General features: G+C 43.5%; 2 protein-coding genes across 5 annotated transcripts in view; both read right to left on the bottom strand.

The window, feature by feature from the left end:
• The window catches only part of Rbbp5 (RB binding protein 5, histone lysine methyltransferase complex subunit), a 28,462-nt gene extending 20,254 nt beyond the window's left edge, over nucleotides 1-8,208 (bottom strand). For 2 of the 3 annotated variants that reach the window (XM_052200241.1, XM_052200242.1), the window contains exons 1-3: nucleotides 8,037-8,208; nucleotides 1,094-1,119; nucleotides 225-397 (exon numbers count right to left, since the gene is read on the bottom strand). In XM_052200241.1, coding sequence (XP_052056201.1) covers nucleotides 225-397; nucleotides 1,094-1,119; nucleotides 8,037-8,055 — 218 coding nt within the window. In that variant the 5' untranslated portion in view covers nucleotides 8,056-8,208. The remainder of the gene's footprint in view (nucleotides 1-224; nucleotides 398-1,093; nucleotides 1,120-8,036) is intronic. The other variant, XM_052200243.1, reaches the window with a different exon arrangement.
• Nucleotides 8,209-16,388: 8,180 nt separating this feature from the next.
• On the bottom strand, nucleotides 16,389-63,131 carry Dstyk (dual serine/threonine and tyrosine protein kinase). Of its 2 annotated transcripts, XM_052200039.1 has the most exons (14): nucleotides 62,689-63,131; nucleotides 53,615-53,707; nucleotides 45,924-46,312; nucleotides 31,052-31,715; nucleotides 27,694-27,926; nucleotides 26,872-26,955; nucleotides 25,866-26,042; nucleotides 25,274-25,403; nucleotides 24,775-24,931; nucleotides 24,278-24,410; nucleotides 22,858-22,971; nucleotides 21,977-22,091; nucleotides 19,243-19,377; nucleotides 16,389-18,907 (listed from the first exon to the last, which is right to left on the bottom strand). In XM_052200039.1, the coding sequence occupies exons 1-14, from the start codon at nucleotides 62,951-62,953 to the stop codon at nucleotides 18,720-18,722; spliced, it is 2,877 nt and encodes a 958-aa protein (XP_052055999.1). In that variant the 5' UTR covers nucleotides 62,954-63,131; the 3' UTR covers nucleotides 16,389-18,719. The 2 variants fall into 2 exon arrangements, with proteins under 2 accessions (XP_052055999.1, XP_052056000.1); XM_052200040.1 differs by lacking the exon at nucleotides 53,615-53,707 and having other exon boundaries at nucleotides 62,689-63,130.
• Nucleotides 63,132-72,089: the final 8,958 nt, after the last annotated feature.

The following is a 72,089-nucleotide window of genomic DNA, read 5'->3' as shown; positions in this document are numbered from 1 at the left end:
CACACACACACAAACTCACACACGAGGCCACACACATGCCAACATATCTATACACATGCACATAAAAAAGAAAAAAGAAAAGAAGCATAGGGCTGAAGGTATTTATATAACTCATTAGTAAAATGTTTGCCCAGAATGTATTATGATCCTGGGCTCAATCTCCAATACCACAAAAAAATAAAAATAAAAAAATAAATAAAGTAAATCAAATCAAAATTCCTTACCACAAAGAACAGACTGGATGGATGTGTGCACTAATTATTTTAGCAATGCCTCTTGTCAAGAAATCCCAAATAACAATTCGGCCATCGTTACAGCCAACGGCAAGCAGTGTGCCCCACCTGTTAAAGGTGCAAGTCAGGGCCATGCTGATGCAATCCAAAGTCCCATCAGCTTCCTACAAGACAAATACAGAAACATAAACACGGGTTCTCAGTCATACAGAGCAATGCACATAGAAATGATCTCTCTAAGTGTTCACGCACCTTTTAAATGGGCTAAAATGAACAAATAATTATAAAAGTGAGCCAAAAAACTTTTGAAACAGTTGTGATCAATCTCTTACTCAAATGGGTATAATGGACCTCCATATTTGCAGTCTATGGGCAGAGTGTTACAGAAGTTACTAGAAGAGTTCTTTGATTACAGGAAACTGTAAAAGCTATGAAATAGCCTATGTATCTGACATTGAGAACATTATATTATTTCATATCCGTGTCAAGCCTTAAAAAACAACACTGAGCAGAATGAAGCCCAGGGCCTGTTCCAACTGTGCATTATACATGGTCATCGGAACATAGGAATACACAGAGCATTCACAAAAACGTTTCTGTACAGATAATGGTACTGTTTGTTTAAAAAGTCCTTCAGTTTTAAGTTGTATATATTTTTTCCTTTTATTTAAAGAAAAGTGAATCTTAAGATTTAAAAAATTACTGTGAGATTTCCAAACTAACTTATACATTACCTCAAAGTTAAACAGTCCATTTTTTACCATAGCGATATGTGTGTGTGAGAGAGATATAATTATTTGTCACCAAACAAATTAAAGGTAGTCACCATTTCCCAGATATTACAAGAAAACTAAACTCACCTCTGGATAGTTCTGCCCAAAGGACTCTGCAACAAGGCAAAGAAAGAGAGGAGATGAAAACATAAGCCACATCCAAGGGCCCCACACAACAACAACAACATCAACATCATCATCATCATCATCGTCATCGTCATCATCATCATCATCGGTCCAGTGGGGGTGGGGGTGGGGATGGGGTGGACACGTGCTTAGGGGCTCCATGAGGTCACCCTAGTAATCACCATAGGCAGATGCATTTGCCTTTTCACTTCTGTCATTTCCTAAACATACAGTAACGTGTTTCTGAGGCTGTAATATAATAACAGGAGCCGATGTGCTGAGAAGATGAGTCTACGTCAGCATCTGCTGACGAACCTGAACAACAAACCTCTGGCCCTAAGCTTTGCAGCCATAGGCTCTAGATCTCAAGCATCAGAACTATAAAACTGTGAGTTCAGAACACTCAGACACTAGAATGCAGAATCACCAACTGTCTTCAAAGTCTATCCTATTTTCTTGTTATATTTCTACTTGACAAAAACCCCCAGTCAGTCCCTTCTAAGACACACAATTATGGAAGAAGGGGATGGGTGCATGTGGAGGTCAAAGAACAACTTGTGGGAGTTGGTTTTCTCCTACTTTATGTGTCCTGGGCAATGGAACTCAGGGCTACAGGCTTGACCCTCGGCCCCTCTCCCTGCTGAGCCTTCTTACTGGCCCTGACTTGTGTTTTTTCTGTTTAAGTGAGTATGCATTTTTGTTTACTTACTTCTCAACCATGTGAATATAGTCTATTACTTGGGAAAGAAACACCAGCTGTGTAGTAAATGAAAGAACTGAGTCACTTTCAGTGTCTTCAGTGTTTTCCTTTCCAGGTGGTGCTCAGTGCTACCCTGCACGCACTGTAGCCACCGAGCCACTCTCCAGCCCCAGCTAGGCACGGCTATGTGACACATGCATTTTTTTTTTTAAGATTTCTTTATTTACTTATTTATTTAATGTTTGTGAGCACTCTGTAGCTGTCTTCAGGCACACCAGAAGAGGGCACTGGATCCCATTACAGATGGTTGTGAGCCACCATGTGGTTGATGGGGGTTGAACTCAGGACCTCGGAAAGAGCAGCCAGTGCTCCTAACTGCTGAGCCATCTCTCCAACCCCCTCCCCCCCCAACCCCCACTAAAACCATTTGGCTAGAGATTGGAGTTCAGAGCCTCAAATCCATGTAAAGGGTAAAAGGCCTGGTGTGTATACTGGGGAACAGGACTGGCAGATGCCTGCCACTAGCTAGACACTCTAGCCAATCAGAGACCTCCAGGTTCAGTGGCAGACCCCATGTCAAAAAAGGAAGAGGAAGACACCCAGTGTCAACCTATGGTCTCTACACACACAGCAAACAGCAAATGTGCATATGAACACACACAAACCGGAACACGCACCATTTACACATAAAACGTTCAATCACAAAACAGAATTTTTAAAATCATAGGCATTGTTACAAACATCCTTACATGATCTCAGCACTGGGGAGGCAGAGACAGTACTGAGTTGAGGGTGGCCTGAGTTGTATGTGGGGTTCAAGCCCGAGTGGGCTGCTACAAATTCTACATCTACTTCAGTCAATCCGCTCAACTTACTACTAAATAGGCATTGCCACACCTCCTTTTTATAGATGAAAGCTAGGCACGAAGGGTAAGTCCTAAAGTTTAAAAAAAAAAATTTAAAAAAAGGAAAGACCCTAACTTGACCCAGAAACAATGCCTGTGCCTAAAACGTAACTCTTAGAATCTTGCCTAGATCTGCCAAGGAGGTCACTAACTACTCTGATTTACAAACCACACCTGCTTTTTCCTGAAAGTCTAAGTGTATCCATCAGGGCTGGAGAGATGGCTCAGTGGATAAGAGCACTGACTGCTCTTCCAAAGGTCCTGAGTTCAATTCCCAGCAACCACATGGTGGCTCACAACCAGCTGTAAAGGGATCTGATGCCCTCTTCTGGTTTGTCTGGAAACAGCTACAGTATACTCACATATATAAAATAAATCTTTAAAAAAACAAAAGTGTACCTATCTCTTCAGCACAGCAAATGTTTCACTTTCCTCAACTCCTCAATAGTGTTATCATTCACACGCTTTTTGGAGGGCCACGAAATTGAACAACAATTAGCAATGTAAGCTAAGAAACCTACCTAGAGTCTTTCTCTAAAGAGAACTTTTCTGGAAACAATCACTATTCATTTTATTCTGCTAGTTCCAAAACTAGCAATTTTTTTTTTTTTCCACAGAACCAAAGAAAAAGAATTTCACCATCTAGTTAGCCTTTCCCTATAAAATTCAGTGGGCACACAGGAGTTATTTATTTATCAGCGTACTGAATGAATAACTCTTGTTCCTTCCAGTCCTCAAGACTTCTTTGTTCTCCATGTTTTATAAATCACTGACACCTTTTCTTGTCCCCTTACTCTTACAATCTTGGCTTCAATTGCATTAGCTTTCCTCCCTCAGTCCTTAAAACTGGGTGCTACCTTCGTATCTCCACTTCTACTATGGGCCCTCTCTGTACCTGCTTTTTTGGAATCTGAGTTCAGCTAACTTTTAGTGAAATGTCATCCGCTTCTTCAAGCACCTCCTCAGGTCTTCTGGGGGGATCCTTGCTTCAAATGGCCTTGGAGCAAGCAGGGCAGGTGACTCCTGTCATATGCAGTAAAGTCTTCATCTCCTTCAAGATTTGGCTGTCACAAGCTTCTCCCAATAGTCCTATTTGTTTTCTAATTCCCCCCTTTCATACCAGCTTGGAACCATAGGAACTGGTCTATCTAGACCATTCTGCTGCCTTTAACAGGTGATGGCTCTGTCAGTATTTCTTTCAGAGAAATTAAATTTGTAGGTGTTTAGATACCATATAGCACTCTACCTGTCTAACATGACCACACCTGTTACACTGTCTTGGGCCTAGTCTTGCCTCCCTTGATCAATCTTTCAAACAACTTCAGGTCTAACTCCACCCACAAATGTACCATAGTACTCACTCACTCACTCACTCACTCACTCACTCAAAACCCTTTGCTGAACAAAATGAACAAACTCTTTAAGCATAACTTTAAAAGCAAGCTCAGCCTGGCCCTGTGCAGGACTTTTCATTTTGGATTTGGTCTTTGTACCATCAGCACCTGTGCAGACCGTAAATTAACAGTGCCCTGAATACCAGTTGTAGAACACTCCATTTCCTGTACTCATTCATTCATGTATGTACTCAGCCACACACTCATTCATGCCTAGGAATGTTTGCTTCACAGAAAGCTCCTACTCTTTTTGTTGGTTGGTGGCTTGGCATCTCCATCTCAGTATCTCTATAAAATTTCCTCAAGTTTTACATCAATCCCATCAACAGAGCAGCACTAGTTGCTTTCATACGGCTCCCCCACACTCTAGTGATATATTATTACTCTGTATGATACAGAATTATTTGTTTCTCTTTTCCTGTTTGTGCTTTTTATCCAGGACAAAAAGTAGTATCTTACTGTTTTTAGATAGTACAATTCAATCTACTGAAAATGAATAAATGATCAAAGTCTATGAAAACAAGCTTTTAAAAAGAAAATAGATTAGAGAAGTAAATATCAGAAGATAATGAACAAAAGGATTAAATATTATTTCAAGAAATTCAAGGGCTGGAGAGATGACTCAGTAGTTAAAAGCACTTGCTACAAAGCATGAATCTGGAGTTCAGATTCTGGCATGCACAGAAGTCCAGCGCCACCCTGCACAGGCTAGGAATGCCAGCACTAACGGGGGCAGAGATAGAAAGGGCCTGCTGGCTACCAGTCCGCCTGAAAAACATGAGCTCCAAGTGACAGAAGACTGCCTCAAAGGAAAAGAGCAAAGACTGACAAAGAACAATACATCACTCCTTTCTCTGACCTCTTGAGTGCACAAACACCCACACACATGCACACAAATACAGGCACACAACACAGATATACAAAGTCTAACTACACAGGGGCTGTGACAGTTTATTTCTTGGGCCAATGAGATGGCTCAGTGGCTAAGGATGCTCGCTGCCAAGTCTAAGAAACTGAGGTAGAGCTCCAGAACCCCTGTGACAGGAGATCAGTGATGGCCCGAAGTTGTCCTCTGATCTGCATGTGAGCACACTCACTTCCACAGTCAAATCCATACACACAAAAGAAGTGAGAAATTAAATTTTAAAAATAAAATTTATTTTTTTTTACTATGAGTTATTGGAAAAGATGAGTTTGAAAACTATCTGGTGTTGCAGCACTTGCCTAAGGGCGTGGAACCAGGGATGTGAAAGGCACTGTTCTAGTAATTTTTTGTCTCCAGTGCACCCACCTGTTACACAGCAACATCTCAAAAAGTGGTCAAAGGGTCACAGAAGTAAATTGGCATTCTGTCTAGGAGCCACTTGAGTGGCACATCCCACAACCTAGCCTACCCTTCACTTACTTTATCTGGACAGATGGCCTTCACTGTATAACAATTCCCACAATCATATCACCTCTGTTCCTTTTTCCTGCTTATATACAATCACTAACTTTCTCACATTAAAACTCAGTCATTTCTACAAGAGATTTCTCTTTGGAGACCCAGGCCTCTTTTCAATTGCTGAATCAGCCAATACTAAAAACTCCTAAGCTTCCCCTATGAACCTTCTGAATCATTAAAAAAAAAAAGAATAAAAAAAAAACAAACCTCTCTCCATGATGCACACTGCTAACTCTTTCAAAGGACTATTATAATAGCTTTTCTCTCTTCCTCTTATAAATAAGGATCATCTCTCTTGGTCCCTACTTCTCTTACACCCTCCTAAAATCACCTTCACCTTAGACTTCTAAGTGCTGCCCAGAGATGAAATGGAGCAGGCTTTTCTCAGTTTTCAGACTCAAGTGCTGTCTTGACACTCAACTGGTATCTATGGAAGGAACTGCTAATCTGTATCCTCTCCTAGCTGCTATACTTGGGGAAATATATGGAAAGTACCTGAAAATGTGCCTAGCTCATAGAAGCACTGCAAATGTTAGGTAACTTAGAATTATTTGCTCATCCTTTCCCCCTCCAGGTAAATAACCAAAGATATTGTCCATGACAATTTTCTGCCCCTCTAATTTTTTTCCCTTCCACCTATTCACACCTTGTCACAGGATTTCAGTAAGCCAAAACGGATGGTGATCACAAGTTAGGACTTGTCTCTCAAGCTCTTAGCCTACATCCAACATATCCAAGCTGCCTTTCAAATGTCCTTGCATCTTATTAATCAAGCACCATTATTTTATAGTTCATCACCACGACGCTCAAATCCTGCCAACACTGCCTCCCCAATGTCTTTTCTTTCCCTGTCCCAGTTCACACATTCCATATCACTCATACATTGTGGCCTTCCATACCTTCCTGGTTTTATCTTGTCTCAACATTCAACTACGCATTATGACTGTCAAAAAACTTTATAAATAAGTGCTCCAGCTGAGCTGTTGATGGATCTGCCCTATCTTCCTTAAAAAGTAAACTGTCCAACCTGGCATCCGTGAGTCTCCACAAAATAAACAGCACCAATCTAAACTCTTGGTTATCTCTGTATTACAATATCCACATTTTGGCAAAACAGAAAAATTATCTCACTGAGGGGCTGCAAGATGGTTCAGTGGTTAAGAGCATTGGCTGCACTTCCAAAGGTCCCAGGTATGTCTCCCAGCACCCATACTGGGAGTCAGCTCAAAACCATTTGTAACTCCAGTTTCTGGGGATCTGACTCTCCTGGCTTCTGTGGGCACTGGGTATGTGCATCACTGGTGCACAGTCATACATACAGACAAAACACCCACACACATAAAAGAATAAATTAAAAATTTTCTCATTGGTGTCTTTTATTTTAGACACACTTTTCACATACTTTCATACTTTGTCAGTATATATACACAAGCATGCAGGCATGCTCCAAAAAGCCACTAATACACAAGCATGCAGGCACGCTCCAAAAAGCCACTATGAAGACAAAGAACACTTTAAAAATTATCTTTGTAGCCGGGCGGTGGTGGCGCACGCCTGTAATCCCAGCACTCTGGGAGGCAGAGGCAGGCGGATTTCTGAGTTTGAGGCCAGCCTGGTCTACAGAGTGAGTTCCAGGACAGCCAGGACTATACAGAGAAACCCTGTCTTGAAAAAAAAAGCAAATCCAAAAAAAAAAATTATCTTTGTAGTCCTCCATTCCTTCTCAAACAAACAAACAAACAAACAAACAAACCACTAAAGGCAGCCAAGTTATGTAGAAGCTCTTAAAAGAGAATCATCATGCTAAACATTAACTCATGAAAGGCCAGAAGAAAAGACCAATGTGGATAAAGGGTTAGGAGGCAATGATTAAAAAAAAAAAAGAAGAAGAATAAAACAACTGCGTGTGTAGTTCACATTTGGGGGGGGGGGTGTCTACACCTCCCTACGGTAAGGACCTTACACTGGTAGTCAAGATGACTGGATTCCAAATGCCAACTACACCACTTAGTGCCGAATTACAAGGCTTTTTTTTTTCTTTTTTTAAAATAAAATCTGGTTAAATAACACATTTCCAGTAACAGTTATCCTATCTAGGTACCTGATCCCCTGACAGGTCTTCAAATTGACCTACCCTAGGTCACTCTTCCTCAGACTGCATCTCCAAAACTCTGGTCCTATCTGATCTGGTACTTTAGCACCTGCGATCTTCGAAATCACAGCTCAGACAAAAAGTGTCTCAATGGTTCCACAACTGATCTGAAAGCTGTTTCAGAAAAGTAATGCATTCTTCTCGGACAGAAGCTGGTCTTACTCCTGCGGCTGCAACTCTACATCATGAGCACTCAATGAATCATCTCAGAAGAGTGTCCCTAAGGCTGCAGCCTGCGGTCCCTCCCGCCCAGGTTCCCTCCTTCCCAGTACCAAAGGGTTTGCTAAGACGCAGCCAAGCCCTCCTCACCCAGCAACTCGAGGTTCATCCCTGCAGACGCTGGCCGCCTGGTCTCCGCACCGGCAACAGTTCCTTCTCCCCCACCCGCTCAGAAGCCCGCGTCTAAGTGGGGGGCGCCGCGAAGAGCCTGGCGCAAGCTCCGGAGACTTTCGGACTTAGAAGGCCCCGCGGCTTCCGCTTTCCTCCCCCGCCTTCCTTGTTCGTTTTACGTAGCTGTCCACATTTATCCCTAATTTCAAAAAAGATTAAACACTTCTGTAATCAATCAATTATAATATTATAGAGGCATAAAAAATGTCATAGTCAGTCGAAACTCCAAAAAGTACAAAAATGTAAAGCTTTTCTCTCCGGGACCATGTAAGTGAGCAAGAAATTTCAGGCATATCACTAGCCCACTAATACTCACATTGCTGTGTGTTCCTTGGGTTGTCCCGGCAGGTGCCTGAGACTCCGCAAGAAAGGTTCCGGGCGATTCTTTCTAAGGCAGGAAAGCCGGAAAGGTTGGCCCCCTAGCGCCAGAGTTTTGGAGCTCTTTGGCGTGGTCAGAGCTCGTGCTAGCTTGGCTCTCCGTGCTAGGTGTACTATAGTTGCTATGTGTCAGACTTAGTTTCGTGAAGATTATTTCACGTCTCTAAAAATATGCTATACACCACAGAAAAAAGGTACGATGGTATTTGTTAGGCCTTTTCCTGCGGTATTACTGTGTACACAACATCGATTAGGGCACAGGACAATTGTCAAGAGAGATGGACTGAGTGCCCCACAGTTCTGTCAGACTTGATGTACACAGAGCAATCAGAGAAGACCAGCTGATGGTAAATAATGGGCGCGGGGTGGGAGGTGTGTATCCGACTGTAGATGTGGTGGGCAAGTCCAGCTAGATTCCCCTGTGTAGATATAATGACAGTAATCTAGAGGTCCTCCTAACTGACTCCACCTTTATGAGTATTTAATCCTTTTCTTATGTGTAAAATGGCAGTGATAATAATACTACTTAGAGAATTATGAGGATTAAATGAGTTAGCATACAAAGCACATAAAATATCGGGTGATGTATCAGCAAATATTAGCCATTATTTACCAGTTACTGTCTCCTAAATATGTCTTTCTTGTAGCCATTTAACCCAATAACAGTAATCGAGGCTCAGATATATTGGACAATTTTCACTCCTTTATGTATTCAATTTTTCCGAAATGCTATCCAGATATTATACTACCAAAAATAATTTATAGAAATACTTCTGCACTTCTCACAGTGATTTATTATCAAGTCTCTTCAGCTATACCCCCTGGCTAAGTGAAAAGAACACATTGTTTCACTTATTAAGTAATAGCGATGGACTTTTCACATGTATATGTGTTCATTTTCTCTTCTGTAGGCAGTCTGTTGATGTCCCTTGCCAATTTTTAAATGGAAGATGCATTTTGTAAAATTTTCAAGGAAGGAATAATATGATCAGGTTAATGTTTAAGAAATAAAATTCCTTCCCAGCCTTATAGCACACACATGTAATCTCAGCACTCAGGAAGGAGCCTGAGCTATCTACAGTGAGTCCTGGAGTGAGAGAGAAGAAGGAAATAAAATTAGACAGGTTGAGATTTTTGTTGTTGCAGCCACTGTTGCTGGTGGTAGTAGTTTGCTTTGGTTTTGTTTTGATTTGTTTGATTTCTGCTCTTCTGGTACTGGTGATTGAACCTAAGCCTTACCCACAGAGCCTACCTATAAGCCTAGCCCTAAAAATCAACCTCTTAAAGACACTGCTGAGTAGAAATTCACGTAAGGGGTTAAAACTCTCTAGAGTTTACTGCAGTGAGCATTTTTTGACCTTGTTTAATTTAATTAATTAATTTATTCAATATTTTCTTTATTTTACATTTCAAATGATTTTCCCTTTTCTGGATCCCCCTCCCCAAAAGTCCCATAATCCCTCTTCCCTGCCCCTGTTCCCCAATCACCCCCTTTCTGCTTCCCTGTCCTGGTATTCCCCTACATTGCTACTGCAGTGAGCCCTTGGGACAATAAGGATGATCTGAATCCAATTTACCGGAGAGAAAAACAAGCAAGGAGCTTAAGAGAGACTAGGACACAGAATTGGAAGCGGCATAAGTGCAAAAGGTGTGTGTGTGTGTGTGTGTGTGTGTGAGAGAGAGAGAGAGAGAGAGAGAGAGAGAGAGAGAGAATAGGGGTAATATGTCTGGCCCGAGCCATGTTTCTACTCTGGGGCTCCATTTGCTGGTGCATAGGACACAGAGAAGGAAACGGATTGTATAAGGTGTATATGTCCAGCTCAGATACATTGACCAGAGATGATAAAACATGAACTTCAAAGAAGTCCAGGTTAAAGATGTACTGTATTTTGTGAATTTTATGTATGCATATTCTTGCATTTTAAAAATCTCTGAATTAGTGATAGGGCATATGTGTGAGTATCCCTCATTAGTACGGGCTGGGTTTTTGTTGTTGTTGGTTTGATTTGGTTTGGTTTTTATTTTTAGGTTTCTTTTTTTTTTTTTTCTTTTTTGGTATAGCATACATTGTATACCTTGTAAATTGTTGTATTCTACTTTGATGAAAAACTATAATTGGTGGGCTTGGCTTTGTGAGGGATAATTAGAGTTTATTAATACTACTAATTGCCAAACAGGGTATCTGAAGTTTTGTCTGAAGGGAAGAACTTTTTAATAATTTTTCCTTCTTGACCTGGAACAATTTGTACCTGTCAGTCATTCTGAAAAAAGGACTTGTTTTTTAGCCAAGATGAACCTCCTTCTCAGTAAAATATTTTCTGTCTTTCATGCAGTAGACCAGCTAGTATTTACCTCTCTTACTGATAAAAATCATAAATTCTAGGCTGGGATATGTGGTAGAGCCCTTGCCCCAGCCTGTGTGAGGCTTTGAGTCTGAGCCTAAAGTGCCATGGAGAGGTTGGGGGTGGGAACTCTCCACCTGGAACACTTCTGCCTTACACTCACCCAGGAGCTGCCCTGGGCAGCTGGCATAGAGAACAGGAGTGTATCTGAAAGCTCTGTGTGCTTCCTGTGTAGAGACAAGGTTGACAACCACGGCAGAGATCTGGAGCTGGCATCAAAAATACTGGCCAAGACAAGGATCAAAGCCTACCCCGGAAAAAGTGTACAACTGCAGCCAGTGTTTATTGTCAGCAGAATTACAGATTTAAAGTAGTTAAAGAGAAAAAAAAAGAACAGGTACAATACAGCTCTTAATTCCCTGGAGAGAAGAAAACTGAGTATGGAAGAAAAGTGTGTAGGTCGGTCTGGATGCCACTCCCTGGAAAACAATGGAGGCACATACACACACACACACACACACACACACACACACACACAAACACACACACACATACATACATACACAAACAGAAATACACACATACACACAAACACACCCTTACAAACACATACATACAGACATACATATATACACAGACACACATACAAACACACATATACATACATGAACACACACATACACACACATACAAACACACATATACAAACAGAAATACACACATACACACAAACACACACAAATACATATACACAGATAGACATACAAACACACACAAGCACATACATGCATAGACACACACAGACATAGAAACACATACACATACACACAGACGCACATACAAACACACACATACATACACAAACAGAAATACACACATACACACAAACACAGACACACATACAAACACACATACACACAAACAGAAATACACACACATACATGTACAAAAATATACACACACAAACATACATACATGATTATTCCTCGAAGTTTTTTCTGTAGTTGCCATATAATTGAAACAATTGAATGTTTTGAAAAACAGGGAGCTTGACCTTTTCATTCTTACTCATTCTGCAGAATATCAAAAATCTGAAATCTGTTTTAACTTTTGTTATTTGTTTGTTTCAAGACAGGATCTCTCTGTAACCTTGCATGTCCTGGAACACACTCAGTAGACCAGGCTGGTCTCGAACTCAGAGATCTGTCTGCCTCTGCCTCCTGAGTGCTGGGATAAAAGGCATGTGCCAGGCTCTGTCTCATGTTTATCTGCAGATAAAAGCCAATTTCTTTGTCAGAAGAATCCCCAGGACTTTGTTGTGATCACAGTTATGCATGAAGTGGCCATCCCCATCCATAATGCCGTGTCAACCATTGCTGTCTCCAATGCTAGTTATGCTTTACAGCAATTAATTGTTGAAAACATGTTTTATGATTCCTAATAAGTAAAACATATATTATAGATGTTATAAACTATAGTAAGAAACCCTTCTCTCTCATGTTATGTTAAAAGAAAAAAGAAATCTGCCATTCAAAAGCAGTAGCAAAGAAATGAAAATAAAATCATTGTAAACACAACCTTCCACTAGGTGTAGCCATTCTCACCTCAACCCAGCACTCTGGAGGCCAGTGAAGGATGGTTCCTGGTTAAAAGCCAGCCTATGCTACATAGTGCAAGTCCACAGATATCTGTGTATGGAGGGACAAGTGCATCTTGTGGACGCAGATCTTCCCTGTATTTGTGCTGAGTTTATATGGAACGAGTGTGCAATGTCCACCATTGGTCTGCAGCGGTCTCCTTTCTTTGTGTGCTTGAGGCCACTGCAGGGTCACACTTAGCTTTGCAGACTGCAGACAACAGCTTTCCTCACCCTCCAGACTCTTCAGATCATAGGTGGGAGTATCTCCCCATTATGCTGGAATTAGCAGAATTAGTCACAACCCCTGAGTTCTGTACTGGTGAACCTCCCTCTATACTTTTTAGAGCCCTTAAACATTAATCACCCTGCTGAAGGGATGTAGCCATAGATACCAAATAGTGTGCAAGAGTCTCAAACTACAGAGAATGCCAAAGGACGATCCACCTACTGACCCTAGGCTTACACTCTCAAATTCCAGTTATTCTGAGTGGGTGGTGTCTTCCTCCACATATCCAGGGCAAGGACTACCTTTCTTTATACACTCTACTGTTTGGGTCCCATGCCAATTGGACTTTACAGCTGGCCAGTGCCCTCCTGCATTCCACAGCTGTTCCCTGGGCTGTCTCTTGCCCTAGGGTCGTAGCAAGTTTAATTAAGGCACCATTATGTATGACTTACTCCTTTTCTCTGGCCAGCAGGATAGCTCAGGTTAAACAATCTCAAGATGGTGCTCTGCCACAGCCCCCTCCCCTAAACAGGGCAACTTCTGACTGCTAAGCCACATGGCATCGGGGAAGCTGCAAGCCCCGCAGCTGGATTAAGGGCTTGTCCCGTGGATACAGCTGACTGCCAATCATTTTTCATCAAAGATTCCCTTGATTTCTGTTTCCCCTGCTTCTCCATGGCAGGCAGTGTAAGATGGTCTGTGTTCTTTTTGTGAATTTCTGCTGCTGTCCCCTGGCTCTCTCTGAATGTTTTATTGACACCCACAATGTTTTTGATTTTTTTTTTTTTTGAGACAGGCTTTCTCTGTGTAACTGTGGTTATCCTGGAACTCGTCTATTGGCCACACTGGCCTCAAACTCAAAGAGATTCACCTGCTTCTGCCTCCCGGGTGCTAGAGTAAGGACATGCACCGTCGCCACCACTGCCGGCCCCCTTGACCCTTCCTCACCAGGTCACACAGCGTCTAGAGGTCAGCCATTTCATTTCCTAACTAGGCACTTTTTGCAGGTACAGCTCTTCTACCATGTGAGGTGCCAACCTTGACCCTTTTTGTCCTTCTGCTCTTCCATTTTGAAGATTGCATTTATCTCCTCTATAGGATACAGCAACAAGGCTCCATCTATGAAGCAGAACTGCCCTGTCTCTGAGACTGTTGGCTTTCATTATAGAAAGATTGAGAACCAGTTTTATTGGATAGTCTTTTTCCTATTAATTAGAAGTGTCACTTCCAGCATATACTAAGAAATAAGCCATCCTTAAATCCTAAGAAACTTATATCTGTACCTGGCCACCCAGAGTAACTATTTCTTTCTTAAGAGTTGCTTGGCTATGGTGTCCCTTCACAGCAACAGAACAGTGTCTAGGACAGAAGACAGTACCAGGGACCGGGCAGCTGCCGTGCCAGACCAGACTATTCCTTGTTGGCGGAATATGAAAGACTTTGGGACTTCGGACTAGAAAAGAGGCTGGAAGCTTTAAGCAGGGATTAATGAGTCATCTTAGTCGGAATAGGAAGACAGTGCTGAGGGAGAACTGTGGGGGGGGCACCTCAAGACATTTCTGAGGGGAAGAATATTACTAAGTAGCCTAGAGAATATTCTTTTCATATTTTGGCAAAGACTGTGACGGCTTTTTGCCTTTGTCCTAAAACTGTGCCTGAGGCTAAATGGAAGAACATTGGATTAGTGATGTCTGCAGAGTCAATTTCAAGACAGCCTAGAGCTGATTATGTAGAGTGGTTATACTCACTCTTGTGCAGATCTATAATGAAAAGGTGCAAGCTGGACAAAGAGAAATACAAAACGTACAGTCTGTGGAGAAAAGGAACAGTAAGAGTGTAATCAGGGCTGAGTCCAGTGCTCATGGGATATAAAATTTAAAGAAAAGCCTGATGCTAAAAGGAACGGTGACCTCCGGGCAAGACCCTGCCCAGCTAAGCACCCAACTTGTGAAAAGGAAAGAAAGAAGAGCTCAGGCAGGGAAGGGAACCAGCAGCAGCAGCAGCAGCAGCAGCAGCAGCAGCAGCAGCAGCAGCAGAAGCTGATACGGATGAACAGAGCAGGAGGCCAAGCTCCAGCCCCAGCACGCAGTGGAACTGGCAGCTCCCACCACAGGATTCTGGCTTTAGAGTCAAAGACACCAGAAAGGGGCTGTGGAGCCTCCTTCCACAACTAAGGAAAGCCACTGCAGCCAGGCGCCAGCCAGGCCTGGAGGCCCGGAGAGACTATTTTGTGAAGCTGTGAAGGTGAAACCTGGATTGTGTTGGAGACCCCAAGATGTTGGAGATGCCAGAGTCATAGGATACCTACCTAGGAAAGCTGCAGACCAGATATGGAACCCGGTCAAGAGAGAAAAGTATGTTGCAGTCGATGAGGCTGCAGAGTTGGAGTATTTCAGCAGTCTCCTAGCATGGGAGGACATGGAGGGTAGCATGGCTTGGGAGCATCCTGTGAACATGTGAACATGTGAAGGGAACGGAGGGGAAGGGGGAAGCCAAACAGGTAACGCTGGGACATGAATGTGGTCTTTATTATGCAGCACACCTGGTATTCATACGCCAATAACTTACAGAAGACCCCACAAAATCTAGTGCAGCCATTCAGGTTATAGACAAAACCTAGGCTGCAGTGCTCAAAAACAAAAGCAAAACCCCAACCAACTACAATGGCCCCACTGTACTGTAACGATGCCATGGAAAGAGCCACACTGCCCAAGAAAGGAGGGGACCGAGGCCAAAATTGGGGTCGAGTAAATTTTGTTATTGCACTTTATTCTATACACTTAATATGTTACACTTTTAATATAACACTGTAATAAACATTAGTCCTTTAAAACAAATACAAACATTACATAAAGACAAAAAACCCAATCCCTCCCCCAAAACAAAACAACAACAACAACAACAAACAAAACCCAGCAGGCCATCTAGACTAATTTTCTTGTCAACTCTCTGGGCTACTTGGTCTCTCCGATGATGTCAGGTATTTGTATATTCTTACCACTATGACAGTCACACTAGGTGCTAATAAAGCAAATGAAGTTAGAAATAAAACTCTTAAGAACAACAGTACTACCTGAAACCTCTAGGGGTGTTCGTAGTACAAGTGTCTTTTAAGGCCACCCCTTCCTGGTCCACTCTAATATCATACCAGCTCTATTTCACACACCCCAACATTTAGAAAACTAAATCCTCATTTTCTTTTAAGGAATATGTGGACTGTTTGACCCAACAAAGACAGAATGCTAGTTCTAAACATTAAAGCAGCTCCTTCTTTGGGATGTACTTTACCAAGGATGTTACTCCATCCTGACAGAACATGGTCTTGGGAGGTCTCCCAGTAAGCTAGATCAAACAGGGCATTTCTCTAGAACAAGACCAAAGGGTGCCTCAGTTTACTGAGTGTGACTGTACTCACCTATCCCCTGGGCTTCTCAGTGCTAAGTAAGACAACAATAGGAATAAAGTGTCATTTAGTGCAGTTGTCACTACAGCCCTACTACCCCAGGCCACTGCTGTCAGGAAAAGCATTCCGACCCCTTTGGCCTTCATGGGGTTTTTTGGTACCGGACACTGAACGCAAGGCCACATGCAGACTGAGCACACTGCCACTGTGCTACACACGCCCTGAGCGCTCCAACCTGTTTGACAGCTCAAGCAAAAATGCAGAAATGCATTTGTGTTCAGAGTTTACCATTCTGCTCTGGCTGTAACAGTAATGCAGCCTTTCCTTGGTTTTCTTCAGCATTAGTGTTAACAGTTAGAACTGTGGCTGCCTAGCCCTGTCCCTTAAACTTGATAGAGTCAGAAGTGACTCTCTTTGGTCTGGCAACAACCAGGACAGTCCTCTTCCTGAGAACAGTGAAGGACTGCTCAGTCAAGAAGCCAGTCATGTGTGCTGCGGATGCAGCTCTTGGGTGCAGATGAGCCTTGCAGGGTCCAGACTCTGCCGGCATTTCTTGTGATTGCTCTACAGAAAGGCCTGTCACTCCATTCCAAGGCAAAATGAGTAGCCAGACTTTCAGCTCCCAAGAAGCAGCTGGGGGTCGGCGCTGGGCTGGAGTAAACTGCCCTTGTGGAACGGTTTCGAAGGATGACACTCGAAGGTAACTCCATGCTACCTTCGCCCTCCCTCCCCAGAGGTAAATCTTCAAAGATTTGGCCCTGTCAAGCCCTGTACTACCCAAGTGCTGCGACACTTCTCTGACCACCTAGTGGCCTCCCAAGTGATATACAATACAGTACATTTCATGGCATTTTATCGCTGAAATAATAATAGATGCCAAAAACCATAGAATCCAAAAAATAGCTTACAATGTTATAAAGTAAAATACACGCAAATTACACATACTCAGCCCGCTGAGCATTGAAATGCCAACACCAGATACCCCCAACATGGCCTTTGGCTTGCCAGACACTCAGGAATATCTCAGATCTTTCTCGGATACTCTTTAGTGAACTATACAACTACTCCTTTCCTTATGGTATTAGCCTCTCTGTCCCTCCCACTGGGCAGAAGATGATGGGAATTGGCTTTTTAAAATTAAAAGAAGTAACTTATAATCTGACAGGAGACAGAAAAGAGATTCTGGATGAGGAGACAGAAATCTAACCTCCCACTTGTGAGTCTGAGTATAGGGAAGTAGTCCGGAGACTGTCAGGAATACAGTCTCATTCTGGAGCCTTTTCATTACAGCTGGACTCAAGAACAAGGGTCAGCAGTCTCCTAACTACACAAGGCCTTGGATTCACAAACCACAAACCTAATTAGCAGAGACGACTCATTTCTTCTTTCTTGACTCCTTGGCTTCTGTATATCCTCCTGTCTCCAGAGGGCAACATGTTAACCCTCAGAGTAGAGTAACTAAGTAGAGTTGAGTAGGTGTTAAAATTCTAAAAGCTAGACTAATTCTGCCAAAATGAGCCAGAGCTAAGGAACCCAGACACTGGCCCGCCCCTTGTCCATTACAGTCTGCATGGAGAACGTATTCCATAGCGTTTCTGAGGAGCTGCGAGTGTTTAGACCACCATGCTCAACTGCACAGTTATCAGAGTTCATGGCGCCAGGTGTTCAAGTGAACTCTAAAAGCTCTATGAAGCTGGGCATAGCTCATGGGAGAGTCCTGACCAGCAATATCTGAGCAGTGGGCCTGACCCCTAGCACGGAAGAAGAAAGGAGTGAGTTATACAGTTAGGAGTTATGCATGGTAGCACATGCCTATAATCCCAGCACTGTGGAGGCTGAGGCATAAGGATAGACTTAAGGCTAGCCTGGGCTACATCCCATTAAAAACAACAAAATTATAGTCTATTTCTGATTAGATGCTCAAGTCCAAGTACCATGTTATCTGGTTTATTCCCTCCTTTTTGAGGAAAAAGAAGGGTAGAGGGTGGGGAAAGACAAAAGAATCAAACAGATTCTGTTCTGAGTTAGCTCTGCCCCCCCAGAAACCAGGGCTCCCTGGCCCTGGAAATGTAAACACACTGGGTTGTGAGGACAGACAGCTTCATGTCCAGCTGCCTCCTGGGTCTTTGACTGTAACAACCTGAGATCCTGGCTATAAAGAACAAGAACCAGACAACCACATGTCTACCTGGCTAGGTTGGTTTGGTTTTTGCCTTTATGACCATAGAATCTGGAACTACGGTCATGTTTCTAAGTGGTCTCTGCCGTGGGACTGACGCCCCACACTGCAGGCCTCTCGTTTAGAGACACACAGTAAGCAGACAGTGGTAACAGTTGCCTCCTTTTCAGTTCTGAGGCCAGAACATTACATTCTTCAGCTTTTACCCATCTGAGACAGTCTTTTGCCAAAGAGGCAGAATAAGGCAGTGTGAATACTAAAACAGACACTGACTTCTTCACTGCCCAGGAGCCATCACTACCCAGGAAAGCCTCGAGTTGCCAACAAGCACCAGTTCCCTTGGGAGCTCCCTTAATGAACAAATGACAAATTCTCCCTATGGCCAAAAGGTGAGAGGGAAGGAAGGAACAGAGTGCAAGAGAAAGGGTTTTGTCTTCAAGTAGAATCATCTAGTCCTCTGTTTGGTGGTTCAGAACTGCACTTGCAGAGGCGGTCCATAATGCTTCGGAGCATAGGCTGGACAATGCCCAAGAGAGGCCTCTTCGAGGGGTCGCCATCCCAACACGCCTCCATCAACTGCCAGCACTCCTCATCAAACACAGGAAGACGCTCTGGACGGGTCCCTAGAGAAAAGAGGAAGGAAGTGAAGCCAGTCTGGGAGAGCAAAGGGTTTGGGTTTCCAGACACCTCAGCTATAATGCAACAGGAATGGTGGAAACCGGAACACACTGGCTTAGAAAACTGAACACAAGAAATTGTAGCAAACAATATTTTTGAGATAGCTCGGTATAGTGCCGCCAGTAGCCAAGGTCTGGTTTATAGTGCCCTTTCAGCGTTATGTGATAGTCTGTCTGATGTGGCCATGCTGTGGAGTGGCCAGAAGATGACGGTGCCCTGCTGTGGTGCCCGGGCAGGCTGTTCTTAGAGAGTTAAAGCAAAGTGGTTTGGGGAGTCTTACCTCTGCGCACATTATTCCAGAGATGGTCTTTGCTAGCACACCTCTCAAATGCCTCAGGGAGCTTGATAGAGCCGGAGCAGATATACCAGAAAAGGATCCCAAAAGCATAGACGTCCACAGAATTATCATACTTGCCTACAGTAAAGACACAGACACGAGCAACAGTGAGCCACCACCTCACTTCTGTGGGTCCTTACGCAAGTTTGAAAAGCTTTTTTTTTTCCTTTTCCGAGACAGGATTTCTCTGTGTAGCCCTGGGTGTCTTGGAACTCCCTCTGTAGACCAGGCTGGCCTCAAACTCAGAAATCTGCCTGCCTCTGCCTCCCAAGTGCTGGGATTAATACGCCACCACCACCCAGCTTTAAAAAGCTTTTACTATCTACTGTTTTTTACAACTTGCCTGGAAGGCAGGGCACACTTGTAGTGCCCATTTTATAATATGGAAAGCTAGAAGCTAAGACAGCCAAGACAAAAATTTGTCAAAACAAAAGGAAAATCAGGCCTTTCATTTTGTTGGGACAGTCTGCAAGATCAATTCTATAAGGGGCCATTTTAGAGAACTATGGGTGGGACCCAGAAAACAAAGATAACCTCTTTTGACCTTGGGCAACATGCACACTTGTGGTATACACACATACATGGCAGTCATACACATAAATAAATCTAGAAAAGGCACAGCAGTTGCACTGCATTGCAAATCTTTCCTCATGTCAACACTAATGGCTGACCTGTGGCTTCCTCCCCTCCTCCTTGGCACAGGGCCATCACTCTCCCCCACTACACCTCAGTCTGAGTTTCCCATGCCAGCCATTCTTCTCTAGATAACACCCACACCAAGGCAGTGAAAGGAAAAAGCTTTCCCACTGTCCCCCGAATTCATCTTGGATCTGTAGCCCTGTTTCTTTCAGCTGTCTAGTCCCCCACTCTGACTCTCCTCTCTCATATCCCTCTACCAGTAGCTGCAGAGCTGGCCCGGGTATATGTGCTTTGCTACCCTCCCCTGTTTAAGAACTCAGCACCTCCTCACTTGTACAAGAATCCTAGCCCTCCACAAGGTTGTCAATCTCTGGATTTCCCTGGCCTTATCTTTCACTATTTGCTGTTTTGCAATTTCCCTTAGTATTTCCCCTTCTTCAGCCTTCAGATATTTCTGTTCTCATGATGCATGGTTGGACAATAGAAAAAAGCAGGCCTAGATCCAAATCACAGGTGCATTGCCTTCTCTCTCAGTGTTTTGGGGGTCAATTGCTTCATCAATCTGGCCCCAATTTTATCTACTAATCTGACATAAAAATACAGCAACACAACCAGAATTGCTGTAAAAATTGACTATAGTGAGAATTCTGATTTTTGGTTGCTTTTTAAAAAAGATTTATTTATTTTATGTATGAATGCTCTCTGCATGTACACCTGCATTACAGATGGTTTTGAGCCATCATATGGTTGCTGGGAATTGAACTCGGGACCTGTGGAAGAGCAGCCACTGAGCCATTTTTCCAGTCCAAGAACTCTTTTCTTTTTCTTTTTCTTTTTCTTTTTTTTGAAAAACACAAATATTTTAAGAATGTATTTGTTTTAATCCCAGGTTATGGATGTGGGGCCGTCTTGGACTGTTTGAAGCAGATGACTGTGATTTGCTTTGTGCTCTAAGCTATAGCAGAGGTGTGGCTTTGCCAGCTGCAGATAGTTTCAACTATCTGCAATTATGTGATATTTGAAATATATTGATATATGTTATATAGTATTTATTATATAATATATAATAATATATAATATTATTTCTAATATATATAAATGCTAGAGCTCCTGAGAGGCAGGGTGGGTGGTTGTTAGTTGTTTATGGGGGTTGGTTGCAGTTTGTTAGTAGCTGAGCTCAAAGAAACAAAAGGAAAGAAATCAGATTCAGGGCTCTCTTCTCTCCCTCTCCCTCCCTCTCTGCTCTCTCTCTTTCTCTCCCTTTCTCCCTCTCTCCCTCTCTTTTCTCTCTCTCTCTCCTTCCTTCTCTCTCTCCTCCTTTCACTCTTATCTAGTGATAGGGGGTGAAACCAGGGGGATAAGGAGTGGGATAACAGAGAACCCACAAAGTAGCAAAGACCAGCTACAATTAAGTAAGACAGGATCCATCTTGATGATGGCCAGAAAGGAACCACTGTGCCTACTGCAGAGTGCACATTTAAACCAGAGACCCCTTTCCACTACCAATCTTTCCAGATAGGCCTCAGGTGTGACCCCAAATCTCACTTCTACCAAAAACCGTCCAGCATTCCAACCTTAATTTGTTCTTTCACTCTGTATCAACAGTACCTAACACCTGTACCTTACCATTTAGTGTTGCCTTACAGTGCTTCCAGATTATCTTACCTCCCCATATACCTCCATGTTGATAAGTTCTTTAATGACAGGTTCCATCATTTAGAAGTTATTCAGCCAATACTTTGTGATTAAGAAAGCGCTAAGTATGGCAGACAGAATACGAATGACCCAGAGACAAATCCCTCTCACGTTCACACCTTTCTTTCTTTCTTTCTTCCTTCCTTCCTTCCTTCCTTCCTTCCTTCCTTCCTTCCTTTCTTTCTTTCTTTCTTTGTCTTCCGTCCCTCTTTGCTCTCCCTCTGCTCTGGCTGCTTCATGTGGGACTTGCCAGCAGCACTTGCACTCCTTACTTGCTCTGAGGGAAGCACCCCACTGCAGACTACTGGAGCCTGCTAAACCCATTCTTTCCCTCTAGCCTCACCTGTGAAAAGTTCAGGGGCCATATGGATTGGTGTCCCCACAATGCTGCCTGACATCATCGCTTCTGGTTTGCAGAATCCTAAGTCGGTGATCTTGGCACGGTTTTGTTTGTCCAGCTGCCAAAAACAGGTCAGAGTCACCTTTGTCTGCACATCCAGTCTCAAAGCAGTCTTAGAAAGTCCCGCCTCCAACCTCAGCATCCCACACTCTTTCCTGTCACTGTTCTCTTCTCCATACTGTCAACAACCTGATGATGGGGGTTGCTTCTTTCCTCTTTATATCCCTGACATATACTGGGATCACTATAATCTTGGAAGAATGAGTAATGAAGGTCTGTAAAATAAGGAAGACATTGGCACCTGATTTCCCTCTTCATCAGCCAAAAGCAATTCTTTAATTCTTAAAGCTCTAATAAAGGGTTAGGGTATGGGCGACCTGGACCAGCATGTAAGACCTTGGCCCTACCCTAATACAGTAGAAAGAACAACAGTGATATAAAACTTGATCCTAGAGAATAAATGTGGCCCTTCTGGTTCCTGATGAGCTGTCTATCTACAAATTCCAGGATATCTTTCTCTCCCCGAAACTGCAACTTCATCGGGTGTTACCATGTGATACTGGAAGGTATTTTTTTCCTGAATTATTACATTTTATTTATTTGTGTGCGTGTGTGTGTGTGTGTGTGTGTGTGTGTGTGTGTGTGTGTGTCAGAGGACAACTTGTAGGAGTCTGTTGAGATTGGTCCTTAAACTTAAGTCCAGGGCTCCATCCACTCACCATGGTGTTAACTTTCCTACTTTGCATGCAGACATTCCAAGAATCAAAGCTTTTTACACAAACCCTCCATAGAGGCAGGGTCCTCTGAATATAGCACTGTCTTACCAGCACATTTTTCAATTTGATATCCCGATGAACAAGCCCCTGGCTGTGCAGAAAGCGGATCCCCTCCACCACATCCAGAGCTATCTGCAAACGTGTCTCCAGGGTCAGCCCAGCCTGGAAAGACAAAAGAGCCTGGATGTCTTAAGAGCCCAACTCCTTAACCCAGCAAAGACTTCCAATTGTGAGCAACTAAATGACTTATGGTGGCACGGAAGAGGAGAACAGCGAGTGGGAGGTGCAGGGAGGAACACGCTGCCCAGGACACAAAGCAGAAGGAAGCCTCTGGCAGGCTGCAGTGGTCAGCAGGGCCAGAATCCCAGCAGAAGAGGTTGGAGGACTGACAGCATCTCACTCCCCGCATCAGAGCAGCTCTGCCCCAGCCTCGTGAGAGATCTGCCCTTACTGCTTTTATAGGCATGGGTAGCCTAGGTTTGTGTTTATGGGTTCCAATTCCAAAGTCACTCTGATTACTTAAGGGTCTTTGGGATTCTGAAAAATGTCCTATTAACTTCTTCCAAAAACTCAAATGGGATTTTCTAGCCCACTTACAGAAAAACCTTAGGTGTTCCTGAGATACAGAGGGAACTACTTGGAGTCTCTTTTCATGTCACTAATTCTTGTGATTCCTGTAAACATTTCTGTTTTCTCTACCTTACTTCTGAAAGTCTCATGTAGGCTCATACAGGGGAGGCCAGACACTCCATGGTCAGTCTCTCTCTCTCTTCCTACTCAGCTCCAATGCAGGGACAGACAAAAGAAGCCTAACTCCCCTAATGGTGATTTTTTTTTTTTTTAAGATGACAGTTTAAACTTAGTAGTCAACTGAGAGTTTCACCTTTCCTCAAACAAAATTCTTCTGTGGCACATCCCAATTTATTTTTAAAAGTCAAGACCACATACCAAGATCTAATAAATGACTTTGTGCCTGCCCCTACAGCACCTCCCCCTGCCCTCTCTCTGTTTCTGGTGATATGGGATCTGAACACAAGACCACACATGCCAAGCAAGTTCTGTTATCACTAAGTTACATCTCTGGTCCCAGATAAGTGCCTTCATTTTAATTCTTACTGGAACTTGTGTTAGAATGTTTAGAATGCAGAACCTCTCAGTATCTACAACTAACTACATCTGAATTCCTTTTAAATTTTTAAATGTTGTGCATGTCATGTTCTGGATGGTGTGTGTACATTTATGTGGCTATGGACTCTCTCCAGATTTATTATAAAGATTATTATTATAGTATCTAAATAGCATATATGTATAACATATAATATATATACATATACATGATGCAGTAAAGCCAGATTACTCCAGTTTCTATGAAAGTGAGGAGTTCTAAACAAACGGGAAAGGATGACGCCCAGGAAGGAAGGGCTGCGCCAAGCTCCAGATGGCCCTGGTCCCTGGCTGCCTCAGTCACCTTCAGCCCTGTGTAGAGGTCCCGGTGCAGCCGTTCCATAATAAGCAGTACAGCCACGCTGGAGCCGCCACCGTAGTTGTAGTCAATGACTGAACCATGGAGATCTACCAGCCGCTCGTGCTTTGGCAAAGACCTATGAGAAAAAGAGGGTTTGGCAACTACACGTGAGTGCTACTTCTGCATGAGATACCATGATACAGAAAGAAAGAATCTCAGGGCCACACTTAGCCCAACAGCAGATAGGGAGAAAGGAGAACTGTTTCTCCACTAAGGCCAAAAAGCCCAGGACTATCAATCCTGACAGTCCTTGTGACTAAGAAAGAAAACAGCATCAACAATCGAGGAAAGAGCATGCTGGGCCAGACCACTAGGTAGGTAGAACATTTCGGAATCTGCAGGTAGAGAGATAGGACACTGCAGCTTGTGAGAGGAAACTTATCCCAGCCTTTTAGCTTCTCAGGGTCTTCCCCAGAGAGATTAATGAAACCAAGGCCTACCTCATGTAGTGAAACTCCAATGCCAGATCATTCCAATGCTTCTCATCTGGAGGAACAACTGACTTGAGGGCACAAGGGAAGTGTCCCCCCCAGTTGTCACACAGGTACACCACACCATATTGGCCCCGGCCTAGTTCCTGTCCTAATTTAGGTTTACCTATAAAATATAAAGACAGGTGGAATAGGGACTTACCAAGCATTCTCTTTAAACTCTTAGATGCAGCCCTGCCTAGAGGCCAGAAGTTGTTATCACACATTCATGCAACAGAAAGAAATTCAAGTATATTCTAATTGAGTTGGATGACTTTGAATAAACTTTAATCTGCTGTTCACCTTACATAAGGAGCAGAACCAAACACAAATTCAAACACATCACTAAGTGCTAAGACAGCTTTGCAAGGAAGCAGGAGCCTGAGACACTGGGATTCTTGGAGGCCAGGCATAAAGATGCTAGAGGATCCTGAACTTCCAGTCTACTTGGAAAGAAGCAAGGACTCACGGTGAAGCAAGACATCCTGTAGAGACCGGCTCTCTAGGGAAAGGCGGGCCAGTCGTGGGGCGTGGTCTTTTCGAACCTTTAGCCACAGGTCTTCAGTTTTCTCCAGACGGCCAGAATGGCCAGCTTCCAGCTAGGAGGGGAAACAGAAAAGACTACGTAAGACTTTTCAAGCCCCCACGTTAGCTTCCCCACCTGCTACCTAGAAATAATAGTATCTCTCTCATGCTGACAACTGTGAGAACTGAGTATGTGACATGTTTAGGACAATGACAGTGTGTTGTCCATAGTCATGTTCCTCTTAGATGCCTAACACACGTATCCATTCTCTCCCCCTCCCTTACACACATGTGGGGGCAGGCATGACTGTGAACTAGAACAGACTTAGGAAGTCATTCCTCTTTCATTTGTTCTTAAACTACTGTATAAATGTATATAAAGTGTATGTTCCTCCATGCTCCTTTCTCACGTAGCTATATGGACAAAAATTAACTGTACTCGTCTTTTAAACCTCTAAGGATAGCAGAGAATGCATTATTTGTCTCGAGGCTCTTTTCGGATTGTCCCAGCTTTCACTCCTTTCCCACGTACGCACCTGCCTCAAGGAGGCTGCAAAGGCCTCATGAGAACTATTGAGCCGAGTACGGAACTGGCTGCAAATGCTCTTTGCCAGCTTGGAGGCACTGAGGCTGTCGATGGCTTCCTGGGCCACCTTCCTCTTCCACTCTAGGGTGATGGTGGGTGGGCTCACCCATGTGATACGCTGGATGATCTGCCAAGATGAGGACAGCAGAGTCACTGATGGATGGGGAAAGGGCTCCCAGGCAGCTCCAGCCATGCCCTTCCTGCTCTGCTTTCTCTCTCACCAGAAGCAGCTCGAAACTCAGGAGCTTATGAAACCCAGGGCTGCCTACCTGAAACCCAGGCTTCAGCTAGAGGAGGCACCAACGAACAGTAAGCCTGATCTAACTGCTCACGGCCCTCCGTGGATTAGATTCAGGTGTGGGGCAAGACAGGACCCACACTCCTGGTCCCTAACAGTAATATTTAGTTTTTTGTGTGTTTGCTTTGTTTCAGACAGGGTCTCTCTCTACATAGCCCTGGATGTCCTGGAACTTTCTATGTAGACCAGGCTAGCCTTGAATTCACAGAGATCTGCCTGCCTCTGCCTCCTCAGTGCTGGGATTAAAGGCTGTGCCACCATCATCGACTCAGTGTCTAAATTTTTGTTGTTTGTTTGCTTTTTCATGCTTGTGGCACTGGGGAATCAAACCTATGGCCTTGCATATGTGAGGCAAACCATCTGCCACCAAGCTACATCCCCAGCCCAACAATACCTAGTTTTGAGGAAACATTTAGGCTGAATAAAAGACAGATGAAGAAACCTAATGCTGTAGCTTCATCAGGTGTTTTATAAATGTATGGCTTTTTTAAAAGTTAATAGTAATTAAGACTAGGCATATAACAGAATTCTCTCAGAGAGAAAAAGGAAAATACCCTCCCCCTACTTTAACTGCATGTTTGGAGAATCTGATCTATTGGAGAGGCTACAATGTAAGTGAGCCAAACAGACTGAAATGACTCCTCTGAGGAACACTCACCTGCTTGATTTGTTCCCAAAGCATCCGTGTAACTGAGGACCCTGAGTGAAAAGTGACTTCAACATGGTAAGCGGCATTTAAGATCTGAAAGAGAACACATGACGGAACATACTGCAGACAGCCATTTCTGGGCAATTTCAAAAACAAGTCCAAGTTGGGTGTGGCACTGCACACATCTTTAATCACTGCAGGCTAAGGCCAGCCTGTTACATAGCAAGTTCCCAGCCAGCCAGATCCACAGACTGAAACCCTGTCTCAAAAAGCAAAAGCAAAGAACCACAATCTAAACCAGACACAGCACATGTCAGTAATTCCATCATTTCAAGGTGGAAGCAGGAGAATTAGTTCAAGTCCATCCCTAAACAAAACAGCAAGTTCAAGGCTAGCCTAGTCTTGGCTACCATGTGCTCCATTCCTTCCTTCTGCCTACCCAAACAAAGAATTACAAAGCAGTCCAAACATTTCCAAATTTATCCCAGATTTATTATATAATATATATCGTATTATACATATATGTATGTATGTATATGAACACACACACATATATATAATATATATATATATATATAATCAACCCAAGTTTATCACCCCTACTTTGTGACTAAATAGGTTCTTTTACTTTCTATTCATTTTTAATCACCTGTAAGTTTACAACTCATTAGCACCTCCCCCAGGCAGTAGCCATGTATTAGGAAAACAAAATGAAATTTTAACTAGACTGTCTCAAAGGAAAATCCTTGGCTAATTTGAGGTTGGGCTTGTCTGTGAATCGTCCCAGATGTTACCTGTGACACAGTGTCTTAGCAACCATTCTTTTCACACCTGTTTGAGATAATTGCTCGTAATATGAACTGAGACATCCTGTGATTTTTCAAGGCTCTGCAGACACCGCTCCAGGGTCCCAACAAAGCTTTCCCGAAGGTAATCCACTGAGCTGATCAGCTTGTTGGCCACCGCCTGATTAAGCCTGGAGATGATGAGCTCCTGGATCTGCCGGATGCAGGATTTGATCTCTCTGGTCCCGATTGTTTCTCCATTCTCAGGGACAATGACATCTACAGAGGTAGAGACTATGCTAGTTAGCTGTGAAAGAAAGGGGCAGACATGCTAAATAAGGGCACCTCCCAAATTATCACCAGTGACCTACCATGATAGTGGCTATGAAAAGATATGGTTGGTTGTCAAATTCTGAATCTTTGGATGATCAAGGGCCAGGCAATGTTCAGCTACTTAAGTTAAATAAGATCCTGAAAAGGAGCAGTTATGTCTAAAACAAATCTGTTGATCTTATTAGCGTTTAGGTCATAGTTACTGGAGGAAAGAACACCATTCCCTTAGTGGAAACTATTTGAAAGGCACAATTATATAGTAATGTAACTTCATCTTTACAATACCTTTATAGGTGGATATTAATGAATCTACTCTATACACCAGGAAACAGCCTTGGGGATAAGACAAAGTGGGCACCGGGAGAGAAGATGTGCAGTCAGGAAGCAATACAGCTACAATTTAAGCACAAACTCACTGGTTCTGTATTGGGATCTTCGTTAAATTTCACACTACTGGCATAGTAAACCAACCAACAATTACAACTGTGTATACCCTCTGAATAGCTATGCCTCTGGAAATTCTTTTTCTAGAACTCTAACCTCAAAAATCTCAGACTGTGTGCACAATGGTACCAATTCAGTAATTTTAACAACAACAAAAAATCAACAAAGATCTAAATATTTATCAATAGGCTGAAAGTGATGCAAGGTCTACCAATACATTTGCAAACATACATACATACATATATATATATATATATGTGTGTGTGTGTGTGTGTGTTTACATGTGTGTGTACATGTGTGTGTGTGTGTGTACATATATATGGTGAATGTATATTCCCAGCTCAGCAGCAGGGTACTTGCCTGGCATGCATGAGCCCTAAGCTCAATTCCCACTACTACAAAACAAGAAAAGAAGTTTTTGACATGTAACTCCCTACACAGCCCAGGCTGTCCTCAAACTTACGATTCTTCTGCCTCTGTCTCCTGAGAGTTGGGAATACAGGCATATGCCACCACACCTAGATTAAAACATAGATATTTCTACAGTATGTTACCCAGCATACATGCATGACCTTTATTGACAGACAAATAGTAACAGAAATATGGTTCTACCAGATTATTGCAAGCTCTCTTTTAAATCAATTATTGCTTCAAAGGTACCCCAAAAGGGCTCAGAACAAGACAAGGATCAGATATTAAGTTGCACCTACTATGTAGCTACTATCTACGTGTGTGGATCCACAGACCTGTAGAGCAGGCAGACATTTGATCTGCTTGCTCTAGTTACTCCCATATCTGTTTAAGCTAAACACTGTATCAAAGGCACTAAACTTGCCACAGGGCAATCCAACATAACACTATCTACCTGATCCTGCCTGTCATCATGTGGGTAAGATGCCAGCACAGATGCTTCAGGGTGCTTAGTGGCAAGTTAGAGGACTTCCTAGAACTTCCTAGTAATGAGCCTTTCTCAGCCTCTAAAGATCTATTTTCATTCATTTTTTTATTCATTCATGAATAACCCCAAGTCCATATTCTCCAACTCTGGCATTTCAGAACACAACACTAAAAGAAAGTGAGAGATGAACTAGTTATACTAGTTATAGGAACAGAAAGCCAATAAAAATGAAGTAGAGACGGAAAAGAAACAAGTCAGATAGATTGATTAGGTAAAAATACTTAGACTAGAGAAGTCAGACAAGAGCCAGGAGTGTTTTGAATGCTTATATCCCAACACTAAAGAGGCTGAGGCAAGTGGACTGTAAATTCAAAGACAGCCTGGGTATACAATGAAATCCTGTCTCAAAAAATGTACAGAAAACAAAAGTATGGGTAGATATAAAATTGCAGAGGACTCATGGGTTCTTAGCAACCAGTTAAACAAGAACATTCAAGAGAAGACAATAAAGGATATGTTGAGGCTTAGAAGTTGGGTATCAGGAAGAAGGGGGCATAGTAACTAAGAACAGAGGTTCTCAACCTTCCTAATGCTATATGACCCTTAAATACAGTTCCTCATGTTGTAGAGCTCAACCATTAACTTATTTTATTGCTACTTCATATCTGTAATTTTGCTACTTTTATGAATTGCAATATAAATATCTGATATTTCTCATGGTCTTAGGTCACTCAAAATGGTTGTGACCCATATGTCGAAAACAACTGGTTTAAGCAGTAAACATTGAACTATAAAATATGGGTTGGGTGTGGTGGCGCATTCCTTTAATCTGAGTACTTAGGAAGCCAAGGCAGGCTGACCTTTCTGAGTTTGAGACCAGCCTGGTCTACATAGTGAGCCTACTAATTCACATATGTATGAAAATACATCTATATTTTTGTATATGCACTTAAGAATTAGACTATCTCAGTTCATATCCTGCCTCTACTATTTACTAGCTGTGGGGCTTTGGGTAAATGGTTTAACCTTTGAACCTTTCATTCCCTCATCTAAACAATGAAAATAAGCAGACTCCATGTAGTAAAACACAGCACTGACAAAGTCTGAAGTGGTCTATCATGGTTTTGAGCATCCTGAGATGATGTGGATATGTGCTTGTGGGTAAAAGTCTTAAGTGTCATTTTAGTTACTGTAAGGTAGAACTCGTGCATAGAGATTCAAACACTCGTTAGCATAAAAGCCATCAGCATCAAAACTTCAGACACCAAAAGCCCAGACTAATGGCTTTCCCCAGTTTTGTTAGTAGTCATTTGTGATGAATGAGACTGCCAGGAAAGCTAATCATGCTTTGGGAAATTTTCCTGAGTTGGGTTTCAGAAGCAGCCTGAAGATAAAAATAAGACCCTGGAACAAAAAGCAACACAGTGAGGCATCCTGGGCCATGCTGACAGAGCAACGGTAAAAAAGTACAAAGCTCGTCTCAGGAATGCAGGGATACAGGCAGGCAGTGGAGAGTGGACAGCTGTAGGACGAATTTACCAAAAGCTAAGCTAATGGCCCGGGAAGGAAGAAAGTGAATCTTAAGATCTATGAAAGTGAAAGAGGCCGCCTCATCTATGCGACTGAAGGCGCCCTCCTGCTGGACCTGAAGAATCACTGCATTCAACTTCTAGCCCAAAGAGCCAGAGAGCTCTGGAGTCCCCACACTCAGAAGCTCACTAGCACCTACCTTTAAACTCCATGTTGGCAGCGTCATCCAGAAGCTCCTCTTTCATGGTGTTAAGTGTCTCAACAATCATATCCTTCATTTCCTCTTGCTTTCTGTTGGCAATATTCATCAATGATTCATATAATTCATTCTCCTTTTTTCTAGTATATTCTAGGCGTTTGGGAGTGATTTGTAGGTCCCGCTGCATGTCAAAAGCCTGGTTAATAAAGATGTCGAGGCAGTGGCTGTGCACCTCATTCAGGGCCTTGGCTGCATCCACTAGGCGGTTCTGTAGCAGCTGGTGAGAAAACGGACTCAATTGTCTCAGCTTCTCACTCTGCTCCACCAACATGCTCTGAGCTTTACAGTCCTGGTCAGAGGCTACACAGTTCCGGTGACTGCTGCTCAGATAGCCCAGGTCCACTAGCTGTCCATACAGTGGTGATCTTTCACTCTCTGCTCTCCCACTGGAAGAGTTGATTATCTCCAGATTTGGTACTTTGAAAAAGAACACGGGAAAGGAGAAATACTTTCTAATTTCCTGAAGCTCTTGCTCATCCCTTTCAGAGAGTTCATCTTTGTGAAGTGCATAGGTTATCACAGGCAAGAAATCATTTGCCAAGTCACTCAGAACATCTACTGAGGGCCGGTGGCTGTGGCACGGTGCCACCACAATGTCCACTTCCTAGAAGGAGAAGGGGTCAGATCAGCACTTCACAGTCAGAACCCATATTTGCCTTCCTTAAGTCTCACCTACACTGAGACCAAAATCCAGATGCATAATGGAGCAACTGGACTTTAGCGTACCCCAGCCACTTGTCCACCTCCTTCCTTGGTTCCTGATACTTCTGTGACACACGAGGGCTAGCATTCATCTAGATATCAAAAAAATCAGTAGAAAGGATTATAGTCCCTTCAGCCATTTCAGATGAAAAGAATCCCTGCATGCCTTTGATTCTTGTAAATTTCTATTGACTCTCCTACAAAAAGGAGGCAAACAGCAGAAGACAATGGATTCTTAGGGCAACTAGGAGCAGGAGAGTGATTCTATACCCTTCCCTTTATCTCCATCCCCACCTGCCGGCCTGGCTAACTCCAGCATCCTTCCACTGCTCGCGTGTAAAGCACGTCATGCCCTACAGCCTTTCCTGTTAGAAAATCGCGGGCACTCCTTCCTTCTCTCCTTCTCTCCATGCAACACATTCATAATTTACTTATTTGAACCCCATCTTGTTCAGACAGGCATGGTGGTACATGCCTGTAATACTAGCATTTGGGAGCTTTAGGACAGCCTGGGACATACAATGAGTTTCAGGCCAACCTGGGCTAGAACTTTGAGAGTCCCTATCTCAAAACGGAAAAGGAGGAAAGAAGAAAGTGAAGTAAAAAAGGAAAAATGATGAGAAGAGAGGAAGAAACAGAAGGGGAAAAGAGAGGAAGAAAAGAGATTTTGTTCCATTAGGCCACAAAGCCTTTGAAGGCAGAGCCCATATTTACTCACTATTAGAATTCCAGTGTCTAACACAAGTAAGTCCTCAATAAAATCAGTTGTCAAACCAAGAAATCAATCTTCAAATTAAAAGTCAAGGTCACCAAACATTACTATTCTATTCCAAGATTCTGCAGCTATCTCAAAGGTTCAGACAAGCTAAATGTGGTAATACCATTAACAATATGATCACTTAGGGGCTGAGGATATGGCTCACTGTGTAAGTGTGCTTACTGCACAAGCATGAGATCTGAATTCCAATCCCTAGTGTCTACATAAAAATCCAGTAATGGCCACAAGAGCCCCCTGAACTTCAAGTTCAGTGAGAGACCCTGTCTCAAGGCAATAAGGTTAAAAGCTATAGCAAAAGTCCCACTCTGGCATCTGCATGTGTGTGAACATGTGTGCTCACATATATACCACTCCATACACATGCGCGTGCACATACACACACACACACACACACACACACACGATTATTTGGTATGGTAGATAATAAGGCTTACCAAACCAGTATTTAGCCTTTATATTTTGGGAAAGGTAGGGCAAGGCAAGAGAAAATGAAGAAGAACTGATGGATTTTTACCAGAAGGCATGCTTTTTGGCCTTGGCCAGCTCCCTTCTACACATGGATGTCGTAGCTAGAGCAGCGGTAGCAGGTAGCTGATCTAGGCAAATATACAGGTAGAAGCCGGAGCTAAGAATGAAGGCTGAGCATTGTGGTGCACACCTTTAACCCCAGCACCCAGGAAGCAGAATCAGGCAGATTTCTGTGACCTCAAGGCCAGCCTAAGGTCAGCCTGGTCTACAAAGGAGTTCACAGTCAGAGCTATGTAGAGACTCTGTCTCAAAAAGCAAAAGCAGAACAATAATGAAGCAATAGAAAGGTGCTTCCCTGAAGCTTGCGCTCACATAAGAGGAAGGAACCACCCTGCCTTCCCTGAGCATTTGTGTCTGTGGTGGTCTGTTACACTCCTGTTTACATTTTACTATGTATGTGCTCACGGAATCAGAGGACAACAGGAGCTTTTGGTTTTACTGTAGGCCTGGAGGCACACACACTAAGCCATCTTGCCTACCCTTGAGGTATCTATATTTGACAAAATATATTTCAAAATGAAATCCTTAGGTTTTTCCCTTCATTGATAGCCTTCTCTAGATATGAAATGCCCAGGAAAACTAGCCTATTTATCTCTCTAGTGCCCGTCTTCTAACGACACCAATGAGTTTGAACTATATTTTTGCTTTATTCATCTTTTCCATTCTATGCAAAGCACAAAGATCTCACCTTCTTACCAACAAATAACTGAATGTTATTTTCAGGATAGTCACAAGATGCTCATTTAGTTAGTCACTAACTCCAACATCTCAGAGCCATATAGCCTTTCTTCATTTGTAATTTGAAAAGTTTAATTGTGGGCTAGAGAAATGGCTCAGCAGTTAAGAGCGCTGACTGTTCTTCCAGAGGTCCTGAGTTCAATTCCCAGCAACCACATGGTGGCTTACAACCATCTGTAATAGGGTCTGATACCTCTTCTGATGTGTCTGAAGAGAGCAATGGTGTACTCATATACATAAAATAAATAAATAAATCCTTAAAAAAAAGAAATAAAAGTTTAATTGTATATAAATCCATCCACTCCTTACCCAAACCCAGGCCAAGAAGAACCCTGCTTCATCTCTGCCTCCAACGCAGGGAGTGGGTTCCTGTTGGAAACAGGCCTGGCTGTCATCTTGTAGTCCAGAACAGCCCTTACTACTCTGGCTTACTCACGCTGGAGTGAAGTGTTCGGCTCGGGAAGCATTTTCAGAAATGCAAATAGATAAGAAATGTTAAGGTTTAAATTGTACTACACAACTGCATAAATACCAGAAGCAAAATAATCATGAGAAAAAGACTAAAAAGAATCCTAGTTGGGGGGAGAGAGAGAGAGAGAGAGGGAGAGAGAGAGAGAGATTGATTGTCAGAGGGCTTTGCAGGAGTTGGTTCCTTCCTCATTATCTTGAGGCAAGATCTCTAGTTTCTGATGCTGTGCTGCATACTCCAGACAAAATGACCTGCTCAATTCTGCCTCTGCCTCCCATCTCACTGTGGGAGCTCTGGGATTACGAATGCTTGCTAACCCATCTGGCTTGTTACATGGGCTCTGGAATTGAATTTAGGCTTGACTTGACCCACTGAGAAGTCTCTCTGGATCATAAGCTAGATAGTACGTGTAGTGGTTTTTGTTTGTTTGTTTTGTTTTGAAACCACAGCTCCTCTAAGTATACCCCTCCCTCCAGCTTTTGAGACAATATCTCATGTATCCCAGTTTGACTTCAAACTTGCTGTCAAGGATGACCTTGAATTGCTGACCCTCCCGCTTGCTTCCACCTCCTGATGCAATAATACAGGCACAATTGCCATGCCTTCCTTCTGCAGTGCTGAAGAGTGAACCAAGGGCTTCCTATGTGATTGATAGACAAGCACTATACCAACTGAACTACGTGACAGGCAAGCACCATACCAGCTGACCTGCACTCCAGTCCCTAGATATATTGTAAAAAGATATAAATCAATTTTATTATAGGAAAAAAACAAAAATTCAAAATCTGAGTATTATTTAGAAAATTTTCACTTGAAGGAAGTTCATAGCTGGTATTGTAAGACTGAGCAAAAGCCCAGTGCTGAGAGGTCATAGGCTCTAGGAGGAAAATGACTATTGCTGCCTTGGTAACTGGTTGCGTGGTCAAACTGCTAGCCTCACCTTAGCCAGACAAGCATCTCTCTGTAATAACCAGCAATTAACTAAGTAACTCCTTACTGGTCAAAATGCTGAGAATCTGTGACTGGGTCCTAAATGTGTAGGGATACATTGTGTGAAGGTGTGTCTGGGTAGCTATATTAAACTCCCACATACATTAAGCCTCAAGAAACATTGTGGAAAGGGAGGCAGAAAGAATATAAGAGCCAGAGGATGGGTAAGGGGTGCTGAGAAACGCCATCTTCTAGAAAAGACATGGCAGTGTAATCATGAACTCACTCAAGCTCTGTGAGCTGCCCAGGATCAGGCAACACTGCAACAGGCAGCACTCACTGGACTAAATGGGTTACAAGAGGCGGAAGTGGGGGTGGGGCATGTTAGATGCATAGGAAGAGCAAGAGGTGAGAATTAGGAACAGGTGTGATGAAGATACATTGTTTACATTATGAAATTGTCAAAGAATAACAAAGATAAATATTATCAAATTAATTTTTTCAGAAAAAATTTATTTGGTTAAATTTTCTAAAATAAATTTTCAGGTTTTCTTTAAAGGACCACTTTATTCATAGCAAAACCATTAGTCAAAACTGCCAAGTCCATATGTAAGACCAGCACCATCCTGTAAGACAAAAGAACGAGCCAGGCTGTAGTGGCACAGGCCTTTAATCTCAGCACCTAGGTGGCAGAGGCAGGTGGATCTCTGTGAGTGTGAGGCCAGCCTGGTCTACAGAGTGAGTTCTAGAATAGTGAAGGCTATGCAGAAAAAAAAACCCTGTCTCAACAAACAAAAAGAGAGGAGGGAGGGAGGAAGAGAGAGGACAGAGCACCAGAGAACAGTTAGTTAACCGCATTTACTCATAGGTACAAACTCATTAGAAGAAAAAAAATTTTTTTAAGACTGTGTCTGTCTCAAATGGCAGGGAATGTGTTCTGGTTGGAAAACTAATCTGATTCCCACCTTGCTGTACAAGACACCTTTTGCTAACCTGACTTATATGTGCTGGAGAGTGAGCAACTTTAGGGAAGCATTTTCTAAGTTAGTGCACAATACATTTCCTGAGCTCACTCTCAGGACTTGCTATATAGCCTGCTGGAGTGATGGTTTGACAATGCTTGGCCCAGGGAGTAGCACTATTAGGAGGTGTGGCCTTCTTGGAATAGGTGTGTCATTGTTGGTGTGGGCTTTAAGACCCTCATTGTAGCTGCCTGGAAGTCAGTCTTCTAGCAGCCTTCAGATGAAGATGTAGAACTCTCAACTCCTGCACCATGCCTGCCTGGATGATGTCATGTTCCCATCTTGATGATAATGGACTGAACCTCTGAACCTGTGAGCCAGCCCCAATTAAATGTTGTCCTTATAAGAGTTGCTTTGGTGTTTGTCACAGCTGTAAAACTCTTGAAGTCAACTGGCCTGGAACTTGCTACATAATCTATGCTAGCTGCAAACTTGTGTCAATCCTCCTGCCTCACATCTGAAGTGCTGGGATTATAGGCATGCACCACCAACACCTGGCAGATTAAGGGTTTTGTAATGATATACTGGAACCTTCGAGAAAAGTTATATACTCCTTCCCAAACCTCTGTGTTTGTTGTTGTTCTGTGGTGTTTTGTTTCATTTTAGGGGATGTGTTTTGTTTTGAGGTAGGATTTCCACATATGCTCTATATAGGCCTTAAACTCACTAGGTAGCACAAAGTAGGCTCAAACTTTTCAATCCTCCTGTCTCAACTTCCTCGGAGCTAAAAGTACCGTATGTCTGGCTATTTGCAAATATAGGTTGTACTAAACAAAAATGGACAGAAAACAAAAATAGTGCTCTCTTCTCCTGACCTGTCAGGTCACTGTGCAGCTGGTGTCAGCTCTCCTATGAGTGTCAGAAGGCACAAAGAGCTGCAGACTGCCACTCAAGCAACAGTCAGTACAACCTAGACTGAAATGTGCTTTGTGATTCTGTAATATGACTAAGGTTAAGGGATGACTCATATTTTGTGGGTATAAACAAGAGGGGAAACCAGTGCTGGCTTTGCAAGGCAGAGAGTAAAAATAATAATTAATATTGAGTTGGATGAACCAGAGCTGTCTTGAGTCCAAAGTCTGACCTCTACTGTCTATTTCATAAAGGCTATATACCTTCCTAGCACCCAGAACGGGGCTCATAACTTAGAGGGAACATAATACGTAACTGTGGGATGAACTGACGAAGAAACGCATGCCTTGCTCAAAACCACATGCCATCATCATATACAATCTTCTACCTTTCAGGTCACATCACACACATTTATCTGAAACTGCTGTTTGAAGCAATAAGGAAACATTTTACTCTTTAATCAAGGAGAGGAACTCAGGGAATGATAGAATCCCTTAATTTCCACTTGAATCACAATAGAAGAGTTCTCTTGTAGAATATATTCTGCACAAAATCATCAATCGGGGGCTGGAGAGATGGCTCAGCAGTTAAGAGCACTGACTGCTCTTCCAAATGTCCTGAGTTCAAACCCCAGCAACCACATGGTGGCTCACAACCATCTGTAATGGGATCTGATGCCCTCTTCTGGTGTGTCTGAAGACAGCTACAGTATACTTTACTTACATATAATAAATAAATCTTTTTTTAAAAAAGTCATCAATCCCACAGAAGTTTTCTGTTAACCATCAAATTTTCTGACAAGATTTAAAAAATTAAAAAGAAGGATAACTCTCAAAACACCAGGGTAACAGCTCTTTGGTTTTGTTTTCCACATAGAGTGGCAATGTCAAGCATTGAAGGCCGACTGACTGCATCCTAAAATCCCTCTTCATATAAAGGATGATGTCCTGCTTGCCTTTCCTTGTTTGTTCTTGTCAACCTGACACAAGCTACAGTCATCTACGAGGAGGAACCACACTTGAGGAAATGTCTCCTTAGGATGGGGCTGAGGCATGTTCATAATTAGTGACTGCTGAGAGGGGCTGCCCACTGTGACTGGTGTCACTCCTGAGCAGGTGGCCTAGGTGCTACAACACAACAGTCTGAGAAAGCCATAAGGAACAAGCCGGTAAGCAGTACTTCTCCATGCTTTCTGCTTCAGCTCCTACCTCCTGGTTCCTGCCTTGAGTTCCTGCCCTGACTAAGCTCTGTGATGGAGTGTGACCTGAGAACTGCAAACTGAAATACACCCTTTCCTCCCCAAGTTACTTTTTGTTTACCATAGCAACAGAAACCCTAAGACAGGTGATTATTCTGTGACTCAAACAGCAAACAATTGTGTATTGAGGGTGAAGTTGGGAAGTGGCAATTGTCTTGATTTTGTTTGTTTGGTTGTTTTTTTTTTTTTTTTTTTTTTTTTTTTTTTTTCCCGAGACAGGGTTTCTCTTTGTAGCCCTGGCTGTCCTGGAACTCACTCTGTAGACCAAGCTGGCCTTGAACTCAGGAATCCGCCTGCCTCTGCCTCCCAAGTGCTGGGATTAAAGGCATGTACCACCACCACCCAGCAAGTGTCTTGATTTTGGAAAGCAACATACACGAACTTAGTAATAGTTCCACCTCCCAGAGCCGCTTACACAGTGTGGCTTGGGGAAGGACTAGAGAGGTTCACCCTGTCTGGTGTCCTCCATAGGGCAGATCTTCAAGGTCTCTCTGTCACTAAGAGAATCCTACCCATCTTAACTTCCATTTTCCTCCTTTTCACTCTCACTGGCACTTGAAAAGTTTTCTTATTTATTATTTTACAGGATTGAGGCTGAATTCACTTCCATTTTCATAAAACTTGGCTGTATACATTATTATGGTTTGTCTGATGTGAGTATGGGAGAGTGCAGGTGGCTGTGTGCCACAGCTCATAGAGGCCAGAGGACAACTTGGGGAGCTGGTTCTGTCCTTCCGCTATGGATTCTGGGGAGCAAACTCAGGTCTTCAGGCTTGCTCAGCTGGCACTTTCCCCGCTGAGCCATCTCACCTGCCCAGCACTTTTAAATGTTAGTTACATATTAAAGAGAATGCTCCTCTACTCTTGTCACAGTGTAGAAAATATATTGACTCTGGTTGGTATAGATATTCTCCATGGGGGGAGCTTCAGGTAAATGGGTTTCTAGGCCGTGAGATACCTCCTAAGAAACTGGGTGAGGCTACCCCAGAGCTTTGTCCCAGAAGCACGGAGAATGGCTAGAAGCTAATCTCAATAGCTCAAAGCTTTATTCTTATAAAAGAATGAAGGTTCACAGACTTAGAGAAAACAGATGGAAAAGAAAAATGATCTGACTTAAATTTTTATATGCCTCTGTATTATTTACTTTCTTAAACAGCTTTCTCCTTCAATTTTATTATAAAGGCAAGTCATAATGAATTGTGAAGAATTTTATCTCTAATAAATAAAGCTAGATAACTAGAAATTGCTGGCACAGGGACTTCAGTTTGGAAAAAAAAAAAAGAGAAAGCCTGTATTTGGCTGATTACCAGGGAAGAGACAAATGACTGAGAAAATAGAAACCCTGTTCTTTTCAAAAAAACAAAAAATTAAGTTTTGTGTGTGTGTGTGTGTGTGTGTGTGTGTGTACATACTTACTTGAGTATGTACATGTGAGTGCAATGCCTGCAGAGGCCAGAAGAGGGTGTCTGATCCCCTGGAACTGGAGTTCCAGGCAGTTTTGAGCTGCCCAATGGGAAATGAATTCAGGTCCAAGGCAAGAACAGTATGCACTCTCAACCACTGAACCACCTCTCCAGCCCAAGGAACTCTTCTTAAGAACACTGATTTAAGCCAGGCATAGTGGCACAGGCTTTTAATTCCAGCACTGGGGAGGCAGAGGCAGGCGGATCTCTGTGAATCTGAGGGCAACCGTGTTTACATAGGACTACACAGAGAACTCTGTCTTGAAAAATAAACACAGAACAAAACAAAAGCCCCATACCACCAATTTATACATCTAACTGAAGGAAAGAACTGGTTTATTATATGCCAAACATTGCTGGGTTCTTCATACAATTTGTCTCATTTTAGTGTCAATCCCAAAAGATAGGGACTACTAGGCCCATTTTACACAGGCTCACAGCTAAGTGACAAACCCAGATTGCTACACAGTTCCTCACCCACCTAGCAACAAAGGCTGTGTTTAATCAGTTCCTGATGGCCTACTATGTATGAGGAACTGTCTGATTTGATGTGAGGAAAGTTCTAAAAGAGTTAAAGAGAGCACGATATGGTAAGCAGAGATCTTACTCTGTGCTTAGAAAGTATGCTGGCTGCAAAGTAAAAAACACACACAAAAAAAAAAAACAGTATAAAACAAGATAGCATCCTTTAAGAATGACTGAGGGAATCACTAAAGAATCACAGAGAAAATATTTTCAAGAAGCTTAACAATCAAGTTTCTGCCTCCTGACAGTCCTTTCCATCTCCTGAGGCTGACTAGAGGAAGACTCCCTTACTACACCAGCTGTTCCTCAGAGGGAGACATAACTGAGGTTCTGAGAGGAAAAAGAAAACCGTCAGTATGCTGCATGGTAGTGGTAGCATAGGGAGGCAGGGAAAGAGGAGGATTATGACTTCAAACTGTCAGATAACCCCCAAGTGCTAACTTGTAAGGCCAAAGACAGATGAATAGTGAACTGAGAAAAGACAGCTTCAGTAGCAAGTGTCCTTTTAAGAGATAGTGTGGCCACTATGGTGCCAATAAAACTTTATGATTTTTTTTTTTTGAGATAGAGTCTCTCTACATGCTACAGATATCCTGAAACTCATATGTAGACTAGGCTGGCTTCAAACTCACAGAGACCAACCTGCCTCTGCCTCCCAAATGCTGGGATTAAGTGAGCATGCCACCACACCTGGCCCAGGATTATTTTCGTGAGGCAGGATTTCATATATCCCAGGTGGCCCCAAACTCTCTGCGCAGCCAAAGACAGCCCTATATGTCTGATGTTCCTGCCTCTGCCTTCTGAGGGCTAGGATTACAGCTATGCCTTACTTATGCTGTGTTGGAGTACAATCCAGGGCTTTGTGCATACTAGACAAGTGTTTTACTGTCTTAGGATTACTATTGCTGTGATAAAACACCATGACCAAAAGCAAGCTGGGGAGGAAAGGTTTATTTGGCTGACCCTTCCACATCACTGTTCATCATCAAAGGAAGGCAGGACAGGAACTCAAACCGGTACCGGAACCTGGAGGCAGGAGCTGATGCAGAGGCCATGGAGGGGTGCTGCTCACTGGCCTGCTCAGCCTGCTTTCTTATAGCACCCAGGACCACCAGCCCAAGGGTAGTACCCCCCACAGTGGGTTGGGTCCTCCCCCATTGATCACTAATTAAGAAAATACCCACATGCTTACCTAGAGCAGATCTTATGGAGGCATTTCCTCAACTGAGGCTCCCTCCTCTCTGATGATTCTAGCTTGTGTCAAGTTGACAAAAACTTGCTAGGACATCTACTAAACAAACTGCATCCCAGCTCCTGGATAAGGATTTTAAAAACCAAAAATCTTGCTGGAGATTTATTAATAGGACTCATGATTGGTATACACAAGGCCTTGGGTTCAATCCTCGGTATCCCTCCCCCCAAAAACATCGTCCTTTAAACCACTCATCTTCTTAATATGTGCATCAGCCTATAATAGCTGTTCCTGGTTTTCTTGACACACAGTGTAAGCAAAATGGCTGCATTTCACTATATATGTGGTATGTGCTGGGGCTCGAAGGTAAGAATGTTAAGCAAAGAACACAAGCTTGCTGTCTCCAAGGTATTTATGATTTAATGTTGGTCTGAACTTCCGATATCTTATCTGACACACCATTTTAGTTTCTCTTTTATTGACCCATAAAATAATTTTTCTTCAGTTATCTGAAATATCACTCTTTACTTCTCTGCTTTGAACAGTCTAACTACCCTCATTTCCTTTCTCTTAGAATAACCATCCGGACCGAATTCATGCCCTCCTTCCTCCCAACGGCATGTTGCCACAGACTTCTATTCTACTTCTTACCCACCAACTCTTTAACTTTTAATCTAGTTACTACAGTCTGCAGACAAAGCAGCACTTAATTAAAGGCACTGTGCTGGCTAGTCCTGGGTCCTAGAAGAAAGCAGGCTGAGCAAGCCATGAGGAACAGGCCCATAAGAAGCACTCTTCCATGGCCTCTGCATCAGCTCCTGCTTCCAGGTTCCTGCCCTGTTTCTGAGTTCCAGTCTTGATTTTCTTCAGTGACGAACATCAGTATGGAAGTATAAGCCAAATAACCCTTCCCTCCCCAACTTGCTTCCTGGTGTTTCATTGCAACAATAGAAGCCCTAACTAAGAAAGGTAATATACAGTATTTGTTTTATTAGGCACAAGAATAAATGTTAAAAACTAGCTAGAACCTGAGAGAAACTAGTCTAGCAAACATCTTAAGAAATTTCATAGTTAATTTTTGTATAAAATTTTTGTCCTCTTAAGATGCTTTGTGGTAACTGGATTTTGAAAGCATTAACTGCTAAAATATGATAAAAACAAATTAGTGTATGTATTAAAAACAGGTTATTCCCACTGACAGTTGAGGCTTATAAAGAGAAGATTTTAGCACTATAACATTTCCCAAAGGTCCAGAAACCTTTGGTGGGAGAGACAACAACCAATCAGGGCAGAACAACACAGCTGTCTGTGGTGGCTCATATCTAGAATCCCAGAGTGTGGAAGGCTGCGGCAGAAAAATTCTAAGTTCGAGACCAGCTTGTGCAAAATAAACAACAAGACCTGATGATAATGAAGGAGGACAAGGAGGAGAGAAAGAGAGATGGGAGGAGGAAAAGAAAGAGGAAGAACAACTTCAGAGCAACTGAAATTATGTAACGGCCACAATAAAGGAAGCCCTGCAGAGGCTGCAGGAATCCTCCTAGGCTGAACAAATTGAATCTTTACAAAAGAAATGAGTGCACACACTCACGCGCGCGCGCATGCACACACACACACACACACACACACACACACACACACAGTCATGCACCACCACCACCAGACTGTACAAGTGTGATGCTGTTAGCCCTGTAAGAAGAAAGTTTCAGAGGAGGTGGGCAGATGCGGATGTCAGAACGTAGGTGGGGGAGGGAAGGGAAAGTACTTTTGCATATAAAATACTTTGTATGAGGAATTATGAAATGTGCTGCCAACCAGAAAAAATGCCACATATGAACACTAGGTAAGGTCTCAATTGAAATACAAACCATGGGTCTCAGGGGATCCAGAACTAACAAGCTGGCAATGCCATGCAGTGTGAGTTGAAGCTGGTCTATTATGGAATATGCTGAAAGCGGTGGGGTTATGAAGACTTTAACATATCAGAAGAATGGCCATTGTATAAGAGGCAGGGGGAAATTCTGCTTTGATAGTTTGGCAGCTCAAAGGGACATCCATTTCCCCTAATTCAATTTTGGTTTCCTTTAGCTAAATGTTTCCTTTCTTTGCTACCCCCTCTCCAAATCAAATAGAAGAATGAACTCACTGATCCTAAATATAACTGGAGCTGGACAAAATATTTTTTCACGGGCATGCACACTCTTCAGGTAGCTGTGCCCTGCTCCAAGAATTGAGCTAAGCATTTCTGATTATTCAATAGATGAAAGCCTGTGGTAAAAGAGTGGTGGCCAAATCCACAGAGGCCACAACCCCCCCCCACCTGCCACCCCCACAGGCTTAACATCATAGGAAGCTAAACTTAGAATCCCTGGAGTCTGCTCCCAGCTCCACATCAAAACCATTAGAGAAGAAAGCAAATCTGGAGAAACTGCTTAAAGGAAGCGTCAGCCACAGGGAGGAACATGAGAAACCAGAGAAGTTCTCAGGCGTGAGAAATTTCATTTTAACCACACCAGTACCCTCCTCAATTATGATCTTTGTGTGTGTGTGTGTGTGTGTACACACACGCACTTCATCAGCAGCAAGCCATGGCAGCTTGCAGTAGCAAGGTATGCTTACATATACACTCATGGAACAACTTGTGCTTTCCTTGTAGTCTTTGTTACATCAATTCAACTCATGGAAGAAAAGTAAATTAACATTAGAAGCCAAAACCAAGGGTCTGTGAAGACAACTCAGTAGGTAAGAGTACTTGCTGTGAAAGCCACAAGACCAGAGTTCAGATCCCTAGTATTCCTGTAAAGCCAGTCACGGTGAGGGGGCTGTAACCCCAGTGTTGGGAGGCAGGGACCTGTGCATCCCGGAGCTTGCTTGCTGGCTGGTCAGGCTGGCTGGAGCAGTAACCTTCAGCTACAATGAGACCCTGTCTCAAAAACTAAGGCAGAAGGCCTGGAATGATGGCCCCGCAAGTAAGTACACTGGTAACTCTCCCAGAAGTCCTAGCACCACATGGCAGCTAACAACCCTATCTAACCCCACCTCCATGGGATCCAATACTCTCTCTTCTGGCCTCTACAGGCACTGAACACATGTGAAGCATGGACACATATACAGGCAAAACATTAATACACATAAAATAAAAATAGATCTTTGAAAAAATTAAGGTGGAAAGTGACTGAGGAAGGCACTGACATACTGCTCTGGATAACCACACCACCATACATAGATAGATGATAATAAGATAGACACATACACATATATACATAGATAGAGACACAGACAGACAGAAATAAACCCTAGATATGTAAATCAAATAAAGCTGGTGTGTAACTCAGCAGTAGAGAGCCTGGAAACAGAGGAAACCCACCACTAAAACTGAACTGAGAGAACATGGAGACTCACATATTCCTCTCCAACACATAAAGATAAAGCAGTGTGAGAAGGAAGTGAGAAGATAGCCTCCACCAAAGACTCATTCCTGACAGAGACCAAGTGTCTCAGCAGAGAGGCAAAGAGGAACAAAGGCAGAATCACACTCCCACGGGAGCTGGCTACACTACCCATCCTGTGTAGCTCAGCCCGACAAGATGATGAGCCCTGAGTTTTGAACACTGTCATGCTCTCTTAATCCTACCCACGCTGACCCAACCATCACATCCTTCTTCAACCCCAATTCTGCTTTAGCCATGGCCTACTCCTAGCTTTGTAGTAGGTATGGAAGGCCAGAAAAAGAGGGGAGGCCTTCTTGTGTGGAGGCAAGAATGATGGATAGACAACATGATAGCTTAGAGATGCACAGCACCTGTGCTTGCTTTAAGAGTTTACTTAAAAAAGAAGCCAAGGCCTTCTTCAATAAAAGGACTGCTGTGTATCCTTATATTGAACCAGACCTGGGTTCCTTGTCAGGCCGGGGGGTGGGGTGGGGGTGTGAAATGAGCTGCCCCACTCAGTAATTTAACAGCTAGCACTGATGAGAAAGCAATAAAAATCTTTCCCATGATCTCAGTTCTCCAAAGAATATTAACTATTTATCATCTTACTTTCCCTTTAGAAAGAGATGGCTAGAGACAGTTCTATCAATCTCTTCTTACTAAAGCGAAAGGGGCCTCCTAACTTAGATAATAACTACCCTTTAAGATCTTGTCAAGATGCAGCGATCCCATATATCCTTTCCTGTCTGGTGGAGACAGACGGTCCTCAGGGCCCTGCGGTTGACAAGCAGAGGCATGAGACTGCCACCCCATTCTCATTCAGCTTCATAGACAGTCCTCTCATCCTATGAGCCCAGATCCATCACCAGATACTTTTCTAAAAAGTCAGAAAAGCAGCTGGTACAGGCTGGTGTGAGCTGATACCTGTAGGAGAGCATGATGCATTGTCACCTCGAGGTCAGCTAACACATGAGCAGCATCCTCACTGTCTTCTTGAACCTCCAGGTCCTCCTCAGGGATGGTCTCCCAGTTGTCCTGATGTGAAGCTAGCGTGTGCACTAGCTCATACTGACCGGGGAGAGCCAGGCTGACCCGCGTCCGAGTCCCATAGGTGAAGCGGAGGCGCCGCAGCTTACAGCTCTCGTCGCTATGCAGCTTGAGGGTGGGAAGCACCTGCACCCCCAACAGCAGGTTCAACAGCTGGCACTTGGCATTACAGTCCTGGCCGAGGATCAGTATACAGGGAAGGCGATCCACCATCTGCTGGAGATACTTCTCCTCCGTAGGTGGGAAGGAAATGCAGCTCGGCTGGCCTGGTTGGGGAATGGGGAAAGTGGGGAAAAAAAGAAGTAGATAGAGTGAGGGGGGAGAGACTCGGACAGAAACTCTTCTAGAATGGCAGAGCCCTAGAGGGACCACTTCCAGGAGGCTTTGGGTTAAAGGAGGTATTGGGAAAATTCACTAGATAGAAAACGTTCTTCAGGGGTAAGGGGAACGGGATAAGGTGTTTTCAGAGGGGAAACTAGGAAAGGGGATAACGTTTGAAATGTAAATAAAGAAAATATCTAATAAAAAACAAACAAAAAAAACCAAAACATTCTTCAAATGTCAGAGAGTCATGTGGCCAGCTCATCATGGAAAATGAGCTGCATGCTAGCTACAAAAGGTGACAGGAGCCTGGCAGCCCCTCCTCTTTTGTATAGTGGAGGGACATCTGAAGGAGTTTACAGGATCCCATCACAAACACAAGATTATTAACTTGGGCAATAACTAGGATCTGAATCCAAATAGAAATAAATGCATAAAAATTCAAGCCTTCCTGATAGAAGGCAGAATGTTTGCACGCACAGCCCTTTTAGATCCCTACCCTATGCTGTTTTAGCTTCATGCTCCTCATGTAAACTTATTTTATACCCATGGGAGGAGGGGCAGCGGAAAGCTCTCCAAGATGACTTGGGCTCTGCCACATTTGCAGCTCATTACCCTGGCAACTGCCGACAGCACCCAGCTGCCAAGTTTTCCCAGGACTCTGGATGCTTAGTTGAGATCTATACTTCCTGATCAAGCCATACTCTTTCTGTCGATGGCTAAAAGACCATGAGTAAAACAGAGGGACAAAACCGCCCAGCAGGATAAAATCTAGACAAATCTAAGAGATGTTATCTCAAAAATAATCTCCTTTGAGGATACCGCCATTAATCTAAAGGACTCACTTCCTCAAACAGATTTCAGTGTGTTATAGGGACCAGAAAGCTTGAAAACCTGTTTGGGAATGACTATGGCATTGGTTCTGGGAAATGCTCAAGCAAGTACTCACCACTCTCAAACTGCTTCAGTGGGATCTGCCAACATCTAGGCTTAAGGTGGTGATACTAAGGTACTATTTGCCTTAGTCACCTAACAATATATTGTATCAAACCGTTTGTGGGCTGGTTTATTCCTGAAGCAACAAGCAAAAAGCCTGACTCATTGCAAAGGTAGTTCTACTTCAGAACATACCTGTCTCATGATCCCTTATCTTTCACAAGTGACATCACGAGAAAAGTTTAAGAGGTCTGTCCTCTCTACATTTATTATGGTCTTCTGCTTCACGCCTATCTATGAATGCAGCACCCTGGCTTCAGTACATCTATCAGCAACACTAAAACAAGAAACCTACTCTCTGGGAAAGGGACAGGCTCCTCTGGAAATTTAGAGAGCAGTTCCTGAGTGCCCATTTCTGTGCAAGGTATTTAGTAAGTACAAGAGTGAATACCAGGCTACTTTCGGGTCTAATCTCTGGCACACTCTAAAGCAGGAAGGCACAAATACTTCTCCGAGTGACCACTTGGGAAAGAACGCTGGGCACATCTTGAGTCACATATAATGTATATCATGCAGAGCAGAGGCTCTTCTACTACTGTTTCTAAGAAGCAAACCATGAAGAAATTTCCCAATTCTCTGCATCCTCTGCACCCAACACAATGACTGACAGTGTTTGAAATTTATATATTTGTTCTGTGTCAGAATTGGTTGTCAAGAGTTGTCAAAAAGTGACTCAACTATGTTTGCTAAGAACAGCACCATCACTTTTTTTTTTTAAGATTTATTTATTATTTTATGTATGTGAATATACTGTAGCTGTCTTCAGACACTCAGTAGAGGGCATCAGATCTCATTACAGATGGTTGTAAGCCACCATGTGGTTGCTGGGAATTGAACTCAGGACCTCTGGAAGAGCAGCCAGTACTCTTAACCACTGAACCATCTCTCCAGGCCCAACCATCCATCTTTCCACAGAGTAGCTGTGAAGTAAACAGCTGCAGTTGCCTGCCTTCACTCTCACCCTCAGATCCCAGTCTCCTCTTTTCCTGGCCCTTGCCAGACTCTCCCTTAAGTGACAAGCATCTGTTCTGCCTTGACGTTCCTATCATAGACGCTCTTTTATAAGTAAAGCAAACCAGCAGCCCTCAGGGAGTCTAACCCTGCTGCTCTAATGTAGTCTGCCAGCAGCTACATGTGAACCGGGTTACTCCAGCAGCGTGGACGACGGAGCCTCTTTCAGGACAACACCTCTGACCAGAAGCAGAAAAGCCAATAAAGCACACTGCATCAGCCGAGCCACAGACACACCCCATTATTCACCTGACCCAAATCATCACCTTCCTGTGCTCCATCTCTCCTACAAAAACAGTCTGCAGAGACAAACTGCGACAGTCAAGGCAGCCAGAACTAGTGCAATGGCGGGGGTTGAGCTTGAGCCCAGCTCTGCTTCCTTCCTGCACTCTACCAGAATCCCATGTGCGACCTACTGAGCTGGGAAGGCCTTTATCATGGGCGCTGCTGTCTCCTGGTGTTCTCCTTCTCCCACGAAGCTTTCCACTGCTCTCTAAGATGTCTGTGAGGTTTGAATAAGTGCATGAGAGAAATGACGCTGAAAGCAATGCGATCATCTTCCTTCCCTGGCTCGCTCATGGCAGAGAGCACAGCCCTGGGAGCAGCCCTGGGGGAGGGGTCTGATCCTCACACTGCTCATCTATGAACTGAGAGACAGTCAGAACATCTTTAACACTCTTTCCAATTTTAAATTCTAGTTTTAACTGGTCTGGTTGTTGTTGCTATTATGGTCTCAGAATAAGTAGCCCTGGCTAGCCTGGGCACTAAGTAGTTAAGACTGGCCTGGAACTCAGAGATCCACCTGCTTCTGATTCCTAAGCTCTGTGTCACCATGCCTGGCTGTTTTTATTTTTAAATTGTACATGAATTTAATCATGAAAGCTCCTCCTGAACTATTTATTTAATACAGACCAAAGGTGACTAGACTAGCCAGGGGCTCTAAGGACCTAAAGTCTTAGCAAAGCTCTAAAGAACAGATCAAAAGCTGTGCCTGGCATTGGAGGGAGGAAGGCAACCTGCTTCTGAGGTGCAGCAGCCTCCTGGCAGACAGTTTCAGAACTGTGAGTTAATCAGGTTTTCTCCGGTAATTAATACAGCAGCATCTGCATACGGGGCGGCCAGAAGGTAGCAGCAGGCTTCCCAGCTGGCTCACATTAACCCTGCCAACTCTGACTGCAGGAAAACTCAAATTGTCCTGAGTGCAAACCAAGGCTTTAATCTCTCTGCCTTTCCTCATGGTGGCGGTTCTTAAATATAGTTTTACCTTTACTGAATTTCCTTCTAAAGTGTTGCAAGCTGGGAGGAAGAAGCGCAAACAAAGGAGTGAGCCATGCTGTGTGTTGTTCTAGACGGTATTCCCCGTCTCTTTCTATATACTGATCTCTATCTGCCTTAGCTCATTGCACTTCATTCTACCAGATAATCTTTGTCCTCATTTATAAATTAGGAAACACTTAAAAAAAAAAAAAAGGTAGCGGAGGCTTCTGTACTTATTTAAGGAACTAAAAGGGCTGTGCAGAGCTATACCTTGGCCATTTCCCAAGCCAGGGCTAAACAAGCAAAATTTGGTAATTACAGGACTTCAGTTTAAAAGAAACTGATACGGCCCCTATGAATGTTGCTCCAGACCATGAGAAGTAGAGCCGAGGGCACGGCATGGTGGCTCACCCTGCAATCTCAGCACTAGGAAAGTGGAGGCTGGACAGTCTCCATCTCGGGCCGTAATGAGAAGCTGTATAAAAACAGGCAGGGGCTGGAGAGATGCTCGGGTGGTCAAACGCACTTACTACCCTCCCAGAGGACATGAGGTCAGGTCCCATCCCTCCGGTAGGACAACTTACAATCTCACAGTCCCTCATGTCACAACACTCACAACAAACAAAGCAGGCAACTCTAGCTCCAGGAGATCTAAGCTTGTTCTTGGCCTCACAGGTACCTGAAACTTACAGCACACACAGAATGTACAGGATGAAACTAAATCCTTGGAGGAGGGGGCAGGGTTCAAGCCGGTCTCACTTTGTAACCCTGGCTGTCCTGAAACCCTGAGACCAGGCTGGCCTCAGACTCACAAAATTCCACTTGCCTCAGTCTTTGAGTGCTAGGATAAAAGACACTTGGTAAATCTTATAAATAAATAAACAAATAAGCAGAATTTCTTTTGACTGGTGCACGCTCAAAAACACTAGTGATTTCTATAGATTTCTGGAATCTCTTTTCTAAAAACAAGCTGCAGATGCTTTTCTAAGAAGTTCTGAATGTTCTTCCCCTCAGCCAGGGTGTGTGTTACTGTCTGGATTTGAAGTATGAATCCTAAAAAGAGAAGTGGCATTTTATGTCACTAGTGCCCTGTTAGGGTATATTGGGTTATATTTGCAGAAATGCCAAATGGGCTGTACCCACACACACCCCTTCCTGCCTGTTTTCTACCCCAATCAATCACATATACTCTGAGTAACAGGGAATATCAGCTCACAGTACTATCTAGAATATATTAACTCCTGTTTTCACCTTTTACACTATTATTGCATCTTACTGGGACCCAGAATAGACTGCCAAAAAATACAGCACTTTGTCATGCTGAATACTTCACTTTAAAGACTGAAAGGCCTCTGAAATAAAGTCCCTCTCCTGATTCTTCTGCCTCCCAGTTTTCTACCCTCCTCCAAAATAATTCATAGAATTCACTGTTTTCTTCCCTAAGGTGGACATGAAAATTGGAAAATCCTCCATCTCAAGCCAGCCATAAAAAATAGAAAATCATTCCTTTTTTCCTTTTCCTGAGCCAGCCCTTCTCAGTGTAGCCCAGGCTGGCCTTGAATTCATGGCCATCTTCCTGCCTCACCCCTGAGTGTTGGGATTACCGATGTGAGCCATCATCCTTCATTTTTCTCTTGACCTCAGCAGTGTCTTGCTGCATGCTAAGAGGAAACAGGGAACTATAAAAACTGAATAAACAGGCCATACTGGGCCTCCCCATTTTGCCTATACTATTTTTTAATTTTTAAAAGATTTATTTATTTTATTTATATGAGTACAGTACACTGTAGTTGTCTTCAGACACACCAGAAGAGGGCATCAGATCCCATTATAGATGGTTGTGAGCCACCATGTGGTTGCTGGGAATTGAACTCAGGACCTCTGGATGAGCAGTCAGTGTTCTGAACTGCTGAGCCATCTCTTCAGCCCTATGTCTATACTAGTACATCATACCCAGCTAGTGTCCTACACAGATGTCCCCTCTTCACCAAACCTGAGCATTACAATCATGTTCCCTAGATTTAGGGCCATCATTTATGAAGCTCTGTGCACATAAAACTCCAATTCAATCCATCACTGTGCCTTGCTCTTGTTAACTTGGTTTTGAAACAGGATATTGGGTTATGACCCTGGAGATGGAGAAGGAAAGATGTCACTGACTGACAAGGCTTCAGAGTCATTCAAATCTTAATTCAGCTGGTGTCCAAGTACACTTCCTCCCCTCAGTTCATTTGTTTGTTTGGCTGGTTGGTTAGTTGGTTGAGACAGGGTCTCATTCCATAGCTTAGGCTGGCCTCCAACTTAACAATCCTCCTGTCTCTACCATCCTACTGTTGGGGCTGTAAGTATATGCCACCACAACCATACTCCACGGTTTTTGCTTTCTTTTGCCTTTCTTTCTTCCTTTCTTCCTTCCTTCCTTCCTTTCTTTCTTTCTTTCTTTCTTTCTTTCTGTTTATTTATCTCATTTTAACTTTATATATATGTGTGTGTGTGTGTGTGTGTGTATAATTAACTAAAAGGAACCATGACAAACATACATTTTCAAAAATGAGTAACGATATTTTATGTTATATTAGCTATATGTCCCAAGAGTAGAGGAAAGGATCAATCCTAAGTTGAAACAGAAATGCTACATAATCTGTCTACTACAAGCTTCAAAGTATTGGAATCTGAAACAAATTCCCAGGAACTCAGAAAAAAAAATTCTAGACAAGAAACATATTATTTTTAGGGAACTCTCTTGAGTATCCACTAAACACAAAAGATTCTGAATGACACAGCAGACACCCGACTTGTAGAAATACATGTTTAGGTAGCCCGTGTTTTAGAATCTTTGGGACCTAGTAGGACAAGGAACTGAGCTGGAAGGAATGGTGTTTGCAAAGGAAAATTTGAAATCAAGCACACAGCCAGTGCTCCCACTAAAAGCCCCAGCCCAGCTGCCGGAGGGTGAATGGCTGAAGTTATCATTCTATGGGAAGACCTCCAAAATCATAGACGTTGTCCTTGATGGGAAGGACAAAGAAGGCCTCTTCAGCAGCTGGTAGGCCAGGGCCTTCTGGAAAGATAAAGACAAGTTCCTTCCTGGGTGAAAGTGCTCCTGGCCCCACCGTAGTGCACAAGGAACAGAAACAGGGGCTTTTATGGATGCAGAAATAGAAGCAATTCCTCGAAGGAAGCCAGGTACATGCTTCACAGAGGCCTTAGAGTCTGCAATTTGTGAGAAAGCATATTAACCCATTAGGAGCAATACAAAGTTGAGAACGTACCAAAAGAACACTGGATCCAGCCTGAAGGAGGAGTCACTAACCAAACAGGATAATGTATGCATAAAATAACAAGAACTGAAAGTTATAACACACCTAAAAGAAAATCCCAAATCCAACCCCACACTGATATAAAGAAAGCAAAGCTCCTCTTCATAGCAGAATAGCGACAAATAAAGACAGAATGATGAGTATGAAAACTACCACTGGGCAGGTGAACACTCTCGGTGTTAGGTCTAGAACAGTGGTTCTCAGACTACCTAATGCTGTGGCCCTTGAATACGGTTCACATTGTAGTGACCCCAACCATAAAATTATTCTGCTACTTCATAACTGTAATCTTTCTACTGTTATGAATCATAATGTAAACACCTGTGCTTTCTGATGGTCTTAGGAGACTCTTGTGAATGGGCCATTTGACCAAAGGGCTTATTGCCTTGAGACAGGCTGGTCTAGAGAAAGGAAGGGTTTTGAGGAACAGGTTTTCAGTGAAATCTACGAACATTCTCACAAAGGATTAATCTAGAGCCAAGGGAGAGATGAAGGTAAGGTGTAGCTGTCCAGAGGGTACTTGCCTAACTAGTGAGTAAGCTTAGCTTCTCCAGAACAGAGACGGCATCCTGTGCTCTGTGAGCTGAACTGTCCAGTCACTTCTCTAATGAGGCAGGGCTGGATGGAGTGAGTCCACACTAACTGCCTGATTTGGAGAGCTACCTGACGGGTGGACGTGTGTCCTCCATGGGGTGAACTGCATACTGGAGTGTTTAGAGATGACACAACCTGCCTGCATCTTGCTCTTAGACGGCTCTGAAAAGATAAGACACAGTATGGGAACATTCGTCAACTGGGAAATGTCAACAACTGGATAACCGTATGAAGCAAATATATGAGTTCTTTTCATGTTCTCAAAGTGTTTATGTGCCTTTCAAATTATTTCAAAATACTTTTTTTTTTAACGTCCCAAAGGACATCTAGTTAAGACAAAGGTCTAGATCTCTGGAAATACGAGATCAAGAGACACACTTTAACTCTACAGGAACAAATCATCAAATATAGTAGCAACAGGATTTGGTATATTTTTAAACAACTTATTATCAGTGGTGGTAACACATGACTTTAAGACATTAGGGAGGGAGAAGAAGGCAGATCTCTGAGTTTGAGGCCAGCCTGGTATACAAAGTGAGTTCCAAGACAGTCAGGCTGTTATAGCAAGAAACCCTGCTCCAACCAACCAACCAACCAACCAACCAACCAACCAATAAACCAAGTTCCTTCCTTGTTCTCACTCCTGCCCTCTTGGGTCTTCCTTTGGTTTACTGCTCCCTCTTGGGGGCAGAGGGTGTCTTCAGGGCAAGTTGTTCAGAATGAAACTTAGACTCTAAATCCATAATACAAGGCAACAGTACTCCAACAGACCTACTTGTAAGTTCATTAGTGAAGAAGCCCACAGAGAAATGACCTTACGGTGCCTGCAAGTGGCCCCTCTGTTCCCGGGGGAGTATAGGCATCCTCCCTCCAACATGTAAGAAGCCAGTGTGTCTAGGTTAAACTAGTAGGAATGTCTATATTTCTCCATGGGACAAGCACCAGGGAGCAGGTCAGCTCTTCTTTGAAGAGAAAGTGAAATCATTTTCTCAAAAGGTTTTGTATGCCAAAAACTAAGGCTGAATTTTCTCCAACCGGCTGCTGTTCTCCACAGTCTTCCTTGTTCTTCCTAACATCACAACATTAAAGCCAAAGTATATTTTACAGGATATTCCTAAAGAGGAAGCTCAGAAAAATCCAGCTATAGCCTCTCTAATCTGAATAGAAAGAGTTTTCATAAAAACAAGTCTTGTAACCTAGCTGCATCTGGGCTTTGCAAAGTCGGGGGTGGGGATAGGGAGACAGAGGGAAAGAGAGAAGATGAGAGAAAAAGAGAGGAGAGGGATGGGAGTATCTTGGGAAATTCTCTCCTTACCCTCTGGACTGGATAAAAGCCACCAAAGTAGAGTCAATCTGACGTAAGTAAGGCATTAAAGCTCTTAATCTGATTAATCTAAATTTAGATACTTCACATCCATCCAAGTAAAGAGATAAAAGGCACTTTTTAAAAAGAAATGTATTGTAAAATCAAAGGCTTTTATGAATACATAACCAGGACATTATTCTTCAGAACAATTCTGATGCATCAATTAGCTAGACATGTGAAAAGCAAGACAGTTCTTGCATCCCACTTCCATCTTCCTCTCCAGAGAACAGCGCCCCAGGGAACAGAAGCACAGCTCCAAAATGAGCCTGGTCCAAAGATTCCCACAGCCACGTGTCTCAGTGCGGGAGAATACACTCAAACCATTCACATTACTCAAGAGGAGGCAGAAAGTGTAAGATCGGCCCTTCAGATGAGGAGAGGGGATGCCAACGGTTCCCCACGCTGTAGCTGACTTTGCTTCAGTGTTTTGATCTAAAGTTGAGAAGAACATCATACATAAGGTGACTTCCACAAAAACCAGTTTTAATACAGTGCAAAATAACAGTACAACCACTGCTAGGTCTCTGTCAGGTCTCAATCTCCAAGAGCCCAAGACCACCAAAGAACTGAGTCTTCAAGCCCAGAAAGGGCCTGTACTAAGCCTAGGCATCCCCGCAAGGGACTTCAGCCAGTTCCAGGAGATGAGAAAGACACTTTCCCCACGCACAGTACTGACTCCCTGTACCAGAGAAAACAAAACCCACTCTCCTAACTGCTATTTCCCCACATGCAGGGTAAATTCACATTAGGTCTTGTAACCCTTATGGGAGGAGAACCCACATTTCTAAAGAAGCCTCACATCCTTCTCAGAAAGGTAGAGTGGGAGGCTCACTAATGGTAATGGGATGGGATGCATTCTGCACTGGACCACACAAACACACCAGTCATTACCCACAGTGTCAGAGTACCTCAACTCTTTCAAAGTGACCCTGGCCCTGCAATCAGGTAAGCTCTCTCTACTACTGAGCCAACCTCCATCTCTCAACTCTTTATCAATGTCATATTGTGTGTCTGGAATGACTAATCTCAGGCCCCTGGGTAGAATGGATTCCATAAAGGGCTACTGAGTGCATGGACATTAAGAACCTACTTCTTGTGCACTGAGGGCACTCTGGTCTAGTTGGTATTGCATGAAAATCATTCTTTGAGACATGAAAACAATTATTTTGCATAGGGCATGGACTCTAACCTCAGCCCAGCCTGACACTGCGGTTCACGTCTATAGTCCCAGCCACTCAGAAGACTGAAGTAGCAGGGCATGCAAGCTTAGTTTAAGACCACCCCAGCATGCAACAGAATGAGAATCCACCTCGGGTAAACAAACAAACAAACAAACAACAAGGAACACTTGGGACATTCTCTGTAAATAGGGCCTGGTGGGTCTGCTCCAGTAGCTGCTGCAGCCAGCAGGCAAGCTCGCCCTCTCCCCTGCTGCCACAGCCGAGGAAGTGGAAGCAAAGGAAACAGGAGGCCTGGTGATGACAAGGTGCTGTCCAGGTTTTTGAATAAAGCTCTTTTGCTACCATGTTCAATAAAAAGTTGAAGTTGTTAAAAAAAAAAAGGGGGGGCTGGTGAGATGGCTCAGCAGGTTAAGAGCACTGACTGCTCTTCCAAAGGTCCTGAGTTCAAATCCCAGCAACCACATGGTGGCTCACAACCATCCTAACAAGATCTGATGCCCTCTTCTGGAGTGTCTGAAGACAGCTACAGTGTACTTGCATATAATAATAAATAAATCTTAAAAAAAAAAAAAAAAAAAAAAAAAAAAAAAAAAGGAAGGAAGGGGGCCTCAAGCATAACTATCTATCAAAAGCACACAGGATCCAAATAGTAAAATATGGATGATTTTACAAAACTCCAAATCTCCAAGTGTGTGGAAATATTCTTCTGAAATGAAAATTAAATTGCATTTGATTTCATAGCATCATTCTAGCATCTTCCAGAAATGTAAATAATTTAATAGGTATTGCCCATTATATACAAAGCAATCCCATAAGTACTACTGGACCAGGACACAGACACAAAAACAGTGTTTCTCTTTAGACACTCACAATCTAGTCAGCAGAGGAAGATCGACATTCTTATAGCTATGGGGGGCGGGGCGGGGGGGGAGAACTACAACCAGGGTCTGTAGGAATTAAGCAGTGAGCACAATGTGAAATTTCTATTTTCCTTTACTTCAATAACATGTTTTGAGGGTTTATTTTTAAGAGACAGCTACGTTGTTTTTATAGTGCTAAGGCTCAGTCCTGGGGCCCTGCACATACTAAGCAAGTGTCTACTGCTGCATAACATTCTCAACCGAAAAAAATCGGTCAAAGTCCATTTACCATGTTCTCTTACTCTACTGAAACAGAATATGGGAGTGAGGGAGTTCACAAGCAAAAAATAAGCACACTGGATTTTTATTTAACTACATGGATTCTTTTTAAAGATTTTATTTAATTTTAATTTCTATATATGAGTGTATGTATACATGTATATGTATACCATTTGCGTGCAGTACTTGAGGAGGGCAGAAGACAGCATCAGATGCCATGGAACTGGAGTAACAGAAGATTATGAGCCATCATGGTATGGGTGCTAGGAATCAGACCTGGGTACTCTGGAAGAGCAGCCAGTGCTCTTAACTGCTGAGCCATCTCTCCATCCCTGAATACACAGTTTCTTTACAAAGTACTTGCAGATGCTGGGCATGATTGCACCTATGAACTCTTAACAATATGGGTGCCTGTATGAGACCTGCACAAGACCACACCAGTCAACATATCAACATGGGAAAAGGTTTACAAGACCCCAGCCTCACTGCTAAGAGAAAGTCAGTTTCTTCAGAGACAAGCAGGATGGGTTGCCCAAGCCTTGGTGGTCAGCCCTAAACCCATGAACATACATGCAACACCAATTGGCTACAAATGGTAGCATTTGTGTGAGGGGTGTGGAGGGGTGTGTGTATAGTGCCTAGAAGAAAAGATAGCAACCTTAGAAAGCAATTTATTATATTTCTTTGTATACCATTTGCCATAATACATAATGCCATTTTTTTTTTTTTTGGTTTTTTTGGATTTGGTTGTTTTGAGATAGGGTTTCTCTGTATAGCCCTGGCTGTCCTGGAACTCACTCTGTAGACCAGGCTGGCCTCGAACTCAGAAATTCGCCTGCCTCTGCCTCCCAGAGTGCTGGGATTAAAGGTGTGCGCCACCACTGCCCGGCTGGTCCATGGATTTTTAGCAATAGTGTATCCAGCATAATCTTAGAAGATTAAAAAATAAATAAACAATAATGCTGTGCACGTCAAGTCTATGGTCTCAGCACTCAGGAGACCTGAGGAGGCTGTGCCGCATCTTCTTCACTGAATAAGGTAAAGCATGGCTCCACATTAGGACTCACTTGTAACCATGTCTGTGAAGAGTGTATTTGCATTCCCAAGCCAGGTCAGAAAGCACAAACAGCCACAGAAGCAGAACTGGGCTGAGGCCTGGAGACTTGGGCCCACCTGAAGGCTCCAGCACGGCGCTGTGTCGTCCCATGTTGCACCCTCTGCCTTACTCTCTCCCCATCCCTCCAAGCATATGCTCCCGCTTGCTAATCCAATGTTGATCACCTCCCACCACAGGCTAGAGCCACATCTATTAATATCTATACTCAAGCTATACTGTCCACTTCCTCTAAGTGTCACAACTTTGTAAGGTGAGCATTATGACTACCACATCATACAGTAAGAAGTGATCCTTTTTTGTTTGTTGTTTTGACTTTTGAGACTAGCCTGGAACTCTATATACAGCTCAGACTTATCTTCAACTCAAGATCCTCCTGCCTCAGCCTCCTGGAGTACTACGGTCACAGGCACAGTGCCATTGCAGATTAACCTTTGATACAGATTGCCAGGACATCGATTTCAGTATTAGTGCCTTGCTTCTAAAATTCCAAAAACCCATCTATACAAAACAGTAACCAAAAGAGGCCACAGAATACTGAGAATTTATTGGAATAACAAGAAGCAACCAGCTATAAAAATCTTAGGATTAAAGTTTATTTTAAAAAGTCCTATAATCAAGCAGATGTGGTGGCACACACCTTTAGTTCCAGCACTTGGGAGGCACAGGCAGGTGGATCTCTGTGAGTTCCAGGCTAGCCTGGTGTACAGAGACACCAGGTTAGAGACCAGCCCGAGCTACATTTTGAAACTCCACTGAATGGAAATGAAGAGGGAGAAGAAAGAGAAAGAGGGAAGGACTGACATCCACTCACCCGATGAAAGGCCAGTTCCTTGACCTTGAACGCCCGCCCATCTGGAGCACACTGGGCAGCACATCCCAGGCACTCACACACCTGCTTAATAACGACTACCGCAGGGCTAGCAATGAATGCAGAGGCAGAAGGATCACTCAACAGAAGAACTTAAGACCAGCCCAGATGACACAGTGAGACCGTATCAAAAGCCAAAGGCAGCTCCTCACTAGCACCTGTACATGGCTGCACTAAACCTGTACAATATTCACTCCAGCAATCCTAGAGGTAAGGACGATTATAACCTCCATCTCCAGATGAGGAAGCTGTGACACAACAGAGTTATGATCAGTTAAGACCAAAGGGAGGCAACACAAGCAACAGCGTTCCTACCAGACGTATATGAGTCACCACAACGTCTTAAAATGGAGAAGATGAAGACAAACTGAAATAGCCAGGACCTCCGCTGGATCATAAAGTAAGACGAATACTTTTCCTTCTTTTATTTTGTAATACTCTACCCTGCCTCTCCTAAAAGGGTTCAAAGCCTTTATTTCATTGCTTCTGAATGCTCTAGCAGGAGAAGAAAAAAAAACAAATAATAAAACAAAAAACCACAACAGTCTAAGGGGTTTTTCCCCCACAGTTATATAAAATGACTTGGACAACAAAGGGAGAACCGAATCAATGAATCTTCTTTTATATTTCAGTTTTCTTTGTACAAGCAAAACTCCTCTAAAAAACAACATTTTAGGAGTTCTACTTAATCTATACCACTACCATCACCACTACTACATAGCCCAGGCTGACCAGGAACACGCGATCCACGCACCTCTGCCTCTGACTTGAGTGAATATAAACCTATCAAAATAAGAAAGAGGTTTGGTGTTCTTCCCAGGTCTCTGTGGTTGAAAGTGAAATTTTTAAAAATGGCATTATGTAGCTGGGCGGTGGTGGTGCACGCCTGTAATCCCAGCACTCTGGGAGACAGAGGCAAGTGGATTTCTGAGTTCGGAGCCAGCCTGGTCTACAGAGTGAGTTCCAGGACAGCCAGGGCTATACAGAGAAACCCTGTCTCGAAAAAACCAAATCCACCCCCCCCAAAATGGCATTATGTATTATGACAAATGGTATACAAAGAAATATAATAAATTGCTTTCTAAGGCTGCCATCTTTGTAATCCAGCATCTTCAAATTATAGTTAGTCTCTGATTTTCAGTTGTTCAAATACTACACTGCATTAAGCAGAGGAGGGATTGTTAGGTTAAGAACTGAGTACCCCTTTCTGTCACATCCTGAGTCCCTATTAATCAGAAACCAACACTCACAAAAGAAAGTTGAGACCACCCCCAAGTGACTTTGACCTTACCAAAAAAGCTCCAGCCAGCACAAAGAGCTAATTGTCCTTTAAGGGCTGTTCTACTTTCTAACACCTTTGCTGAAATAACCAGGACAACGGCATCTTTCAACTAGACACAGAAAGAGATACTTTAAAAAAAAAAAACTCTAGTGCAGCCCCAGCCCCAAACATAAAACCCTCCATGATGACTGGAAACCCTGGTGTGGAACTAAATCAATGTTTCCTATCCTCTCATCTGTGTCCTCCTGGGAATTTATAGAGATGGGCACATTCCAAAGGGTGAAGAAAGTTTAAATATGCAAAAATTAGATCACGATGCAGTCAACCAGAAAAGCCAATTAAGCAAAATACAAAGGTGTTTTTGTATGTCTTAGGTTTGCCTTTAAAGAAAACAAGAGCCAACCAAGATGTTTAAGTTATGAAAATCTCCATCTCTCTAAATTAAATCTATTCTGAGTTGTTGTTTTTTTTTGGTTGGTTTTTTTGTTTGTTTGGTTTTTTTGTTTGTTGGTTTGGTTTTCTTAAGTGTAACTCTGAAACAGTCATTTTAAATGGCAGAAACAGAGAACTTTTAAGTCAAAGCTTCTTCCAATGGAAGAAGTTGCTGTCAGACATACATCTGGGTCCATCTAAAGGTATGAGCTGCCTCACTCAGCTGCTCTCTAATGGCCTCACAGGTCAGTTGCCCCAGCTCACCTCTAGAGAGCAAGTCCCTGGAAGTGTCAAAAGCACAACTTCAGAAAAGTAGTTATCACCCTAGTGGTTTTTATCTCCTTAAGTAAAATAAGATCTTTTAGTGGCAAGCACCTGTAATCCGAGCACTCAGGAAGCAAAACCAGGCAGATCTCTGAGTTGGAGGCCAGCCTGGTCTACAGAACTAGTTCTAGGAGAGCCAGGGCTACACAGAAAAACCCTGTCTCCAAAAATAAAATAAAAATAAAAACTATGTGTGGAGGTCAGCAGACAACTTTCAAGAGTAGGTTCTCCCCAGATCAATTCAGGGCATCAAGCCTGGCAGCAGGTCCATGTAACAGCTAAGCTCTCCTGCTTACCCAAAACAAGGGCTCTTTAAATTGCTATCCTGAGCAACAGAACTATCAGGACTTACCAGCATGTCTTTAAACCTGCCCTCTGTAGTCTCAAAGTTAAGATATTAAGCATGCAACAAGGATTATAAGGTCCAACACACAAGTTAACCTTAAGTGATAATATACCTGTATCAGATTCCAATATCTTTGCTAAATTAGACTCTTTGGATCCACCTACTTACGGTCACACATGAGACAGAATCCATGAGACAGAGCCTGGGTCGTGGCATTTTTAATACACTCCTGAGGTTATTGTAATCTACACTGCAGCTTGAGAAACATTAAATAACCAAGGACATACTGCTGTTAGGTCATCTCCCATACACCTATCCACATGGAATGGCTTCTCCCATCAACTTTGCAAGGAAAGAGTGGTAAAAGTTAAACCCTCTAGTTTCCCACGAATTGCAGTTTAAAAGTAATCAAATACTTAAAGTTATCTGGGGCCTCTGACACATCCCAGGGTAGGTGAGGCAAGTTCTTCAAGGGCTCAGGCCTGCCCCACTCCACCTCCAACAACAACAACAAAACAAACTCCTTCACCATAAGTATAAAGTATCTGACCAATTAATTTCTGACACCCACTAGATATCTTTTTCTTTGGCAACTCCAAATCCTATTTAGAGGACATCTTTGCAGGGACATCTTGACCGGATTGCAAGCACTTTACACACCCAAAGCCCCCGCGCTCACACACACACACACACACACACCGGACTGCAAGCACTTTACACACCCAAACCCCCGCGCTCACTCTCACACACACACACACACACACACACACACACACACACACCAGTGCAGTCCGAAGGCTCCCAGACTCCAGGAACATTCAGTTTAACTGGGAGGGCTCGGTCCCCAAACTAAGCACCCCGATTCAAAGCAACTTTCCCACCCTCCGCTTAACCTTTTCGGATTCTGCCTCCCGGTCGTGTGCCCTTGCTACCTCTCCCCGAGGGTGTCCTCCCACCTCATCTCAGATCCCCGAGGCCAAGGCCCCGCGCCGCCCCGCGGCCCTCTCCCACTGGCCGCCCTCTGGAGTTGTTTTGCTGACGGAGATGCCACCCTCCAATTATCCTCTTTCCTTCGGGCCTGTCCTTACCCGGGGACAGCGGGGCTTCGGCGACGTCGCCGGCAGGGCCAAGCTCGGCCCCGCCGCCGCCCGCGGGGGAGGAGGGACAACTGTGGCTGTGGGAGCACTTGATGTCGCGGAAGAACTTCTGGGTCTCGCGCAGGTTCTGCCGCAGCCGTCCCAGGTAGCGGCGGTAGCGGCCGAAGCCCCGGCACAGCTCTCGGATCATTCCGCCGCCTCCCGGGCCGGGGCCCGACACGGACTCGCCGGCCCACGACTGCCCGTCGGCCTCCATCGCTCAGCCCGCTGTCTTCGCGGCTGGCTGCGCCGCTGGCCCGGCCCCCTCCTCCCGCCCTCTAGCGCTCAGAGAAGGCGGAATCCGCCTCTCGACGCCCCTACGGGCGCTCCGCGCGGCTTCCAGCCTTCGTCACTGCCGCAGCAGAGCAGCCAGAGAGCTCCGCTCCGGCCAGAACCTTTCTCTGCTCCCCTGCGGAGCGGAGCGAGGGAAGAGCTGACAGCGGCACCGTCGCTGCGCGGGCTCCTGGGACTTGTAGTCTAGGCTGGGTGGAATGCCACAACGCCCACGGGGAAGCGCCGGAGCGGGTGGACCCGACTCCCGTGATTACACTCTCCCCGTTTAAAATGTGTTGTTTACACTCTCCTCGTTTAAAATGTGTTCTTGTTCTGTACACGAATTCCTAAAGAAAGCCAAAGAATATGAACGCCGGCAGAAATGGGGTACCTCAAATCTCGGAGAATGATTTTAATAGTAGAAGGAGGAAATAAAGCCGAGGCCGGAATATCACTGTGGTTACCCCAAATGGACACAACAGATAATAGAGAATTGGTTGAAAATACCCTGAGAATAGTGAAAACTCTCCTGCTTGTGTTACATACTACATTTTCTTCTTTCCTGCTCTAGAAGTGGAAAGGAGAGAGGGGTGTGAAAGGGTGGGTGAGACCTAAAAGAAAGGACAATTGGCTTCTTGTAGAGCCCGCAAGAGTAAGGGGAAGTTGAAGTCAATAGCTTTCTAAAGTAGATTGTCTTAACTAGGCTTCTGCCAGTGTGCCAAACGAACTCCAGGACTTACAAATCACAAACGGAACAGAACTTGACACCTATCACCTTTCACCTGTTCTACACACACACACACACACACACAACTCTGTATCTTGAGTAACTTAGACTCTTAAGTAAATTATATCAATTTAGGATTAGTTCAATGTGAAATGTGAAGGCCTTAACCTGTAATTTGTTGCACTTTTTGAAAATTCACCCATTCAAATGAGCCTGCACTTCAAGGTAGGCTAGCTGCAAAGAAGGAGCCTCACGTTCCTTCCCACTTACACCTTCCTTTGCGCAGTCTCCACTGGCCATTCCTCTTCTTTGCAAAGTTGTATTCCCCATGCTTTCCAAAAGACTTAGTAAAACAGAAGTGAAAACACTGAAATGGAAATTTAAAAAAAAAAATTGATAGTGTAAGAGCACGATTTAAAATAGAACTTGGGCTGGGTGTGGTGGCGCATGTCTTAGACCCAGCACTTGGGAGCCAGAGGCATGAGGATCTCCGAGTTCAAAGCCAGCCTGATCTACAGAGTGAGTTCCAGGATAGACAGGGCTACATAGTGAGACCCTGTCTCTATTCTCATAAAGCAATGCAAGATGAGTCATCACACACAAAAATTTCTAGTTAGGGAATCAGGGAGAGCAACCTTCGGTTGGAGGAGAAATCCATCTGCATGAGATACACATGGGAAGACACACTTGGAATCCCCTCGCTGGGGATCCCGAGGGAGGTTAACCCCAGGTGTATGGCCTCCCTAAGCTACATAACTAGACGTCATCTCAACATCACCAAACTAGTCTTCATTAGTACTTTATATTTTAGAAATAAGTAGGAGAAGGCTGGAGAGATGGCTCAATGCTGGGGCTCTGACTGGGGGCTAGGAAGATGGCTCAGTGGTTAAGAGCACTGACTGTTCTTCCAGAGGTCCTGAGTTCAATTCCCAGCAACCACATGGTGGCTCACAACCATCTGTAATGGGGTCCAATGCCCTCTTCTGGTGCTGTCTGAAATGCCCTCTTCTGGTGTGTCTGAAGAGAGTGGCAGTGCACTCCCATACATAAAATAGATAATTTAAACAAACAAACAAAAGAGCTCTGATCTTCCAGGGAGTCTCAGGTTCAATTCCCATCACCCACATGGTAGCCAAAACCAAGAGAGACATGATGTCCTTTTCTGGTCTCTGTGGGCACTGCACACATAGTGTACAGCCCGTAGGCAAAACAGCCATACACAGAATAAAAGTAAATCTCAAAAAAATGAAGTTAGCACTTGACACAGGAGGGTAGTGAGGGTCAAAATCTGCCTGAGCTATGTATCAAGTTCCAGGTCAGACTTAGCTACATAGTAAGACCTGTGGGGGAGGAGAAGGGGAAGAGGAGGCGGAGAATGAGGAAGAAGAAAGGGAAGAAATCTCAGAAGGTACAAATTGTATGAGGAAAACAAAATCTCCCTTAGTTTGTCTATCCCTGTCTCCTAGTCACCTAGTTCCCTTCAGGGTGCAGCTGCCATTGAAAAAACTACATATACTTTAAACATAAATGAACACCATATGCACACTCTGTTACAGCCATAACACCATACTGTCAAACCATAACATAAACATCTACTTCATTTGAACTGTGTAGTCTTTGGCGATATGGATGGCATGTTTTGAGCAGGTCCTTAACTGATGGAACTTTGGGGGTTTGCTGCAGAAAATGAAATGTATACATCATTTGAATATGCCGAAGCACATAGCACCACTTTTGATCTGCTGCAAGAAGCTGTGCCTGCAACCTAACCTTTGGGAGGTAGAGGAAGGAGCGTGCATGAGTGTGCACAAGCCTACGTGTGTGTGTGTGTGTGTGTGTGTGTGTGTGTGAGAGAGAGAGAGAGAGAGAGAGAAAGAGAGAGAGATGTGTGTGAGAGATGTATGTGTGTGATGTGTGTGTATATGATATGTGTGTGTGTGAGAGAGAAAGCTTTGTGTGTGAGAAATGTATGTGTGTGATGGGTGTGGTGTGTGATATGTGTGTGTATGATGTGTGTGTGTATGTGAGAGAGAGAGATGTGTGTGAGAGATGTATGTGTGTGATGGGTGTGGTATGTGATATGTGTGTGTATGATGTATGTGTTTGAGAGAGAGAGAGATGTGTGTGAGAGATGTATGTGTGTGATGTGTGTGTGTATGATGTGTGTGTGTGTGTGAGAGAGAGAGAGATGTGTGTGAAAGATGTATGTGTGTGATGGGTGTGGTATGTGATGTGTGTGTGAGAGAGAGAGAGAGATGTGTGTGTGTATGATGTGTGTGTGTGTGTGTGTGTGTTGGGGCTGGAGAGATGGCTCAACAATTAAGAGTACTGCTTGCCCAGTCCACAGCACCAAGGTGAGACCAAGTTTAGTTCCCAGCACCCAGCAATCCCAGCACCCATATGGTTTTTAACAAACATATATAATTCTAGTTTTTAGGATCCAAAACCCTTTTATGGCCTTCTTGTGCACCAGGCACACACATGACACACATGCACAATATATACGTAGGCAAACATAAACTAATTTTTAAAAATTTAAGCCATAAAGACTGCAGCAGTGAAAACCTTTCTTAACTACAATAACTGTGACGGCTATTCTCAGTTGTCAGCTTGACTATATCTGGAATGAACTACAATCCAGAAAGGGAGGGCACACCTGTGAGCCAGGTCTTGAGGCCATATGACACAGCCTTTAATCCAGATCATTCTTTGCTTGCGCTGACTTTGCCAGCACAGCCACCGGAGCCTACTTCTTTGGGATTCTATATTATTGCGAAGACCAGCTAAGGCACCCAGCTTCATGGGACTGAGCAGACACAGCTGCTTCACCTTTTCATTCAGGGCTGCCCATTGTTGGATTAGTTGTAGTGCAGCCTACACATTATTCCAATAAATCCTTTATATGTAGATATAAATATAGATACATAGATATTCCCTTTATATAGAGATATAGAGTATATATATATATATATATATATATATATATATATATAGAGAGAGAGAGAGAGAGAGAGAGAGAGAGATTCATTCCATAAGTTCTCTGACTCTAGTGAACAGACCAATTCAATAACCTATCAGTAAAAATACATATTTTATTCAAATACTTAATTCAAAGGACTTATTGAGAAAAATGAAGGTTCGGATGAGAAGAACAAAGAATCTAAGTTAATATACAGAACAGATGAGTTAAATGATTAGTGAAGGTGAACTCAGGTCTACTTGTATTTCCTCCTAGAATGCCATTAAAATGAAAAGAAGGATTTTATTTTCAATTTCTTGAAACAAGCTCTCAAGATTGTTTCTAAGATATCCCAAGTTGGCCTGGAATTCAATCTATACTGCCCTGCCCACCCCACCCCCAAGTGTCTAAAGTTGGTAGAGGTTAGTACCTTCACCTTCATTCAGTTCTGGACATATAGGCTGTTCAGAGGCCATAAACAGAAATTAAACTAGGATTTGGGTGGCTTGGTGGTTAAGATCACTGGCTGCTCTTTCAGAGGATCTGGGTTCAATTATCAGCACCCACATGGTGATTCACAGCTGTTAGTCCAGTCCCAGGAGATCTGATACCCTCTCCATGTTGTACACAGATATACACACAGGCAAAATGCTCATGTCCCAGTGTAGGGGAATTGAGGCCAGGGTGGTGGGAGGGGGGTGGGTGGAGGATCATCCTCATAGAAGTAGGGGGACTGAGGATGGGAATGAGGCTATCCAGAGGAGGGGGAAACTAGGAAAGGGGATAACATTGAAATGTAAATAAAAATATATCTAATAAAAATAAGATTAAATAAACAATAATTTTAAAAGTTGGGACACAAATAAAAATGTTTTAAGGGAACAATGAGATGGCTCACTAGATAAAGGCATTTGTCTGCAAGGCTGAAAACCTATGTTCAACCCCTGAAACCTACATTATAGGAGAAATCAGATTCCCACAAGTTGTCGTGTGGCTTCTACACGCTTACTGTGGCACTCATGTGAGCATGCACATGCACTCACAAAGGCACACAAATACATGAATGTAAATTTTATTGAAAGGATTTTGAAAGTCATATAAGAGCCATTGATGCTTTGGGTCTTCTTAAAGTTTCTAGCCCAAAGAAGACTGAAGGAGTTAATCCTCCAGAGAGGATTAAAGGAGCTCTCTACCTCAGCAGGAAGCTGAGAGAGTGAACAGGAGTTGAGTGTCCTCCCTCTCTGCCCAGCAGCCAGATCTCTGGCTCCCAGGTATTTACTCAGCAAATAGGAATGAAGAGGTGCCTTCTTCACAGAGCCTGAGGCCAGCTCGTGAGGAAAGATCCAAGACACAGATAGCAGGACCGAGGTGTGGAGAGGGCTGCCTGGCTCGTTCACTGCTATGCCGGAAGTACCTAGAACAACATTTAATATTTACGCAGTTGTTGGATATTTATTTTAAAAGGAGTATTTGCTGTAGAAGACATTTCTGGATGTTCAGGAAATCAAAAAAAGGCAAAACAAACAAACAAACACTGATGAGATTCTTTTTTTTTTTTTTTCTTTTTTTTCGAGACAGGGTTTCTCTGTGTAGCCCTGACTATCCTGGAACTTACTCTGTAGACCAGGCTGGCCTTGAACTCGGAAATCTGCCTGCCCCTGCCTCCCAAGTGCTGGGATTAAAGGCGTGTGCCACCATCACCCGGTGGTGCATCGGTGCGATTCTTACAATCTGGAAAGAACCAGTAGGTTGAATTTATAGATCTGGGGTTTGGTTTATTTGCTGTACTAGAATTTGAGTCTACTGCCCCACACATGTGAAGCAAGCACTCTACCACTGCTCTATACCCTAGTCTTTTTGTTTTGTTTTGAACTTGCAATCCTTCTGCATCAACATCCTGAGGAGCTGAAAGTATAGGCCTGTGCCAACAAGCCTGGCAATTTGGTTTTTGAGACACGGTTTCACTACACAGTCAAAGCTATTTTTGAACTTGTAATTTACCTGATGCAGTCTCCCCGGAGCTGGAATGCACAGGTGTTTACCATCATGCCTGGCTAATATATCTTTTTTTTTCTCTAGTGTCTCATGTAGCCCAGGTTGGCCTCAAACTCAACATATAACGACGAATGACTTGAATTGCTGACCCTCTTGTCTCTACCTCTGAAGTAGATTAATGGTGTACAACCCTACTCCTGGCTTTTTGTTGTTTGGAGGCACAGTCTTACTCTGTATTCTGGGCTGGTCTTGAACTACTGATCTTCCTGCTCCTACCTGCTTAGATTTTTTGACATGTACTACCACAGCTGACTTGGAAACACATCTTTCTCACTTTACTTTTCTAGTACAAGTTTTTGATTAGATGTTTTGAATTAAAATAATTATTTTTTATGTGTATCTGTGTTTTGCCTGCAATTATGTTTGTGAACGATATGCATCTGTGGTGGCCCAGAAGGCTAGGAGAAAACAACGCTGGAACTGGAGTTATAGCTGGTTATATATGTGTAGATCAGAGAGCAACCTGCAGGAATCAGCTCTTTCCTTCTACCAGGTGGGGCCCAGGGATTGAACTCAGGTCATCAGTCTTAGTGGCAATGCTTTTCCCCATTGAATCACCTCACCAGCCTCCATATGAAGATTTCTAAACTCGGGGAGCATTCTTGTTTGCTTTCCATGGCTGTGGCAATCCCCATGACCAAGATCAACTTAGAAGAAAGGGTTCCTTCAGTTTACATACCCAGGTCATACACTGGGGAAAGTCAGAGTGGGAACTCAAGGCAGAAACTTGGAACAGAAACCATGGAGGAACACTGCTTGCTGACTGGCTCTCTGGCCTGCTCAGCTAACTTTTTTATACAGCCTAGGCCTAACTACCTATGGATGGAGCCGCCCATAGTGGGCTGGGTCCTCCTGTGTCAATCATCAGTCAAGACAGTTTCTCACAGACATGGCCACAGTTCAGCCTGCTCTGGGTAATCCCCCAATGGAGACTTTCTCAAATGACTCCAGGCTATGTCAAGCTGACAGCTAAAGCTAACTAGGGTCATGGCCTATGCGATGCTTTAAATTTTGCAGTTATAACAACCTGCCAAGTTATGCCAGTGTCACTAATCTCTGGACCATAGCTTGGGCAACAAGGATGCAAAGGACTCCAGGTTAAGGAAATGTATCTGACAGAGACATTTACATTAAAATTCCAGTTCTCCACTTCTCCAGTTCATGTTCCCTACTAGATGTCACTTACTTTGTAGTTCTAGTTCTTATGTGTAAAATGGGAATGGTAGCACTTTATTTACAGAATAATTGTACTTAAAAGGGCAACAAATGTCACAAAGTACATCCAAGTATGTGTTTAAAGAAATAGTTACAACCGAGTTGGGCTGGGCCATGGTGGGGCACACCTTTAATCCCAGCACTTGGGAGGCAGAGACAGGCAAATAGATCTCTGTGAATTTAAGGCCAGCCTGGTTTACAGAGCAAATACTAGGACAGCCAGGGCTACCCAGAGGAACCCTATCTTGAGAAAAACAAACAAACAAACACAGTTGCTTTTTTTCCCCCACAGAGACAGGGTCTCATTAGGTAATTCTGGCTGGCCAGAGCAAGATAGACCTGGCTGGAACTCACAGAGATACGAATGCTTTCTGCCTCTAAAGCGCTGGGACTAAAGGCAAGAGCCACCACTCTCAGGAAGGATAACTGCTTTTATCAACTGGTGCTTTAGTCAACGTTCTATTGCTGTGAAGAGACACCATGACAATGGCAGCCCTTCTAAAGAACATTTAATTGGAGCTGGCTTACAGTTTCAGAGGTTTAGTCGATTTTTGTCCTGGTTGGAAGCATGCCGGAATGCAGGCAGATGGGTGCTGGAGAGGTAGCTGAGAGTTCTACTTCTGGATTGGCAAGCAGCAGGAAGAGAGAGACACTGGGCCGAGTTTGAGAATTTGAAACCCCAAAGCCCACCCCCAGTCACACATTTCCTCCAGCAAGGCCACACCTCATAATCTTCATCAAGTAGTCCCACTCCATAATGACCAAGCATTCAAACATTGAGTGTATGGGGGCCACTCCTCGTCGGACACCACACGTGAGTTCTCATTTGTCCTGCTACTGGAAAATTTCAATCACTCTTTGGCCCTTCTGAGTCTTGGTTTTTTGTTTTTTGTTTTTCTCACCAAATGGGATAACAAATGCTCATTTCAGAAGTGGTTGTAGAGATGAAAATATATGGGGGAATATATCTATATATCTATATATCTATATATCTATATATCTATATATCTATATATCTATATATCTATATATCTATATATCTATATATCTATCCATATATATATATATACTATATATATATATAAAATCTCAGAGCCTTATGTGTAGGAGGCACTAAATAAAGGTAACTGTCCTTCAGAGGAATGAAACTGATATACTGGTGTGTGTGTGTCTGTGTGGGCATGTGTTTATAAATTATTGAATCAGCTCACACTGAAATAGTAGCAAAAGCTATTTCACACCTGAAAGGCTAAAAACCCAGCAGTCGCTCTGTCTAGGAGGCTGAGTGACTCAGCAGTCCCAATCTGACACCAGCAACCTGGAGGTTCCTAGGAAGTCACCGGCGTCAACAATGGGTGCCTGGAAATGCTGGTTCTGTTATCAGTGGAGGAATCAGCAGCAGCTGCTGCCAAGTAATTCAGCTCGGTGTCAAAAGAGAAGGTAGAGGAAGCAAGAGGCAGAACAGTCTTCTGCTTCGACCTATTTGTCCAGGCTGACACCTGAAGATGCCACCCACAGTATGAAGGATTGTCCCACATCTTTTAAGGCAATCAGGACAATTCTTCCGGTGCCACTCCCTGCATAGGTAATTCTAATTCGTGGTAGGAAGACTTTGAAACCAACAACCATAGAGTAACTGAGATGGTGGCAGTAATAAGCCTAGGAAGTAATGTTAGTTCTGTGATAACAGCCATTGGAAGGGCCGATCTAAGGCCGGAGAGATGGCTCAGGGGTTAAGGGCACTGGCTGCTCATGTAGAAGACCTGGGTTTGATTCCCAGCACCTGCATAGCAGCTGATAATCGCTTATAACTTCAGGTCCAGGAGACTGGACACCTTCTGACCTTGATGGGCACCTGGCACACATATGATTTACATACATACATGAAGGCAAAAACACTCATACATACAAAAGTAAATATTAAAAAAAAGACAGAAGATCCTCTCTTTCTGTCTACCTCTGCCTCAGGTCTACCTCTGCCTCAGGCACTTGTGCATTCTGATTTTGTACCTCACTAAGTGGCCAAAGCCATCAGAGCTAGGACTGTCAACTGAAATCTTTGAAACTCTTGTGGATTTCAGAAATTGTCTTCCCTTGACTATGTTTGGCACAGCTGAGAATATC

Source organism: Apodemus sylvaticus, chromosome 12 (genome assembly GCF_947179515.1).
Source record: "Apodemus sylvaticus chromosome 12, mApoSyl1.1, whole genome shotgun sequence".
Classification (NCBI taxonomy): Eukaryota; Metazoa; Chordata; class Mammalia; order Rodentia; family Muridae; genus Apodemus; species Apodemus sylvaticus.
Note: the sequence above shows the minus strand (reverse complement) of the source record. Positions and strands in the feature narration are given on the sequence as shown.

Coding starts and splice junctions, on each gene's coding strand:
- Dstyk (XM_052200039.1), bottom strand. CDS start 62,953: ATGGAGGCCGACGGGCAGTCGTGGGCCGGCGAGTCCGTGTCGGGCCCC. Junction 26,043..26,871: donor TTTGGGAACAAATCAAGCAG/GTGAGTGTTCCT, acceptor TCATCTTGGCAG/ATCATCCAGCGTATCACATG. Junction 18,908..19,242: donor CTGGAATAATGTGCGCAGAG/GTAAGACTCCCC, acceptor TCTTTTCTCTAG/GGACCCGTCCAGAGCGTCTT.